Here is a 63,754-nt window from a genome sequence, read left to right on the forward strand (position 1 = left end):
TAAATCAGGAAGGGGAATGGCCAGAGATAAAGAGGGTGAAAACATTACAAAGTTCCCTGTGGAGTGCTGGTCTCTGCTGCTGTTGGAGGAGTTTTTGGACAGACTCTCCAATAGTAACTCCTATTTCTCATATAATGTGGCTTGTTGGTAATTTTCAAAACGCTTCACAATCGTTGATGTGTTTATCCTCACAACCTGTGAGACAGGGCAGTGCCCTATTATCCCCACCAGAACAAATTACCTAGAGTTTGTGGAATCTCCATCATTGGAGGTTTATAAGAACAGATTAGAAACACATCTGTCAGGGATGGTCTAAGTAATACTTAATCCTGCCTCAGTGCAGGGGACTGGATTAGATGACCTAGCAAAGTCCCTGTCCCTCATACGAGGGGGAAACTGAGGTGCAACAAGGCTAAGTGACTTGTCTAAATCATGCAGGAAGTCTATGAAAAAGCAGGGAACTGTACCAAGGTCTCCACAAACCTAAGCCACTGCCTTAACCACTGGACAAGCCTTCCCCTATCCATGCTGTCCCCCAGTGTCTTCTGTCCCAGAGCAAACAGGAACACAGGGCGCTGTGGAATCTCACAGGTCCTGGGTGGTCCAGAGTGGTTGGTCAGTTCTAGGGAGAAGGGGAGGGGTAACCCCAACTGGATCTCCCACCTACCCCCTATAGTGCATCTGTAACCCATTGATGAGTGTGAGCTACAGACCTCACTCTATGCCACGCTCTACAGGCTATGAGTCTCTTATAGCCACCCACCACTGAACTCTGACTCTGGAGCTAAAGCTGTTGCAGGTCATGCTTTTCCCTCCTGAGGTTCCCATGTCAGCTCCCAGGATGTTGGCCCATCACACAGCCCGGACCTGCTTATCTTATCAGCTGCTATTTGAGCAGGGTGTCTCCCTGTCTCTCATGAAATGTTTGCCCAGCCAAATGGTGACTTGTGCCATAAAAAGCATGTTTATTACTCCACTGGTATGTTGCCTGGCGGTGCAACACCTCGCTCAGGGGCTCTCTGCTCCAGCAATGGGGTGGGTGATTCTGTAGGGGGTGCTATGTAATGCATTCCCTGCACAAGCAACGGTGGGTGGCTGCTGCTGTTCTGGGTGTTGTCATCCTGTAATAGGGTTGTCAATTTTCTAATTTCTGAAAACCGGACCCCCACCCCCCCTCCCCACATCTTCCCCCTAGGCCCCACTCCTCGCCAAGGTCTTTCCCCAGGTCCTGCCCATGCTCTGCCTCTTCCCTTAGGCCCTGCCCCTGCTCCACCTCTTCCCTTGGGGCCCCACCCCTGCTTGCTCCTCTTGCCCCCCATCATTCGCTGCTCTCTCCCCTCAATTCCAGCATGAGCAGCCCCAAGGGACTTGCAAGCCTCAGCTCCAGCAGGCTGCCTCATAGTGCAGGTCAAAAGAGCACTGTGGACGCACAGGAGCAACCAGGCAGCCCCCACATATGCAGTCCTATTGGCCTGACTGGAGCTTTCGCCCCACCCTGCATATAGAAGTCAAACGGCGCGTATGGAGCTAGGATGTGGCCCTCCTGCATGGCAGCCTCCCAGCTCCCTCTGCACTGCCTTCCCAGCAACCCCCTTCACTGCCCGCTCAAGCCCTTCCTGCCCTGGAGCTGCCTGAGAGCACAGCCGGGAGAAGCACTGGCTGGCTGGGCGAGCCCAGAGGTGACAGTACCGGGGTGAATCGGCTTCCCAAGGCGCAATTTAAAGGGCCTGTGGCTCCCAGCAGCGGCTGGAGCCCCCAGCCCTTTAAATTGCTGCCAGAACCCCCCTGCCGGAGCCCTGGGGTAGCGGTGGCGGGGCTGGGGTGGCGATTTATAGGGCCTGGGGCGGTAGGGGCAGCCAAGCCCTGGGCCCTTTAAATCGTCCCCGGAGCCCCGCCGCCATTTCTCCAGGGCTCCGGCGGGCTCCGGGGATGATTTAAAGATCCCGGGGCGGTAGTGGCGATCGGAGCCCCGTCCCCGGAACCCTGCTGCCGGAGCCCCGGGGAAGCGGCGGTGGGGCTCTGGGGACGATTTAAAGGGCCCAGGGCTCTGGCCGCCGCTACCGCCCAGGGCCCTTTAAACCGCTGCCAGAGGCCCCGGCTGCTGCTGTTATCCCCCGGGGAGGGGGAAGGAGGCACTTGCCGGCAGAGGGTGGGCCGGGGCTGGTTCTGACCTCCCCCAGCCCCACCCCTTCCGCCCGAGGGCCCACCGGCCCCAGCCCAGCCACGGACCGTTAAGTCCCAAGACTTACTTTCACCCCTGGGCGAGCCCGAGTTCCTTCCCTCCCAGGGAACGTGCCATACCCACTGGGAATCCCGTACTCTGCTCGGCATGGGCTCCCGCACTGTCCTGTCACAGTCCCGCAAACCGTGCTCCTCAAAAGGCCGCCCAAGCCAGTGCATGTGTGCTGCTGCGGGAGCCACCTCTTCAGGGCTGGGTGACAGGCTGCACTTTCTGCACCACATCCCCCCACCCAGCCACGGTAACTGGACTTTTAGTGTCTGGCCAGTACACCCATCCATCCTTACACAGCCCTCTAGCCAGCTATTCCTATACACCGCCTCTATTTATCCATCCTTCCCCTCATTCAGTTAAGTCCAAAGCTGACTGCAGAGAGTTACAAAGGGATCTCACAAAACTGGGTGAGTGGGCAGTAAAATGGCTGATGAAATTCAGTGTTGATGACTGCTAAGTAATGCACTTTAGAAAACGTAATCCCAACTATACATACAAAATGATGGGTTTCAGAGTAGCAGCCGTGTTAGTCTGTATTCGCAAAAAGGAAAGGAGTACTTGTGGCACCTTAGAGACTAACCAATTTATTTGAGCATAAGCTTTCGTGAGCTACAGCTCACTTCATCGGATGCATACTGTGGAAAGTGTAGAAGATCTTTTTATATACACACAAAGCATGAAAAAATACCTCCTCCCACCCCACTCTCCTGCTGGTAATAGCTTGTCTAAAGTGATCACTCTCCTTACAATGTGTATGATAATCAAGTTGGGCCATTTCCAGCACAAATCCAGGTTTTCTCACCCCCCCCTCCACACACAAACCCACTCTCCTGCTGGTAATAGCTTATCTAAAGTGACCACTCTCCTTACAATGTGTATGATAATCAAAGTGGGCCATTTCCAGCACAAATCCAGGGTTTAGCAAGAACATCCGAGGGGGGGGCGGGTAGGAAAAAACAAGGGGAAATAGGTTACCTTGCATAATGACTTAGCCACTCCCAGTCTCCTTTCAAGCCTAAGTTAATTGTATCCAATTTGCAAATGAATTCCAATTCAACAGTTTCTCGCTGGAGTCTGGATTTGAAGTTTTTTTGTTTTAAGATAGCGACCTTCATGTCTGTGGTTGCGTGACCAGAGAGATTGAAGTGTTCTCTGACTGGTTTATGAATGTTATAATTCTTGACATCTGATTTGTGTCCATTTATTCTTTTACGTAGAGGCTGTCCAGTTTGACCAATGTACATGGCATAGGGGCATTGCTGGCACATACCTTCAGATCAGCGGCACTGCTATGGGTACCCGCATGGCCCCACAGTATGCCAACATTTTTATGACTGACTTAGAACAATGCTTCCTCAGCTCTCGTCCCCTAATGCCCTACTCTACTTGCGCTATATTGATGACATCTTCATCATCTGGACCCATGGAAAAGAAGCCTTTGAGGAATTCCACCATGATTTCAACAATTTCCATCCCACCATCAACCTCAGCCTGGTCCAGTCCACACAAGAGATCCACTTCCTGAACACTACAGTGCTAATAAACGATGGTCACATAAACACCACCCTATACCGGAAACCTACTGACCGCTATTCCTACCTGCATGCCTCCAGCTTTCACCCTGACCACACCACACGATCCATCGTCTACAGCCAAGCTCTGCAATACAACCGCATTTGCTCCAACCCCTCAGACAGAGACAAACACCTACAAGAGCTCTATCAAGCGTTCTTACAACTACAGTACCCACCTGCTGAAGTGAAGAAACAGATTGATAGAGCCAGAAGGGTTCCCAGAAGTCTCCTACTACAGGACAGGCCTAACAAAGAAAATAACAGAACGCCACTAGCCGTCACCTTCAGCCCCCAACTAAAACCCCTCCAACGCATTATTAAGGATCTACAACCCATCCTGAAGGAGGACCCAACACTCTCACAAATCTTGGGAGACAGGCCAGTCCTTGCCTACAGACAGCCCCCCAACCTGAAGCAAATACTCACCAGCAACCACATACCATACAACAGAACCACTAAGCCAGGAACCTATCCTTGCAACAAAGCCCGTTGCCAACTGTGCCCACATATCTATTCAGGGGACACCATCACAGGGCCTAATCACATCAGCCACACTATCAGAGGTTCGTTCACCTGCACATCCACCAATGTGATATATGCCATCATGTGCCAGCAATGCCCCTCTGCCATGTACATTGGGCAAACTGGACAGTCTCGACGTAAAAGAGTAAATGGACACAAATCAGATGCCAAGAATTATAACATTCATAAACCAGTCGGAGAACACTTCAATCTCTCTGGTCACGCGATTAACTTAGGCTTGAATAGAGACTGGGAGTGGCAAAGTCATTATGCAAAGTAACCTATTTCCCCTTGTTTTTTCCTACCCCCCCCCCCCCCAGACGTTCTTGTTAAACCCTGGATTTGTGCTGGAAATGGCCCACCTTGATTATCATACACATTGTAAGGAGAGTGGTCACTTTAGATAAGCTATTACCAGCAGGAGAGTGGGTTTGTGTGTGGAGGGGGGGGTGAGAAAACCTGGATTTGTGCTGAAAATGGCCCAACTTGATTATCATACACATTGTAAGGAGAGTGATCACTTTAGATAAGCTATTACCAGCAGGAGAGTGGGGTGGGAGGAGGTATTGTTTCATGCTTTGTGTGTATATAAAAAGATCTTCTACACTTTCCACAGTATGCATCCGATGAAGTGAGCTGTAGCTCACGAAAGCGTATGCTCAAATAAATTGGTTAGTCTCTAAGGTGCCACAAGTACTCCTTTTTTTTATACAAAATGATGGGATCTAAATTAGCTGTTACTACTCAGGAAATAGATCTTGGAGTCATTGTGGGTAGTTCTCTGAAAACATCTGCTCACATACAGCAGCAGCCAAAAAAGCTAACAGCACGTTAGGAACCACTGGGAAAGGGATAAATAATAAGACAGTAAGTAGAATCATAGAATCATAGAATATCAGAGTTGGAAGGGACCTCAGGAGGTCATCTAGTCCAGCCCCCTGCCCAGAGCAGGACCAATCCCCAACTAAATCATCCCAGCCAGGGCTTTGTCAAGCCTGACCTTAAAAACTTCTAAGGGTATGTCTACACTACAAAATTAGGTCAAATTTATAGAAGTCGGTTTTCAATTAAGGTGAGCTATTATCAGCAGGAGAAAAAAACCTTTTGTAGTGATAATCAGGATGGCACATCTCCAACAGTTGATTATCACTACAAAAGGCTTTTTTCTCCCCTGATAATAGCTCACCTTAATTGATCACTCTTGTTATAGTGTGTTTGGCAACACCCATTGTTTCATGTTCTCTGTGTGTATACACACATCTCACCACTGTATTTTCCACTGCATGCGTCCGATGAAGTGGGTTTTAGCCCACGAAAGCTTATGCTCAAATAAATTTTTTAGTCTGTAAGGTGCCACAAGTCCTCCTCGTTCTTTTTGCTGTTCTTTAATTTGTTTTTGTCAAAATTTAAATCAACTCTTAGGTGATGGGCTAAGATTGGTGGAAAATATTATTTTGTTAAAATGAGTGATTAAGGTATAGCTAAGCAGGACTCAAGTTTCATTATAAAAACAAGGGTCCAAAAGGAAGTTTTTTGGGAACTCACTCCAGGACACAACCCAATCAGAGCTGCCAGATGTCAACACCCTGCCAACCATATTATGCAGAAGCTGGAGTCCCCAGATGATCTAATCATGACTGGTATTCAAGAAAAGTTTGTCTACCTTATTGGGAGTGGTGAGCATTGTATGTTTAACAGGCATATTCTGGTTTGGTAACTGTTAATAAATAGAGGTTAAGGGTATTACTGTGTAAGGCTCTTTCACTGGTAAAAGGTCCCTCAACCCCCCAGAAGGTTACACACTGAGCCCAGGACAGGTAAGGTTTGGGACTTAAATTGTCTGGGTTTCGCCCCATGCCCAGGACAGGAGAGGGTGGAGTGCCTAAATTAACTGGGTTAGGCCTTGAGCCCGAGGTAGGGTAAAGGTCGGGTGCTCTAGATTCTGCGGTTAACAACAGGTCCTGGACTATATAGATCTCTGCTATGTTCCTGTCTGGCAATTCCTGCACTTCTTTGTGTGATAGCAGATAAAACTCTCTATGGTGCTCTGGTGCTAGTCTACACACTGGTGGAAATAGCAGCAGGGTCCAGAACAGGAGAGAGAAGACCAGCCAGATGGTCTCTAGACATCACTAAAAGAAAAATGGATGAAAAGAGTTAGCCAGCCTCCTTCAGGATGGAAATTCCACATCTTTGTGCAACATGAACCCTTTACAATTCACTTCTAGAGATTGCAAGGCCAGCAGGGGACATTAGACTATCCAGTCGGACCTCCTGGATAACACAGGCCAGAGAATTTTGCCTCATAATTCATGCAGCGGAGAGAATTGTTCTTTCTTGTTACAAAGTTGACCTGACATGGTTGAATTATAGTGTCTCTTTTATAAAGACTTTCAGTCTTGATTGGCAGTTTCCAAGTGACAGCAAGTCTACTCAGCCCTGTGGGATGCTGTTCGAAAAACTAATCGCCCACGCTGTGAAAAATGCGTCTTATTTAGAATCGGAATTTTTCTAATTTCAGTTTCCAGCCACTGAATTTTGCTCTGCTGCATTAAAGAGGCTTTTGGTGGAGTTAGTTGAAAGATGATTTCCCCCCCCCCCCACCCCCCGCACGCACACAAATATTTGGTGGAAATTTTTGATTTCCTTTCATCAGAAAATTAACGGCCACCCCACCCCACCCCACATTGATTTTTCTTCTTTTCAGCAGATTTTAGCAAAAACATTTTCAGCATTTCTCTGCCGAAAATGTGCATGGAGGGTTGTTACGATGACATGATAACATGAGAGGGAGTGAGAGCAAGAGAAAGAGAGAGAAAGGGTAGGTACTGCCCAGGGTTTATAAAACTAGCCATTGAAGCATCCCACCCACAGAGAGTCACTGCTCTGCTCTGTTTGAACAAGCAACATCTGCAGAGCCACTCACCACCCAGAGAAGTGATCTGGTGGGTTAGAGCAGTGGGGGCTGGGAGTCAGGACTCCTGGGTTCTACCCCCAGCTCTGGGAGGAGGAGTGGTCCGGATTTCAGACTTTGCTGCTACATCACTATTCATCTGTGCACAAATCACATCACCTGTTCAGACCCAAAAACTCCCCTCCAGGGGGTTTAGGAGGCTGGATTCCCTATGTTTGAGCTGCCCAGATCAGACTCGGGTGAATGAGCTTCCTGCACCTGTACCTCAGGCTGTTCTAACATGGCCCCTTCTTACCCAGGTCATCTTGTTCCTTTCCATAGCAGAAAATGTAGACACAAGAACAAATGGCTATAAACTGGCCATCAGGAAGTTTAGACTTGAAATTAGATGAAGGTTTCTCACCATTTTAGTCTGCAGAAGAGAAGAATGAGGGGGGATTTGATAGCTGCTTTCAACTACCTGAGAGGTGGTTCCAAAGAGCATGGTTCTAGACTATTCTCAGTGGTAGAAGAGGACAGGACTAGGAGTAATGGTCTCAAGTTGCAGTGGGGGAGGTTTAGGTTGGATATTAGGAAAAACTTTTTCACTAGGAGGGTGGTGAAACACTGGAATGGGTTACCTAGGGAGGTGGTAGAATCTCCTTCCTTAGAAGTTTTTAAGGTCAGGCTTGACAAAGCCCTGGCTGGGATGATTTAATTGGGGTTGGTCCCGCTTTGAGCAGGGGGTTGGACTAGATGACCTCCTGAGGTCCCTTCCAACCCTGATATTCTATGATTCTATGATTCTATGATCAGAGGAGTGAAGTTCTGGAACAGCCTTCCAAGGGGAGCAGTGGGGGCAAAAGACATATCTGGCTTCAAGACTAAACTTGATAAGTTTATGGAGGGGATGGTATGATGGGATAGCCTAATTGTGGCAGTTAATTGATCTTTGACTATTAGAGGTAAATATGCCCAATGGCCTGTGATGGGACACTAGATAGGGTGGGATCTGAGTTACTACAAAGAATTCTTTCCTGGGTGTCTGGCTGGTGAGTCTTGCCCACATGCTCAGGATTTAGCTGATCGCCATATTTGGGGTCGGGAAGGAATTTTCCTCCAGGGCAGATTGGAAGAGGCCCTGGAGGTTTTTCACCTTCCTCTGGAGCATGGGGCACAGGTCACTTGCTGGAGGATTCTCTGCTTCTTGAAGTCTTTAAACCACAATTTGAGGACTTCAATAGCTCAGATACAGGTCAGGGGTTTGTTCCAGGAGTGGGTGGATGAGATTCTGTAGCCTGCATTGTGTGGGAGGTCAGACTAGAGGATCGTAATGGTCCCTTCTGACCTTAAAGTCTATGATTCTATGATTCATTGCTCCCAGCCTCCAGACCATCCCCACTGCCCTCCCTGATGTCCACCACCACCTTGAACCAATAGGGGTCTCTGTCGTCGCAGAGCAAAGCCACCTCATAGGCCCTGCTGCAGAGGGCTTCCCCAGTGGCGCCATCAAAGGAGGTGAGCCAGGCTCCTGGGGCCAGCATGCACTGACCTTCCCACTTCATGCAGCCGTGCACCTGTCCTGGAGCATGCAGGCCTATCTGGCACAGCAGTTATGTTCCTCTCAGATGAGCCCACCTGCAACGTAGCAGGTGCATTTCTCAGAGCAGTCACTGGACATAACGCTCTCCACAGCCTGAAGGGAAATTCCCAGACAAACTACGTCATGAACACAATGAGAACAGCCACGGGATGGGCAGCAACTGACCATCGGCTATCACTGTTGTTACAAGCGTTTGTACTTCAGTGTCCTCCAAGGCCACCACCTAGATCTGGGCCTCACAACGCTTGGTGCTGCACAAAGTGAGAGACAGTCCGTGCCCTGAAGAGCTCAGAATCTGAAAGTGGGAGAGGAAACCGAGGCACAAAGTGGGGAAGCAATTTTCCCAGTGTCACACAACAGATTGGTGACACAGGCTGTGTTGCCACCACGCTGGCCTTGCTGCACCTTCACTGGACATTTGTGGGTGTACCTCAGGGGGAAAAGCCCAAACCCCTGACTGATATTGCTATGCCAGTGTTAGTTTTAAGTGAAGACTTGGCCACAGCTGGGAAAGGAGCCCACAGGTGCAGGTTGCTTCCTACAATCGTCTGGGTCTGTCTCACTGAATCAATTCCCTGCAAATGCAGGGACCTCGACCAGTGGTTGCACCCCAGTGTCCCCGGCTCTCTGCCAGTGGCACAGAGCAGCTTAGGCTCCAGAGGGCTGCAATAATTGAGTCTACTGTAACTGGGTCAGGTTTAGCAGCCTCTGATGTTCGGGGGAAAAACAAGATGAAGCCCTAATTCGCTGTGCCCCCAGTGGGGCTGAAGCCCGGAGGTGCAGGGCTGAAGCCCCAATCCCCGACGTCCCCCGGGAGGCATGGGGCTGAATCCTGAAGCCCCGAGCCCTGGTGCTCCCTGGGGGGCAAAAGCCCTGAGCCCGTGGGCAGAGCTGGGGACATGGAGGGCATTGCCCCGCTCAGAAACCACAGTGCAAGAGCGTGGCAGTCGCGATGGCAGCTCCACACCTCCCGCCTCATCTCCTCTCCCTGCCCCCGGCCAGGTTGGAGGTGGGAAGCCGGAGCCGGGCAGTGCGGGGCAGCTGCTGCTCTGGCTGGTGCCATGGAGCAGCCCGCAGCAGCGTTCCTTCCTCCCCTGCTGGTGCTCCAGGTTGAAGCTGCTCCTCAGCTCCCAGCCCCTTTTCTGCCGCAGAGGCAGCCGGTAAGAGCCCCCCAGCTTGGGACACCCGGCTCTGTGGCTGGCAGACCCCGCCGGGAACAGGGACCACAGGGGAGCCCTCCCAGCACACAGCCCCTAGTGCCCCTCTCCCTGGCTGGCAGGTGAAGCGCCGGCTGGGGGAGGCTACCCCCAGCCCCGCCCCTACCGCCCGAGGGCCCGCCGGAGCCAAGCCCTGCCACCGCGGCCACCGGCCCAGTCCCGCAGCTAGTCCCCAGCCCCAAAGGAGCACCGGGAGGGCAGGCGGTGCGCGACCCAAGAGCACTGGGGGCTGGACTCAGAGCTGGGAGCACTACTGGACCTGCAGCCGCAGCAGGGAGCATCACGGCAGGGGCCGGGGTCACACCTGGCTGTTTGGGGAGGCAACACCTCCCCCGTCTATGCGACCCGCCACCCATGCCCCTCTCCCTGCACCATGAGCTACCCCCTGCCTGCACCCAGCCCCTAGCGCCCCTCTCCCTGCACCCGCAGCTACCCCCTGCCTGCACCCAGCCCCTAGCGCCCCTCTCCCTGCACCCTGAGCTACCCCCTGCCTGCACCCAGCCCCTAGCGCCCCCTCCCTGCACCCTGAGCTACCCCCTGCCTGCACCCAGCCCCTAGGGCCCCTCTCCCTGCACCATGAGCTACCCCCTGCCTGCACCCAGCCCCTAGTGCCCCTCTCCCTGCACCCGCAGCTACCCCCTGCCTGCACCCAGCCCCTAGCGCCCCTCTCCCTGCACCCGCAGCTACCCCCTGCCTACACACAGCCCCTAGCGCCCCTCTCCCTGCACCCTGAGCTACCCCCTGCCTGCACCCAGCCCCTAGGGCCCCTCTCCCTGCACCCTGAGCTACCCCCTGCCTGCACACAGACCCTAGCGCCCCTCTCCCTGCACCCGCAGCTACCCCCTGCCTGCACCCAGCCCCTAGCGCCCCTCTCCCTGCACCCTGAGCTACCCCCTGCCTGCACACAGACCCTAGCGCCCCTCTCCCTGCACCCTGAGCTACCCCCTGCCTGCACCCAGCCCCTAGCGCCCCTCTCCCTGCACCCTGAGCTACCCCCTGCCTGCACCCAGCCCCTAGCGCCCCTCTCCCTGCACCCGCAGCTACCCCCTGCCTGCACACAGACACTAGCGCCCCTCTCCCTGCACCCTGAGCTACCCCCTGCCTGCACCCAGCCCCTAGTGCCCCTCTACCTGCAGGAGGGGGAGGGGGAGGTGACACCTCTGCCCAGGAATGTGGACGGAGGCTGCACCAGGGAACCTGCTGGGTGGGTTTAGTTTCAGTTTGGGGCTGGGTGGAGGAACACAGGGAACCCCAGGGCTGGGGTCTAAGCTCCCTGCTCCCCCAGAAGGACTTGACTGAGGGGTCCTGGGTGTACCCACAAGCTCTGTTTTGGACTGTGTTCCTGTTGTCCAATAAACCTTCTGTTTTACTGGCTGGCTGAGAGTCTCAGTGAATCCCGGGAAGAGGGGTGCAGGGCCTGGACTCCCCGACACTCCGTGACACCCTCTGCCCGCACAGCCCCTAGCGCCCCTCTCCCTGCACCCTGAGCTAACCCCTGCCTGCACCCAGCCCCTAGCGCCCCTCTCCCTGCACCCTGAGCTACCCCCTGCCTGCACCCAGCCCCTAGCGCCCCTCTCCCTGCACCCGCAGCTACCCCCTGCCTGCACCCAGCCCCTAGCGCCCCTCTCCCTGCACCCTGAGCTACCCCCTGCCTGCACCCAGCCCCTAGTGCCCCTCTCCCTGCACCCGTAGCTACCCCCTGCCTGCACCCAGCCCCTAGTGCCCCTCTCCCTGCACCCTGAGCTACCCCCTGCCTGCACCCAGCCCCTAGCGCCCCTCTCCCTGCACACGCAGCTACCCCCTGCCTGCACCCAGCCCCTAGGGCCCCTCTCCCTGCACCCTGAGCTACCCGCTGCCTGCACCCAGCCCCTAGTGCCCCTCTCCCTGCACCCTGAGCTACCCCCTGCCTGCACGCAGCCCCTAGTGCCCCTCTCCCTGCACCCTGAGCTACCCCCTGCCTACACGCAGCCCCTAGCGCCTCTCTCCCTGCACCCGCAGCTACCCCCTACCTGCACACAGACCCTAGGGCCCCTCTCCCTGCACCCTGAGCTACCCCCTGCCTGCACCCAGCCCCTAGTGCCCCTCTCCCTGCACCCGTAGCTACCCCCTGCCTGCACCCAGCCCCTAGTGCCCCTCTCCCTGCACCCTGAGCTACCCCCTGCCTGCACCCAGCCCCTAGCGCCCCTCTCCCTGCACCCGCAGCTACCCCCTGCCTGCACACAGACCCTAGCGCCCCTCTCCCTGCACCCTGAGCTACCCCCTGCCTGCACCCAGCCCCTAGTGCCCCTCTCCCTGCACCCGTAGCTACCCCCTGCCTGCACCCAGCCCCTAGCGCCCCTCTCCCTGCACCCTGAGCTACCCCCTGCCTGCACCCAGCCCCTAGCGCCCCTCTCCCTGCACCCGCAGCTACCCCCTGCCTGCACCCAGCCCCTAGTGCCCCTCTCCCTGCACCCGTAGCTACCCCCTGCCTGCACCCAGCCCCTAGCGCCCCTCTCCCTGCACCCTGAGCTACCCCCTGCCTGCACCCAGCCCCTAGCGCCCCTCTCCCTGCACCCGCAGCTACCCCCTGCCTGCACCCAGCCCCTAGCGCCCCTCTCCCTGCACCCGCAGCTACCCCCTGCCTGCACACAGACCCTAGGGCCCCTCTCCCTGCACCCTGGGCTACCCCCTGCCTGCACCCAGCCCCTAGTGCCCCTCTCCCTGCACCCTGAGCTACCCCCTGCCTGCACCCAGCCCCTAGCGCCCCTCTCCCTGCACCCGCAGCTACCCCCTGCCTGCACCCAGCCCCTAGCGCCCCTGTCCCTGCACCCGCAGCTACCCCCTGCCTGCACCCAGCCCCTAGCGCCCCTCTCCCTGCACCCGCAGCTACCCCCTGCCTGCACACAGCCCCAGTGCCCCTCTCCCTGCACCCTGAGCTACCCCCTGCCTGCACCCAGCCCCTAGTGCCCCTCTCCCTGCACCCGCAGCTACCCCCTGCCTGCACCCAGCCCCTAGTGCCCCTCTCCCTGCACCCTGAGCTACCCCCTGCCTGCACCCAGCCCCTAGCGCCCCTCTCCCTGCACCCGCAGCTACCCCCTGCCTGCACACAGACCCTAGCGCCCCTCTCCCTGCACCCTGAGCTACCCCCTGCCTGCACCCAGCCCCTAGCGCCCCTCTCCCTGCACCCGCAGCTACCCCCTGCCCGCACCCAGCCCCTAGTGCCCCTCTCCCTGCACCCTGAGCTACCCCCTGCCTACACGCAGCCCCTAGCGCCCCTCTCCCTGCACCCGCAGCTACCCCCTGCCTGCACACAGACCCTAGGGCCCCTCTCCCTGCACCCTGAGCTACCCCCTGCCTACACCCAACCCCTAGTGCCCCTCTCCCTGCACCCTGAGCTACCCCCTGCCTGCACCCAGCCCCTAGTGCCCCTCTCCCTGCACCCACAGCTACCCCCTGCCTGCACCCAGCCCCTAGCGCCCCTCTCCCTGCACCCTGAGCTACCCCCTGCCTGCACCCAGCCCCTAGCGCCCCTCTCCCTGCACCCGCAGCTACCCCCTGCCTCCACACAGCCCCTAGCGCCCCTCTCCCTGCACCCTGAGCTACCCCCTGCCTCCACACAGCCCCTAGTGCCCCTCTCCCTGCACCCTGAGCTACCCGCTGCCTGCACCCAGCCCTAGCGCCCCTCTCCCTGCACCCGCAGCTACCCCCTGTGAGGATGTGAGGCAGCAGGGAGGGGGGAGTGTTGACCTGGGAATGTGCCCTGGAGATGGGAGACCTGAGAGCCTGTAACCTGAGCCAGGAGGGGGAGGGGGAGGTGACACCTCTGCCCAGGAATGTGGACGGAGGCTGCACCAGGGAACCTGCTGGGTGGGTTTAGTTTCAGTTTGGGGCTGGGTGGAGGAACACAGGGAACCCCAGGGCTGGGGTCTAAGCTCCCTGCTCCCCCAGAAGGACTTGACTGAGGGGTCCTGGGTGTACCCACAAGCTCTGTTTTGGACTGTGTTCCTGTTGTCCAATAAACCTTTTGTTTTACTGGCTGGCTGAGAGTCTCAGTGAATCCCAGGAAGAGGGGTGCAGGGCCTGGACTCCCCCACACTCCGTGACAACTGGTGGCAGAGGTGGGATCTACTGCACCCCGTGAACGGCGCTTCCTGCAGTAAGTGACTGGGGAACAGTAAAATGAAGGGGGATTGACGGGGACCAGGCATGCTGAAGAGTCAGAGGGAGACGGTTCCAGGGCGCGGTTAACCCCTGGGAGTGTGTGACCAGAGAGAAGGACTTTTGCAGTAACAGGGTCCCCCGGGGGATTGCAGCGAGCGGTCCCAGGGGCGGAGGAGTCTGCAGCTTGACCCTGGCAAAGAGGTGGTGACCTCAAGAAGGACTGGCACACTAGGGGCTTTTCCTGGAAACCGTGGAAAGCTGCCCGGCCTGCGAGTAGCCAGCAGGGAGATGTACGCTAAACGCCTTAGGAGCGACCTGGTGGAGCTGTGCAGGCAGAGGGGGCTGCGCATCGGGAGGTCCACCAAGGAACAGCTGATTGCCCAGTTGGAGGAGAGGGATCGCTTGGATGACCCGATCCCTGTCCCGGAGGGAAGCCGCCCGGTGGACGCAGCATGGGCCCTGGGGCCTGACTGGGCTGGGAGGGGTCAGACTGCTGCCGAGGACATCCCGAGACCCTTCCTACGTAGGCCTGGGGGAGGGGTTGGGGGAAGCCCAGCGAATACCGAGGGCACCCTGATCCCAGCAGCCAGCAGGGGATCCTCCCGGCGGAGCTCCCCATCCCTGGAGCGGATGCGGCTGAAATGGGAGAGGGAGATGAAAATGAGGGACCTGGAGGATCATGAAAAACAACGTCAACATGAGGAGAAACAACGTCAACATGAGCAGGAGGAGAAGGAGAAACAACGTCAACATAAGCAGGAGGAGAAGGAGAGGGAATGTCAGGAGAAGGAGAGGAAGTGTCAGGAGAAGGAGAGGGAACATCAGGAGAAGGAGAAACAAAGGCAGCATGAACTGGAGCTGGCCAGGCTGAGGAGCAGGGGGGCCCCAGCTGCGGTGAGTGCGGGGGGACCCAAGACTGCAAGGAGCTTTGATAAGTGCTTCCTGGCCCAGCGGAAGGAGGGGGAGGACATAGATAGCTTCCTGACGGCCTTTGAGAATGCCTGCTAGATGCACAGGGTTGACCCTGCAGACAGGTTCCTCACCCCTTTACTGGACCCCAAAGCCGTGGAGGTGTACAGCCAAATGACAGGGGCGGAGGAGGGGACTATGAACTGTTCAAACAGGCCCTGCTCCGTGAATTTGGGCTGAGATGTACCGGAGAAGGTTCCGGAGTCAGCATAAAACGCCTGAGGTCACCTACCTACAACTGGTCAACCGGATGCAGGGATATGCCCGCAAGTGGACAGCTGGGGCCCAAGCTAAAGAGGACCTGCTTGACCTAATCGTACTGGAGCAACTGTATGAACAGTGCCCTTCCGACCTGAGGCTATGGTTGGTGGACAAAAAGCTAGAGAACCCCCAGCACACAGGGCAGCTGGCCGACGAGTTTGTGAACAGTCGGTCAGGGGGTAGCCGGGAGGAGTCCCAAAAGGACAGGCCCCCCCCGATGCAGAGAGAGAGTCACCATGGGGCCTCCCAGCGGGGAAATAGGGAGAACCCCCTCCAAAGGGGAACACCTGGTGTCGGGCCCCTCCTACCCGCTCAAAGGGACCAACGTGACCTGAGTGCTATCACTGTGGCCAGAGAGGCCACGTACGGTCCCAGTGCCCCGGGCTCAGGGACAAACTGAGCAGACCCAACCTACCCAGGGTTAACTGGGTAGGGACCCAGCTGGACGAGGGGAAGACGGCCCAGGAAAGGGGGGCTACCAGTTTACCACCTGCGCAGGAGGAAAGAGTACCCGAGGCCAGCTCCACCAGAGGGCTGGAGGCTTTGGATTCAGGGTGCTCGGTTTACAGGGTGGGCGCGGGGCTGTCCCTCCGGAGAGAGTGCCTTGTTCACCTGGAGGTGGATGGGAGGAAGGTCAATGGATAGTGGGATATGGGCGCGGAGGTGACGCTGGCCCGGCCCGAGGTGGTGGCCCCAGATCGGGTGGTGCCCAACACCTACCTGACCCTGACAGGGGTGGGCGGGACCCCATTTAAGGTGCCTGTGGCAAGGGTACACCTGAAATGGGGGGCCAAGGAGGGCCCCAAAGATGTGGGGGTACACCACCATTTGCCCACTGAAGTTTTGATGGGGGGAGACCTAGAGGACTGGCCAAGCAAGCCCCAGACCGCCCTGGTTGTGACCCATAGCCAGAGCTGGCGAGGGGCACTGCACCCTGACCTTGGGGAGGGTACCACACCGGAGGCGCAGGACCCTACCCTGGTGGGGAAGGAGCGCCGAGGGGCACAGCTCAGAGAGGCTGAGGCCTCAGACCTGGCCACTGAGGGGGAACCAGGCCCCATCCCTTCTCCAGCCGCTGAGTTCCAGGCCGAGTTGAGGAAAGATCCCTCCTTGTGGAAGCTCAGGGATCTGGCCGACCTCAGTGTGGGACGGACCATGAGGAGAGGATGCCAGGAGAGGTTCCTGTGGGAGAAGGGTTTCCTGTACCGAGAATGGGCTCCCACAAGGGAAGTAGAGTCCTGTGGGATCAGGAGGCAGCTGGTGGTCCCCCAGAAATATCGCCGCAAGCTCCTGTACCTGGCCCATGACATCCCCCTCACAGGGCACCAGGGAATCCGGCGCACCCGGCAGAGGTTGCTACAGAACTTTTACTGGCCCGGGGTCTTTACCACGGTCCGACAGTATTGCCGATCCTGTGACCCCTGTCAGAGGGTGGGGAAGGCCCGGGACAAGGGGAAAGCGGCTTTGAGACCTTTGCCCATCATAGAGGAGCCTTTCCAGAAGGTGGCCATGGACATCGTGGGGCCTCTCAGCAAGATGACCCGGTAGGGGAAGAAATACATTCTGGTGGTGGTAGATTTTGCCACCCACTACCCCGAGGCAGTGCCCTTAGCTTCCATTGAAGCAGACACCGTGGCAGATGCGCTCCTGACCATTTTCAGCCGAGTGGAGTTCCCCAAGGAAGTCTTGACAGACCAAGGCTCCAACTTCATGTCGGCCCTGCTCCGGTGCTTGTGGGAGAAATGTGGGGTCCGGCACGACTGGGCCTCAGCTTATCACCCCCAGTCCAATGGGCTGGTGGAGAGGTTTAACGGGACGCTAAAGATGATGCTGAAAATCTTTATGAACCAGCACCCGCAGGATTGGGACAAGTACTTACCTCACCTGCTGTTCGCGTACAGGGAGGTGCCCCAGGAGTCTACCGGATTTTCGCCTTTTGAACTGTTATATGGAAGGAGGGTGAGGGGCCCCCTGGACCTGATGAGAGACGAGTGGGAAGGGAAGGCCACTCCTGATGGAGAGTCAGTGGTGGAGTATGTCCTGATCTTCCGAGAGAGACTGGCTGAACTCATGGGCCTGGCCAGGGAGAATCTGGCCAGAGCCCAGAGGAAGCAGAAGGTCTGGTATGACCACACGGCGTGGGCCCGTACCTATGCCACCGGGGACAGGTGATGGTTCTCATCCCCGTGAGAAAGAACAAACTACAGGCCGCCTGGGAGGGCCCTTTCAAGGTCATCAAGCAGCTCAATGAGGTAAACTATGTGGTGGAGCTGTCGAACCGGGCACACCACCGCTGGGTGTACCATGTACCATCCCTTCTGTGGATGAAGGGAAAGCAGTGGATGTATTGTTTCTTGACTTTAGCAAAGCTTTTGACATGGTCTCCCACAGTATTCTTGTCAGCAAGTTAAGGAAGTATGGGCTGGATGAATGCACTATAAGGTGGGTAGAAAGCTGGCTAGATTGTCGGGCTCAACGGGTAGTGATCAATGGCTCCATGTCTAGTTGGCAGCCGGTGTCAAGTGGAGTGCCCCAAGGGTCGGTCCTGGGGCCGGTTTTGTTCAATATCTTCATAAATGATCTGGAGGATGGTGTGGATTGCACTCTCAGCAAATTTGCGGATGATACTAAACTGGGAGGAGTGGTAGATACGCTGGAGGGGAGGGATAGGATACAGAAGGACCTAGACAAATTGGAGGATTGGGCCAAAAGAAATCTGATGAGGTTCAATAAGGATAAGTGCAGAGTCCTGCACTTAGGATGGAAGAATCCAATGCACCGCTACAGACTAGGGACCGAATGGCTAGGCAGCAGTTCTGCGGAAAAGGACCTAGGGGTGACAGTGGACGAGAAGCTGGATATGAGTCAGCAGTGTGCCCTTGTTGCCAAGAAGGCCAATTGCATTTTGGGATGTATAAGTAGGGGCATAGCGAGCAGATCGAGGGACGTGATCGTTCCCCTCTATTCGACATTGGTGAGGCCTCATCTGGAGTACTGTGTCCAGTTTTGGGCCCCACACTACAAGAAGGATGTGGATAAATTGGAGAGAGTCCAGCGAAGGGCAACAAAAATGATTAGGGGTCTAGAACACATGACTTATGAGGAGAGGCTGAGGGAACTGGGATTGTTTAGCCTGCAGAAGAGAAGAATGAGGGGGGATTTGATAGCTGCTTTCAACTACCTGAAAGGGGGTTCCAAAGAGGATGGCTCTAGACTGTTCTCAATGGTAGCAGATGACAGAACGAGGAGTAATGGTCTCAAGTTGCAGTGGGGGAGGTTTAGATTGGATATTAGGAAAAACTTTTTCACTAAGAGGGTGGTGAAACACTGGAATGCGTTACCTAGGGAGGTGGTAGAATCTCCTTCCTTAGAGGTTTTTAAGGTCAGGCTTGACAAAGCCCTGGCTGGGATGATTTAACTGGGAATTGGTCCTGCTTCGAGCAGGGGGTTGGACTAGATGACCTTCTGGGGTCCCTTCCAACCCTGATATTCTATGATTCTATGTGAATATGATGAAGCCATATTATGCCAGGGGGAATGTGGTGTTGGCCGTGTGTGGACAGTGGGAGGAGCAGGGAGATGACCCTTTAGTAGATCTATTCCCTGGGACCAGAGCTGGTCCCCCCCTGGAAACAATTCCCCTCTCGGATCAGCTAACCCCTGCCCAGCAAGCTGAGGTCAGGGGGGTGCTGCATCCGTACCGACAGCTGTTTTCCAACCAGCCTGGACGCACTAATCTGACTGTCCACCGGGTGCAGACGGGGTCGCACCCGCCGATAAAATGCTCCCCCTTCTGAGTCACAGGGAAAACTGCTCAGTACCTGGAAGAGAGGTCCGGGACATGCTGGCTTTGGGGGTGATCCAGCCATCGGCCAGCCCTTGGGCCTCGCCGGTGGTGCTGGTCCCCAAAAAGGATGGGTTGGTCCGGTTCGGTGTGGACTATCGGAAGCTCAATGCCATCACTGTATCTGATGCCTACCCCATGCCCAGGCCAGACGAGCTCCTAGACAAGCTGGGAGGAGCTCGGTACCTTACCACCATGGACCTTACAAAGGGCTACTGGCAAGTGCTGCTGGATGCAGATGCCCGGCTGAAATCGGCCTCTATCACCCCTCTGGGGCTCTATGAGTTCCTGACCCTGCCTTTCGGCCTCAAGGGAGCGCCGGCCACCTTCCAGCACCTAGTGGACAAGCTCCTGAGAGGGATGGAGAGTTTTGCCGTGGCGTATATTGATGACATCTGTGTCTTTAGCCAGACCTGGGAGGACCACGTGTCCCAGGTTAGACAAGTGCTGGACCGACTCCAGGGGGCTGGGCTGACTGTAAAAGCTAGAAACTAGAGCCCTATCTCTTCGGGCGACACTTCACCATGTACACCGACCACTCTCCCCTGACCTGGCTGCACCAGATGAAAGGAGCCAACGCCAAGCTCCTGAGGTGGAGCCTGCTCCTGCAGGATTATGACATGGACGTGGTCCACGTGAAGGGAAGCGCCAACCTGATAGCCGATGCGCTGTCCCGGAGAGGGGGCCCCGAACTTCCCCAGGTCACTGGTCACAGTGACCCCGCTCAGTTCAGTCTCGAAGGGGGGAGAGATGTGACGGTGTGACGCAGCAGGGAGGGGGGAGTGTTGACCTGGGAATGTGCCCTGGGGATGGGAGACCTGAGAGCCTGTCACCTGAGCCAGGAGGGGGAGGGGGAGGTGACACCTCTGCCCAGGAATGTGGACGGAGGCTGCACCAGGGAACCTGCTGGGTGGGTTTAGTTTCAGTTTGGGGCTGGGTGGAGGAACACAGGGAACCCCAGGGCTGGGGTCTAAGCTCCCTGCTCCCCCAGAAGGACTTGACTGAGGGGTCCTGGGTGTACCCACAAGCTCTGTTTTGGACTGTGTTCCTGTTGTCCAATAAACCTTCTGTTTTACTGGCTGGCTGAGAGTCTCAGTGAATCCCGGGAAGAGGGGTGCAGGGCCTGGACTCCCTCACACTCTGTGACACCCTCTGCCCGCACAGCCCCTAGCACCCCTCTCCCTGCACCCACAGCTACCCCCTGCCTGCACCCAGCCCCTAGCGCCCCTCTCCCTGCACCCTGAGCTAACCCCTGCCTGCACCCAGCCCCTAGCGCCCCTCTCCCTGCACCCTGAGCTACCCCCTGCCTGCACCCAGCCCCTAGCGCCCCTCTCCCTGCACCCGCAGCTACCCCCTGCCTGCACCCAGCCCCTAGCGCCCCTCTCCCTGCACCCGCAGCTACCCCCTGCCTGCACCCAGCCCCTAGCGCCCCTCTCCCTGCACCCTGAGCTACCCCCTGCCTGCACACAGCCCCTAGCGCCCCTCTCCCTGCACCCGCAGCTACCCCCTGCATGCACCCAGCCCCTAGTGCCCCTCTCCCTGCACCCTGAGCTACCCCCTGCCTGCACCCAGTCCCTAGTGCCCCTCTCCCTGCACCCGCAGCTACCCCCTGCCTGCACACAGCCCCTAGTGCCCCTCTCCCTGCACCCGCAGCTACCCCCTGCCCGCACAGCCCCTAGTGCCCCTCTCCCTGCACCCTGAGCTACCCTCCACCATGCACCCAGCCACGAGCTACCCCTTTCCCTGTACCCTGAGCTATCCCCTGTCCACACCCAGCCCCTAACCACCCTCCTCCCTGCACTCAGCCACCCCGTATGCACACAGCCCCTATCTACCCCTTCCCTGTACCCTAAGCTGTTTTCAGACTTTTTGAGCTAAGCCTCCCACCTTTGAGTTATAATTTTTCATTGCACGCCCCCTCCCCCGCCCCTACAACTCAGACAGGCTGGGTGGCCTGCTGAGGTGAGTCGGGGGTGGAGGTGGCGCTCCCTCCCTGGACCCTGCCATGCTGAGGTGGCTTGAGCCCCGCTGACCCCTGACCCCCACAAATGGAAGTCCCAAGACCCCTAACCTGAGCGCCCTCTGCCCCTCCCCACCGTCTGGGCCCGGGAGTTTTTATAGCATGTTGAGAGGGCCTCAGAGAGAAAAAGATCGAGAACCCCTGCACCAGGCCACACTGCCTCCCAAAGAGAAGACCACTGCCCCCATTTTACAGATGGGGAAAATGAGGCACTGAGTGATTTATTCTGGGACAGACCTGGGAATAGTTGTGTACCTGTCACGGACTCCCAGATCATGCCCACTCTTGGCCCCATGCGGTCCCTAGGGGGAACCCCCTTCAGTGAGACAGCCCTTCTCGGGGGTCCACTCTCTCTTGGGGTTTAAGTCCCTCCACCTCCTGGAACTGCACCTCTCTGAGCCTTGCACACCTGTCTCTCACCGTGGGCCCCCTCAGGGAGTCCACTCGCTCTGGACCTCCGGGGCCTCCACTCCAGAGGGAATAATGCCCCCTGTTCTCTAGACTGGAGCAACTCTCAGCCAGCATAACACAGGAAGGTTTATTGAGCGTCTGAACCCAGCACAGGAAACTCTCAAGACCCTCAGACCTGGCCTCCTTTAGCACAGCACATCTAGGGGTCTCCCCTGCATCCAGGGGGGCTCTGCCTGCTCCCTCTCTCTAGTTCCAAGCCCTCCTGCTTCCCCACTGGGCATCTGATATCACCTCCTCCAAGCCCCACCTCTGTCCATTGTCTTCTAGCCAGGTAAACTGGGTCCCCTGGGCCTCCTCTCCTCTGATTCATCCTCTGTCCCCCTCTGGCTGGAACCGGCTGGTCAGGTCACCGGGGTCCTCTCTTCACAGCCCATTGTCCTCCCACTGGCCAGAACCAGCTGTGCCTCCCGAGCTGGGCCTCCCGGTCACCAGGTCACCAGTCGCTGGGGTATCCATTCTCCAGGCCGTTGGCTGGGGTCCCAAGTTCCATCGCTGGTCCTCTGTAACAACAAACTCCCTCTCCCATCACCTCATTAAATCAGTAACACCCAGGAAAACTGAGTCCCACCCCCTCTGCATGCAAACCATTGGAAAAAACAAGGAAAAAACAAGAAAACCCCCCACTTCATCACAGTACCCATGATGCTTTATTGATGCTCTTTCCTTTGATTAAAGATGGGTCTGTCCAAGCTATTCCCCTGCACCCCCACCTCCCATATGATGAAGCTGCAGTGTAGGGTATAGCTTCATGTCTCCATTATAACTCCAGCCTGGGGTTACAGCCCCACGTTGCTCAAACAAGGTGGATCTGTGGATGATTAACTTAACTACATGCCAATAAAGCTGCATGGGTGCCCATAAGAGCAGAGTTGAGCTCTAGGTTTTATGTGTCGCCACCTTGCACACGCCTCTCCACAGTCACTCTCCAGCTTCTGCTGGGAAACTGGAAGAGCCCCACAGCTACAAGGGCATCAGCGAAGACGGCCAGACTGATAACCCAGCACCCACATTGTGCATGCCTCCGCAGCTAGCCGGGGACACGCAAGCCTCTCCATCAAACATGAAGCCAGTGTTGCACTGGCAGCCTTCAAAGCATTTCCTGGTGCATTGGGCAGGGGCAGACAAGCTGGCACAAGTGAAGTTGCAGGATCTAGTGCACAGCTCGTCATGGTTGTTGGCAGAGCAGGCACGAGCTGGAGAGAGAGAGAGAGAGAGAGAGAGAGAGGAACTGGGGGGGGGAAGCAGAAGAGACAGAGAAAGAGGAAGTCAGTGGTCAAGCCGGTTAAAATATATTTTATGTTCCATTCAATGTTTAAAGAACAACACATTTTCATTCCCCCCCCCCCATTTTTTTCCATGGATGTTTTGCGGGATTTGGCTTTTCCAAAATCCACATTTTTAAATGTATCAACAAAAAGGGAATTTTTTTGCAAAACTTCCCAATGAATGGAAAATCCATTTTGGATCTGATTGGCCCATTGGTATAGTCACTTTTCTTCCTAGGGGATTGTCTACAGGAAGAAATTGACCAGGATAGATATTGTCGAATAAGCTATTCTGCAATAGCTATTCAGGAATAGCTCCCAGTATGGACGTTCTATTCCAGAAGGAAGAGTAGCAGTGTTCCTAGATTCTAGAATAATTAGCGCACTTCCAAAACAGAAAAGGAGTACTTGTGGCACCTTAGAGACTAACCAATTTATTTGAGCATAAGCTTTCGTGAGCTCCAGCTCACTTCATCGGATGCATTCAGTGGAAAATACAGTGGGGAGATATTATATACACAGAGAACATGAAACAATGGGTGTTACCATACAGACTGTAACAAGAATGATCAGGAAAAGTGAGCTATTACTAGCCGGGGGGCGGGGCGTGAATCAGGAATAACTCAGTTAGATGCCTAAATGCCTTCTGAAATCTGACACTGGTTGTTTTAACCCTTTCCTCTCCAACTCGGATATCCCTATGTATAAATAAATAATGCTTTGTTGTTGTTGTTTTTAAAACTGTCCACTCTCACTACATTTTCATACTGATCATGATACCTAAAAGGAAGATTACAGCAGGGGCAAACCTAGTTGGACCTGAAGATCAAGGTATGTTTACACAGAGCTCCCCGTTTGAAACTGGAGAAAAGCCTGTTGAGAGTCTTTGGGTTAAGTTTAGAGACGAGAGCAACAAGGGTGATGTTGTGGTGGGCATGTGCTATAGACCACCAGACCAGGAGGATGAGGTAGATGAGGCTTTCTTTGGACAACTAACTGAAGTTTCCAGATCACAGGCCCTGGTTCTAATGGGGGACTTCAATCACCCTGACATCTGCTAGGAGAGCAATACAGCAGTGCATAGACAATCCAGAAAGCTTTTGGAGAGGGTTGGGGACAACTTCCTGGTACAAGTGCTGGAGGAACCGACTAGGGGCCATGGTCCTCTTGACCTGCTGCTCACAAACAGGGAATAATTGGTAGGGGAAGTAGAAGTGGGTGGCAACCTAGGCAGCAGTGACATGAGATGGTTGAGTTCAGGATCTAAACAAAAGGAAGAAAGGAGAGTAGCAAAAGTCAGACCATGGACTTCAGAAAAGCAGACTTAGACTCCCTGAGGGAACTGATGGGCAGGATCCCCTGGGAGGCTAATATGAAGGGGAAAGGAGTCCAGGAGAGCTGACTGTATTTTAAAGAAGCCTTATTGAGGGCGCAAGAACAAACCATCCTGATGTGCAGAAAGAATAGCAAATATGGCAGGCGACCATTTTAACAGTGAAATCTTCAGTAAGCTTAAACTCAAAAAGGAAGCTTACAAGAAGTGGAAATTTGGATAGATGACTAGGGAGGAGTATAAAAATACTGCTCAAGCATGCAGGGGTGTAATCAGGAAGGCCAAGGCACAATTGGAGTTGCAGCTAGCAAGGGATGTGAAGGGTAACAAGAAGGGTTTCTACACATATGCTAGCAACAAGAAGAAGGTCACGGAAAGTGTGGGACCCTTACTGAATGGGGGAGACAACCTAGTGACAGATGATATGGAAAAAGCTGAAGTACTCAATGCTTTTTTTCCTCGGTCTTCACAGACAAGGTCAGCTCCCAGACTGTTGCACTGGGCAACACAGTATGGGGAGAAGATGAGCAGCCCTCAGTGGTGGAAGAAGAGGTTAAGGACTATTTCGAAAAGCTGGAAGTGCACAAGTCCATGGGTCCAGATCTAATGCAGCCAAGGATGCTGAGGGAGTTGGCTGATGTGACTGCAGAGCCATTGGCGATTATCTTTGAAAATTTGTGGTGATTGGGGAAGATCCCAGATGACTGGAAAAAGGCAAATATAGTGCCCATATTTTAAAAAGGGAAGAAAGAGAACCCAGGGAACTGCAGATCGGTCAGCCTCACTTCAGTCCCCAGCAAAATCATGGAGCAGGTACTCAAGGAATCCATTTTGAAGCACTTGGAGGAAAGGAAGGTGATCAGGAACAGTCAACATGGATTCACCAAGGGGAAGTCATGCCTGACCAACCTGATTGCCTTCTATGATGAGATAACTGGCACTGTGGATATGGGGAAAGCGGTGGATGTGATATATCTTGACTTTAGCAAAGTTTTTGATACGGTATCCCACAGTGTTCTTGCCAGCAAGTTAAAAAAGTATGGATTGGATGAATGGACTATAAGGTGGATAGAAAGTTGGCTAGATTGTCAGGCTCAATGGGTCGTGATCAATGGCTCCATATCTAGTTGGAAGAAAGTATCAAGCGGAGTGCCCCAGGGGTCGGTCCTGGGGCTGGTTTTGTTCAACATCTTTATTAATGATATGGATAGATTGCACCCTCAGCAAGTTTGTGAATGACACTAAGCTGGGGGGAGAGGTAGATATGCTGGAAGGTAGTGATAGGGTCCAGAGGGCCCTAGACAAATTAGAGGATTGGGCCAAAAGAAATCTGATGAGGTTCAACAAGGACAAGTGCAGAGTCCTGCACTTAGGACAGAAGAATCCCATGCACTGCTACAGGCTGGGGACTCACTGGCTAAGCAGCAGTTCTGCAGAAAAGGACCTGGGGATTACAGTGGAAGAGAATCTGGATATGAGTCAGCAGTGTGCCCTTGCTGCCAAGAAGGCCAACGGCATATTAAGCTGCATTAGTAGGAGCATTGCCAGCAGATCGAGGGAAGTGATTATTCCCCTCTATTCGGCACTGGTAAGGTCTCATCTGGAGTACTGTGACCAGTTTCGGGCCCCACACTACAAGAAGGATGTGGAAAAATTAGAAAGAGTCCAGCGGAGGGCAACGAAAATTATTAGGGGGCTGGGGCACATGACTTATGAGGAGAGGCTGAGGGAACTGGGGTTATTTAGTCTACAGAAGAGAAGAGTGAGGGGGGATTTGATAGCAGCCTTCAACTACCTGAAGGGGGGCTCCAAAGAGGATGGAGCTCGGCTGTTCTCAGTGGTAGAAGAGGACAGGACAAGGAGCAATGGTCTCAAGTTGCAGTGGGGGAGGTCTAGGTTGGATATCAGGAAACACTATTTCAACAGGAGGCTGGTGAAGCACTGGAATGCGTTACCTAGGGAGGTGGTGGAATCTCCATCCTTAGAGGCTTTTAAGGCCCGGCTTGACAAGGCCTGGCTGGGATGATTTAGTGGGTGTTGGTCCTGCTTTGAGCAGGGGATTGGACTAGATGACCTCCTGAGGTCCCTTCCAACCCTAATATTCTATGGTGATCTAAAAGTGGGCTGAATTGCAGGACCCCACTCTGAAAAAAGTGCAGGTGGTTGGCCTGTCACTTGAAAGTAGAGTTGGGTGACATTTTTTGACTGAAATTGTTTTTTCGGTGAAAAGTGCAGTTTCAGTGACATGGAAACTGATGTCGAATTCACGTTGGTTTCGCTGAATTGTTTTGGCTGGAAATAAAGCGAATTCTGAAAAAATCTAAACATTTTGTTTTGACATTTTCAAATGCACTATTTTGATTTTTTCAATTTGAAATAAAATGTCCCTTTTTAAAAACCGTAATTACATTTAAAATAGTTACAAATGGTCAAAATCAAAATGAAACATTTCAATTTTATCAAAACAAAACCTTTCATTTGCCCTGAAATTATTTATTTTTCGATTCGACAAAAAAATTGAAAAAAGGGTTCAGTTCAACCTGAACTGAGATTTTTCCCCCTAATTTTTCAGAACTGCCGGTGAAGCAAAAAAACCCAAAAACTTATTATTCACCCAGCTTTATCTGAGAGAGTTAGGGAGGGGTCCAGAGTAGAGCTCACCCCAGAACTGTGAGAATCCAAATTTCCTGTGGGACAGAATTTCTGGTTTTCAACCAGCTTTCCCCACCACATCTTGCAGATTTCCCATCAAGTTACTTAGAAAGCAACCAGACAAACCTACCTAATCCACAAGCATGGAGCATGTTGCATTTGCATAACAGTGCCAAGCAGCTGCTGGAGTGGATCAGATCCATTGGTCCCTCTTCCCCAGTATCCCATCTCTGACCGTGGCCTGTACCTGCAGCTTCAGAGGAAAGTGTAAGTAATTCCCCTAGTGGACAAGGAAGGAATAGTTTCTTCATGACCCCAGGCAATTAGAGATGGGTCTGTGCCCTGAAACAGAGATGTTTATCTCCTTCCAAATCAGGAAACAGGGGCCCTTTTAGGCACGTACAGTTGTGTTTCACGCTAGCCGCCAACCCCAGTGTGCGTAACTGCCAACAAACGAGTTCTGACTAGAGGAGTGCTCCCGTAGCTCAAGGGTAGGGGGTGACATTTGATACTCAAGAGTCGAGCCCAGTCTGCCTCTATTGAGTCAGGCTCCATGTATCCATGGCTCATTGAGTCACTCCCCCACCCTGATAGTTGCCAGTTGCCTGCCTATCTGGTGTGGCTTGGATCGCCGATGAACTGAGGCATATTACACTAATTATTGCCCTCCTGTGTGACTAGCATCTCCTCCCCGTTGTGGGAGCTGTTTTGCTCTACTTGGGCAAACGTAGGAGTAGGGTGCAGATAGCAGAGTTATTGCTCCAGGCCCAGGTTTTCATTGATTCATTGATTCCAAGGCCAGAAGGGACCACTGTGATCATCTAGTCTGACCTCCTGCATAGCACAGGCCAGAGACCTGCCCCCAAAATATTTCCTAGAGCAGATCTTTTATCAAAACTTCCCATTTTGATTTTAAAATTGTCAGTGATGGAGAATCCACCAAGACCCTCAGTAAATTGTTCCAATGGCTAATTACTCTCACCATTAAAAATGTACACCTTATTTCCAGTCTGAATTTGTCTAGCTCCAACTTCCACCTCCAACCTTTGTCTGCTAGATTGAAGAGCCCATGTCTGGATATTTGTTCCCCATGTAGATGCTTTTAGGCTGTGATCAAGTCACCCCTGAGCTGCCTCTTTGTTAAGCTAACTAGAGGGAACTCTTTGAGTCTATCACTATAAAGCATGTTTTCCAGTCCCTTAGTCATTCTCATGTTTCCTGGCATGTTTCCTAGCTGTGCGGCAGCAACCTGTGCTCCAGGAGTCGTGTGGGTGACTCCATAGGAAGAATTGTAGAATCATTCCCCTTGCCCCATCACAGATTCACAGGGACTGTGCTACACCCTGATCTTTAAACAGTACCCCTGTATTGCACCAGACCCCTAGTGGCCCATGTTATCCATCCAGGCTGGGCCTCACTGCTTCCAGGACTTTGGGCTCAAGCAACCGTGTCTCACCGTGGCTCTCTGCAGTGAGTCTGTCACCGTGCCTCAGTGCGTCACAACTGAAAATACAACATTCAGGACAAGCTGCTGAGAAATAGGGAAGACACACCCCAAAACTGGTGGTTATTCTTCCATAAGATATACCAAACCAGCAACAAAAGTAAACTTCTGTCTCACCACACTGGCTAACAAGAAGTCAGAAATGCAGCCTCCTTAGGTATTCCAGTCCTGGATCCCAGACACTAGACTTAAAGATGAGTGGTTATATAAAACCAATATCATCAAACAAAGGGTTCTTCTGATTCCAAAGGATCAGCCACATACCCAGGTCAATATATAACTCAGATCTTACCCAGTAATCACGCTGTTGCCATTCCTTCAGTATCTAACATCTAAAGGTTTATTTATAAAACGAAAGAAAGAAATAGGTGAGAGTTAAAATTGGTTAAAAGAATCAAATACATACAATAATTGCAAAGTTCTTGGATCAGGCTTGAAGCAGTGATGGCATAAACTGCTGACTGGTTAAGTTTCTGGTTGCTCCCAAATAACTGGAATGTCCTCAGTCCCTTGGTTAGAATGAATGCGCCCATTAATATAAGAGGCAAAATGGAGATGTTTCCAGGGCCTTCTGTAGTCAGTTTGTGGAAAATTACAGGCACAAGATGGCATTTGGAGTCACATGAGCAAGTCACATGCCTTTCCATGTTTTGATAAGTCATAGCAGAGGCCATTACCCATACTCTAGTTCGAACATTCACATGAAAGTCCATCAGGTGTGGATAGGCTTCTTCCATGGTCCATTGTGTTCGCTGATGAGCCATCAACTTGAACACTCCATTCACAATATGCTGGCTTGTTACGTGTAAGTACCTTGTGGATGTTACCACAGAAGCAAACACATTTGAAATACAGGTACGTAATCAATATTCATAACGTCAGATACAAAAATCACACATGCATACAAAGGATAATCATATTCAGCAAACCATAACTTTCCCATTGACCCCTCATATGATACTCTTTGTACAAGATTTGTTTCAATTATATAACAGTGGTAGCAACAATGATCTACATGGTCATATTTAAAATCATATAATGTTACAGAGTCCAACCGAGGTCAGATGCCCGAGAGAGGCTTTTCTGTCTTAGAGAGCAATGCAGACGATAAGGATGGGCTGTGATCCAGCGCAGCCTTGGCAAAACAAGGGAGCAACACTCAGTCACTTGGAATCCAGTGTCGGAGAACCCTGAGGTCAGCCTGGGAAAAGGATACTTAAGGTTGGTGGGAGTCATAGCTCAAGATCCAGGCTCTGCTGAACCCAAACCTCTCTCCGTCTCTGGGTGTCCTCTGAAGAGCTGTTAGTTCACACCTGTCCTTCTTTTGTTTCCAGCTCTGGCCTTTCCTTCCCTGGAGGAAATTGCCTACTGTCCCGGTTGTCCAGGGACAATTGTTTGCTGTGATGTTCTAGCCCAGTTGGTCCCAGGATATGAGCGAGCCAAGGCAGCTGAGGTCATAGCTGTCTCACGCAGCCACTCACTCAGTCATAAGAGCAGTGTAGACGTAGCAGCATGGGTTTCAGTTTCATCTCTTGGCGCATGCCGCCATGTCTGCCCTGCTATTGTTACCCAGGCTAGCTAGACAGAAGCTAGCTGCTGGGGTGCCCACCTGTGCGATAGCCACTCCTTTGCTTACAGTGTAGCCATGTCCTCAGTGTCTAGCAGCACAAAGCACACAGAGAAACGGAGACGCACCTAGGGATCATCAAAACACGACTACATTCCTCACCTCCGTTCTCTGGGCAAGGGGCTGGGGGTTGTCGGCAGCTGCTGGTCTCATTCTTGTAGGTATCTTCTCTCTCGGATCCACAGGGGATGGTCTGTGCCCCAGCCAGGAATCAAACCCTTGGGAGCATGGCCTCCACAACTCCGAAATTGGGCCTTCAGCACCAGCTAACCCTGTCTCTCTCTGTGGCTCCCTGCAGCCGCACCAGACTTCTGCAAGGGGCTTATACTGAGTCCCTTCAGGATGCCATGTTCTCAGGGAGCACATGCAGTGACACCAGGTAATCTTTGCAAAACGAGGGAACAATTTATTAGTCACCTGCCCTCCCGGATCTGAAAGTCCTGGAGTTAGCACAGAGAGGCAAAGTTACAACAGAGGCATGGCCAACGCCCTGCGGTCATAGAAATCACATCTCTCTGTTTCTGTCCCTTTGTCCTTATTCCCAGCTGAGAGCTGCTGCATCTCATCCAACACGCAACCCTTATCCTTCCCTGTTGATCGATGCTGAGTTCACATCCTCTGCCTGCCATTGGTTTCAGCCGGTCCTTAAACAACCCATTCATTCCACTCCAGCAGGTTTTTAAGCTGCTTTTTAACCCTGTTGCACCCACTGAGCAGCAATGCAAAGTGCAAAGTACAAAGGGAAACTGAGGCACACACAGGCATCATAAAAGCATTTCAGAAAATTCTGACTTTGTCCCAGAGGGATCAGGAAAAAGGTGTGTCAATAATGGATTCTTCAGTTTGCTGGTCGGTCTGAAAGATTGAAAAACAAATTTATTTCAGATGACTTGTAAACAAAATTTTTAGGTTTTTTGATGCATTGAAAAGTTGCTAAAAAACTTCTTTTGCGTCAAGCAAAATGTTTCATTTTGATTTCAGGCATTTTTAAATATGTTTAAAAACACAAAAGGAAAGGAATTTCATAACAAAATGTCATATCAACTCAAAAAGTTGAAATGTTTGGAATTTTTTCTGATTTTTTTTTAACCAAAACACTTTGTGGAAATCAGTACTAATCTGTGAAATGTTTTGGTCATCTCAAATCTGAATTTTTCACTGAAAAAGAGTTTTGTCCAAAAATTTCACCCAGTTTGGCCAGACTTATGCTGGTAGGCCAGCTTTCCTGGATAAGGTATCCGTGAGTGTCCAGGCAAGCAACCCTACAATAACATGTGTGTGTGTCCCAGCACCACTGTAATAACAAATCTATCTGTTAACCACGGGCACCAACTTTTGTGGGCGCCGGTGCTGTTAGCAAACCTACACTAACAAATCTGTGTCTGCCAGCAATGCTACAGTAACACACGTGTCAGCAACCCGACAATAACAAAGCACTGTGTGAGGGAATAAATTCACACTAGCCAACCAGAGAGAGAGAGGGAGAAACCCTATAATAACAAATCTCTGTTATTTGTGATACCTATTTGTGTAAGGGAATAAGGGAGTGGAGGAGGCCTTGTTACATTCTGGCCATTGAGCCCTTCCTTCGTCTCCTTCTCAAGAGGTTGACGCGGTTGGTGCTGTGTGAGCCGGAGGTGCTGTCCAGGACCTGTGTGGTCCAGGACCCGCACGACCTGGTGCAGGTGGAGGCTTGTCAAGCTGTTTACTCAGCAGCCTCTTCCACCCAGGTCAACTGGGTCAAGAGCTCTGGCCTGCAGGTTGGGGCCGGGTGGCCGGCGAGCTCCGTCCCATCCGCGCTTCAGGCCATCCGGTGGAGCGCGTGTCCACTGCTCTATCTCGGCGTTTACCTTTCCGCCACGCATCCGTCTCCACAGGAGAACTGGCATGGTTTAGAGGACAGGGTGACTGGGCGGTTGTGGGGCTGGATGGGACTGCTCTGATACCTCTCCCTCTGAGGGAGAGCACTGGTGCTTAACCAGCTGGTCCTGTCCATGCTCTGGCACCGACTCAACACCCTGTGCCCGCCCCCGGTGTTCCTGGCCAATCTCCAGAGGCTGGTTCTGGAGTTTTTTTGCCCGAGACTGCACTGAGTCTCTGCAGGGGTTCTTCACTTCCCGCTGGAGGAGGAAGGACAGGGCCTGATGAGTATGCGCATGCAGGTCCATGTCTTCCTCCTCCAGGCCCTGCAGAGACTCCTTTATGGTGCAAGTGGCTCGGCATGGAGCATATTGGCGCATGCCTTCCTCTGCCACCTGCGCGGACTCCGATATGACCGGCAGCTCTTTTTTCTCCATCTGCGAGGTCTTCCGCAAGACCGCTCTGAGCTGCCAGTCCTCTACCAGGACCTCCTCCGGGCCTGGAGGCTGGTTTCAGCAACCAGGTCCTTTGTGGCCACCGAGGGGGTAGATCTCCTCGCGGAGCCCCTGCTACACAATCCCCATCTTCGTGTGCAGGTGGCGGAGTCCTCCTTGGTGCGCCAGAGGTTGGTCCTGGCGGGAGTCACCAAGATCGGAGACCTCCTGGACTACGACCTGGGGGGTTTGGTGGATCCCTAGGCACTCGGTCGCCGTATGGGGCTCTCCACCCTTACGACCCCCGGCGTGTACTCCAGGAGGTGGAGGCAGCCCTGCCTCCCACTGCTCGGTTTTTCCTCCAGCAGGTCCTGCGAGAGAGTGCACCCCACCTGCCCCTCACTCCAGGCCCTCCGGATCTTTCCATTGGCCCCCTGCCCTGTAAGCCTTCCCTGCCCCCTCTTCCTCGTACCTCGAGCTTCCACACCGCACCAAGGGACCATCTATACACGCTCGTGCTGCACACGCTCCATTACCCCACCCTCGTGTACTGCCCTGACACTAAGTGGCAGGACCTTTTACCAGCAGTGGAGGTTGGGGAACCCCGGTGGGCCAGTTTCTATTCCATCTTAGTCCCACGGCCTGCTGGGGATATCAGCTGGCGGCTCTTCCATGGAGCCGTGAGCACAGGCATGTACTTGGCGAGGTTCGCCTCTGTCCCTGAAGCCTGTCCCTTTTGTGGCATGAGGGACACCCTGGTGCACACGTATCTTCAGTGCACCAGGCTGCAGCCCCTCTTCTGGCTCCTCCAGAACCTCTTATTGAGGTTCTGGCTGCACTTTTCCCCACACTTGTTTGTTTACACACACCCGATTCGAGGCCCCACAAAGTCGCGGGACCACCTCGTCAACCTCCTCCTGGCCATGGCCAAGGTGGCCATTCTTAACACCAGGGAGAGAACGTTGGCAGACGGGGGGCCTGCGACTGTGGGGCTGTTTTTCGTTCCCTTATCTGTTCACGTATCCGGGCAGAGTTCCCAACTCAGTTGGGTTCTGGGTTTAGTAGCCCCTCCCTAGGCTGAGGGAGGGGCTTTTAGCAGTCCCCACACTCAAAAGGACCACTCAACTACGGCTCCCTGGCCCTCCTGTATCACAGGACATCAGCATATATGGATTTGGGAAACTAAAGGGATGATACAGCCGATGTTTTCTGTTTAGGAATCAGCAAGGAAGAATGACTGTGCAGTAAGAAAGACGCACTGAGAGAGATTATCCTGGAGACCTGTTAGTCCTCTCAGCTGTAAGTAATCACGCCTTCACACACAAATCGGGTAAACTGAGAATGTATGGAAATGACGTCACGACTAATATGTCTCTGGGGAAATATTCTGGGCAATAAGGGTCCCTTTGTGAAAGGGATGGTGCCGACTCCGTGGGTGCTCTCGGGCTGGAACACCCATGGGAAAAACAGTGAATGCTCAGCACCCACTGGCGGGCCCTGCCGATTAGCTCCTCCCTCCCCCCACGGCGCCTCCCACCCACTGAGGATCAGCTGTTCAGCAGCAGACAGGAGGTGCTTGGGGGGAGGGCGGGAGCAAGGGCAGGGCATGCTTTGGGGAAGGGGCAGAATGGGGCAGGAAGAGGAGGGGTGAAATAGACCAGGAAGAGGTTGGGTGGGGGCAGAGAGGGAGCAGGAAGAGGTGATGCAGGGGGTGGAGTCTTGGGGGAAGGGGTGGAATGGGGGTAGGGGAAGGGGTGGAGTGGGAGTAAGCACCCTCCCGGGAAATCAGAAAATTAGCACCTCTGCTGCTATGGAAATTTAGTTGGGGGAATGAAAACTGCATGTCCCTTCCAGATTCAGGAGACACACATAGAATAATAGGACTGGAAGGACCTCAAGAGGTCATCTAGTCCAGGCCCCTGCACTCATGGCAGGACTAAGTATTACCTAGACCATCCCTGACAGGTGTTTGTCTAACCTGCTCTTAAAAAATCTCCAAGGATGGAGATTCCACAATCTCCCTAGGCAATTTATTCCAGTGCTTAACCACCCTGACAGTTAGGAAGTTTTTCCTAAAGTCTAAACTAAACCGCCCTGGCTGCAATTTAAGCCCATTGCTTCTTGTCCCCTCCTCAGCGGTTAAGAAAAACAATTTTTCTTCCTCCTCCTTGTAACAACCTTTTACATACTTGAAAACTGTCATCATGTCCCCTCTCTCTTCTCTTTTCCAGACTAAACAAACCCAATTTTTTCAATCTTCCCGCATAGGTCATGTTTTCTAAATGTTTAATCATTTTTGTGGCTCTTCTCTGGACTCTTTCCAATTTGTCCACATTCTTCCTGAAATGTGGCGCCAGACCTGGACACAATACTCCAGTTAAGGTCTAATCAGCGCAGAGTAGAGCAGAAGAATTACTTCTTGTGTCTTGCTTACAACATTCCTGTTAATACATCCCAGAACGATGTTCGCTTTTTTTGCATCAGCGTTACACTGTTGACTCATATTTAGCTTGTGGTCCACTATGACCCCCAGATCCCTTTCCACAGTATGAGGTAATCATTTCCCATTTTGTATGTGTGCAACTGATTGTTCCTTCCTAAGTGGAGTACTTTGCACTTGTCCCTATTGAATTTCATCCTATTTACTTCAGACCATTTCTCCAGTTTGTCCAGATCATTTTGAATTTTAATCCTATCCTCCAAAGCACTTGCAACCCCTCCCAGCTTGATATTGTCCACAAACTTTATAAGTGTACTCTGTATGCCATTATCTAAATCCTTGATGAAGATATTGAACAGAACCATACCAAGAATTTATCACCTTATTATCTTCTAGATGTTTGCAAATTATTTGCTTAATTATTTGCTCCATTATCTTTCCGGGTACAGAAGTTAAGATGACTGGTCTGTAATTCCCTGGGTTGTCCTTATTTCCCTTTTTATAGATTGGCACTATATTTGCCCTTTTCCTGTCTTCTCGAATCTCTCCCGTCTTCCGTGACTTTTCAAAGAGAATCACTAATGGCTCAGATATCTCCACAGTCAACTCCTTGAGTATTCTAGGATGCATTTCATCAGGCCCTGGTAACTTGAAGACATCTAATTTGTCTAAGTAATTTTTAACTTGTTCTTTCCCGATGTTAGCTTCTTCTGATCCTACCTCATTTTCACTGGCATTCACTATGTTAGACATATCCAGTTCTTAGTCTGACAACAAAGGGTTGTAATGTATCTTATTTCTCTCTGTATTCTGTGTAGTGCTGTACTAATCTCTGATTGATAATCTTAGATTAAATCATTCCAATTGAGCCTGTTATTTTGACAATCTTGAGTTATTAGCTCAGACAAAAGGGATGTGTGCAATAGAATAGCTGAAGATGGTAGGGTCCGACTGTGCTGGGGTGCTCAACCCCCTGCTCTGCCCCAGACCCTGTCCCCACTCCACCCCTTATAGAATCATAGAAGATCAGGGTTGGAAGGGACCTCAGGAGTCATCTAGTCCAATCCTCTGCTCAAAGCAGGACCAACCCCAACTAAATCATCCCAGCCAGGGCTTAGTCAAGCCGGGCCTTAAAAACCTCTAAGGATGGAGATTCCACCACCTCCCTAGGTAACCCATTCCAGTGCTTCACCACCCTCCTAGTGAAATAGTTTTTCCCAATATCCAATCTAGACCCCTCCACACTGCAACTTGAGACCATTGCTCCTCATTCTGTCATCTGCCACCACTGAGAACAGCCAAGCTCCATCCTCTTTGGAACTCCCCTTCAGGTAGTTAAAGGCTGCTATCAAATCCCCCCTCACTCTTCTCTTCTGAAAACTAAATAATCCCAGTTCCCTCACCCTCTCCTCATAAATCATGTGCTCCAGCCCCCTAATCATTTCCGTTGCCCGCCGCTGGACTCTCCAATTTGCTCACATCCCAATTTGTCCTTTCCCCAGGCCCCACCCAGCCCCTTCCTGCCCCGACTCTGCCCTCACCCCACCTCTTCCCCTCCCATTCTGCCCCCTCCCCTGAACACGACCCACCCTCGCTCCTCTCCCCCCCAGCACCTCCTGCTCACGGTGGAACAGCTGATCCGTGGCAGGCGGGAGGCACGGGGAGGGAGTGGGAGGCGTTTAGCAGCAGGGCTGCCGGCTGGCAGGAGACACTGTGGGGAAGAGGAGGTGATGATTCGGGGGGGCTGTAGGTGGGTGCTCAGCACCCAAAATTTTTTCCCCATGGGTTCTCCAGCCCCGGAGCACCCACAGATTGGTGCCTCTGTGGAAGACAGATAGGCAGAGAGATTAGAGATTAATGAGGTGAAGATGGTCAAAAATTGGTAAGTATTTTCTGTTGAAAGTTTTAAAAATTCAAAAATGTTCACAGATTTTTCAGATTTTTTGACTAAATGAATTTTTAAAAATTCACTTTTTGAGACCTGATAAATGTTGTTGGATCTGCAAGTTTTTCTCCTTCTTTTTTTCCTTTTGTCTAAATGGAAAAAGAGAGGGAAGAGGAGGATGAAGAAATACAAGGAGGAAAAGAGGAGGGGACATCCCACCCAAAAAGCTTTAGCTTGCCAACAATTTTTTGGTTTTCAATTTTTGTTGTCAAACTGAAAAGTTTTGTCAACAATTTCCTTTTAGATTCAATTGAAAAGACATTTTTCATAGGAAAAAGTATTTTGATAAATTTTTGACTAGCTGTATTAGATAGATTTAAATAGAGGGATAGATTAGTAGAGTAGGTGGCTAAACAAACACGTATGGGTGGATGGAGGAGATGGAGGAGATGAAATAGTTTAGACCTAGTTGGATGGGTGCACAGATAGGCCAGAGAGCTGGATGCATAGACACGTGGGATAGAGATATGGAGAGCTAGATTAGATGCACAGTTGAATATATAAATCAGAAAACTAGAGGTGTAAATACTAGAGCTGCTTGAAACTTAGAAATTTCATTCCAGGGGAAATTCTGACATTTCAAAACTTGGTCAGAACAAAGCTTATAAACAAAATTGAAATTGAGGGAGCCGGACACCCCTCAGTGAGGCGTGCTGCTGGCTCCCCCGAAATTACTATCCCATGTCTCTCAGTGCCCCTTCAAAGACTTGTGGTACCAAGTCTCCTTCTCTCCTACGCACCTGGGAGCTCCCTTACTTGTGCTCTTTCACGTGGCCAGGAGTCACCTTGGTCATTGCCCAGCACAAAGTCCAGGCATCCCCTCAGAGCAGGTTGTAAGAATCCCTCCCTCCCTCCTTCCCCATCCATTGTACATTTCCCGTAGCCCTTCACTGCCATGGGGAGGCAACGAGGGGTGCTCGGTTTCCTGTAGGTTGGGAGATATTCTTCCATATCCTGTGTAATCTGTCTCCATGTCCAACGCCTCTAAGCATCAGGGTGGTCTGATTTGGCAGTTGCCATACCTTGACACAGCAATCATTTCAGGTCCAATGAGCTGGAAAAAAACGAGGGTTTCTTTTCATAGAATCCTAATATTATGAAGTTCCATCTAGTCCATTCCATGGAAACCAGGGTAGAATTCAGAGTAACAGCCGTGTTAGTCTGTATTCGCAAAAAGAAAAGGAGTACTTGTGGCACCTTACAGACTAACCCATTTATTTGAGCATGAGCTCTCGTGAGCTACAGCTCACTTCATCGGATGCATACTGTGGAAACTGCAGAAGACATTATATACACAGAGACCATGAAACAATACCTCCTCCCACCCCACTGTCCTGCTGGTAATAGCTTATCTAAAGTGATCATCAAGTTGGGCCATTTCCAGCACAAATCCAGGTTTTCTCACCCTCTGCCCCCCCACACACAAACTCACTCTCCTGCTGGTAATAGCCCATCCAAAGTGACCACTCTCTTTAAAATGTGTATGATAATCAAGGTGGGCCATTTCCAGCACAAATCCAGGTTTTCTCACCCCCCCCACCCCCCTCCAAAAACCACACACACAAACTCACTCTCCTGCTGGTAATAGCTCATCCAAAGCAAGAATTGTTCCCTACAATCTATCTCCCAGGGGTTTACCCAGTAGAGGTGAAAAAGACCTATGAGGTGCCATCTTGTCTATCCTCGCACAGGTCCCAGGGCAGGACTGGTTGCTACAGTCCATTCCCCAGCGCGCTGCCCTTTAGAGATGGGATTCTTTCCTTCACTCTTCTTTTCACCCCCTTGGCTAACTCTTTCCCCAGAGTCCAGGGACTTTTCAATTCTAGAGCTAGGCTATTTACTGCGTTTCCGCTCCTGGGATGTAAAACTACTGTGAGCTGTTTGCGCTGGGGAATAAGCCATTGACCACCCCACCATGTCTTCTCCAGGTCAAAGGCATCTTTGTGGACCTGCCCTTCTACCACAAGGATAAGTTCAAGGTCTACTTCGGTGGTTTCCATAATTTAATCAAGACTGATTTTCACCTGTATAATGATGCTGGTTCTGGCGGGACCCAACTGAGAGTGCCAATTCAGGTCAAATTGCTTCAAGCAGGGCAGTTACAGCCCAAGGCTGGGGTTTTTCCACCTCTAAGGCAAACCAAACCAGACAGACAGAGAGGACTTTGGTCTCACCCCAGTGGCTAACCACGAGTCACACAAGCAATTCCCTTAGACGCTCCACTTTCCCAGTATCACCACCAGCAGCCTCTTCTTATGGGGATGAATGATTATGAAAACCAATACGCCAATAAAAGAAGAAAGCTTCTTCCAATCCCAAAGGACCAAGCCCCAGACCCAGGTCAATATACAAATCAGATCTTACCCACAAATCACGTTGTTGCCTATCCTTTAGAATCTAAAATCTAAAGGTTTGTTCATAAAAGGAAAAAGATATAGATGAGAGCAAGAGTTGATTAAATGGAATCAATTACATACAGTGATGGCAAAGTTCTTGGTTCAGGCATGTAGCAGTGATGGAATAAACTGCCGGTTCAAATCAAGTCTCTGGAGTCCATCCACAGCTGGGATGGGTCATCAATCCTTTGTTTAGAGCTTCCATTTGTAGCAAAGTCCCACCAGAGGTCAGAAGCAGGATTGAAGACAAGATGGAGATGGGACATCAGCCTTTTATAGTCATCTCCCGGTGTGAGAACACCTCTTTGTTCTTACTGTGGAAAATTACAGCAAAATGGAGTTTGGAGTCACATGGGCAAGTCCCTGCATACTTTGCTGAGTCACAAGGCCTATCTGCCTTCTCTCAATGGGTCAATTGTATAGCTGATGGTCCTTAATGGGCCATCAAGTAGGCTAGGCAAAGCTGACACCAACTTGTCTGGGATGTCACCCAGAAGCATAGCATAAGTTTGAAATACCGACAGTATAAAGCCAACATTCATAACTTTAACTACAAAAATGATACGCACATATAGACAGCATAATCGTAACCAGCAAACCACAACCTTGTCTGAGACACCTTATTTGACCCCCTTTATACAAGATTTGGTGCCACTACAGGACCTTGGTTGCAACAATGATCTATACGGTCCCAGATTATGTCAATAATGTCACAACCTGATGATGAGCTTCAGCTGGTACAAATACACTAGGGTCATCATACCCAATATGTACACCAACATTGTCTGCAGGCTCTGTGGCAATGCCCATCAGGACCCCAGCGACAATCTGAGCATGAGGCATGAAAGCTGGACATCCGATGAGATTCACTTCGTGAGGGGTGCTCAGCTGGATGCTCCAGGGACTGCTCAGTCTGCAGTGAGGCTCAGAAAAAAGGCTACAAGGGTGGCCAGAGAGTGCTACAGGGCCATTGACACAGGGCTGTCCTGACCATTACGCAAAGTACGCAGTCACGTAGGGCACCAGGAAATTTGGGGCACCAAATTGCCTGTTGCCCTATGCAGCTGCGTGCTGCTCCAGAGGCCAGCCCGATTACCGGCCGACTGAGCCGCCCAGGAAAGCTGCCCCACCCCTGCTCTGCCTCTTCCCCATGGCCCCCACCCCTGCTCCACCTCTGCCCTGCCTCTTCCCACCCCCGCTCCACCCCAGCCCTGACCCCACTCCATCCCTGAGGACTGCAGCAGGAGTCGGGCCTGCCCTTCACTCACCAGGCGGCAGGAAGTGGAGCGACCTGACCCCAGCCCAATCCGTGCTGCCAGCTCCCAGTCGCGCCGCTGGTGAGTGCTGGGGGACGGTGCCCCCTTGCCCCCCAAGTCCCGAGGCTGGGAGCCAGGGGAGCAGAGCGGAGCGGGCTGGGGCCAGGTCGCTCCACTTCCCGCAGCAACTGTGAGTGCGGGGTCGGGCCTGCCCTGCACTCACCGGGCGGCAGGAAGTGGAGCGACCCGGCCCCAACCCGGTCTGCTCCGCCAGATCGTGCTGGGGGGCAGTTTCCCCCCAACCCCCCAAGCCTGCTCCTGCACCCCCATGGAGGCCTGGGGCCGCTCCCTCTCTGTGCAGGGGGTGCTGCGTACGGCACCAAAATGGCTAGAGACAGACCTGCATTGACCCAATTCCCTTCTTTGACGACTGCATCTTTGACACCTCTCAGTACAAGAGGCATCAAGATGCACTGTGCAGTGCAACCGGCGCCTGTGTGATGGCCTGCCAGGCCAGGGGCATCCCGACAGGACAGTGGAGGTTGGCCTCATTCTGCAGTAAGTGTCGTCTACTAGAATCTGTTCTAACTCAGTTCTGCACTGATATAATCCTGTCTCCTTGTGGGTACCTCTCACAGTGCTTGTAGACACTAATTGGGCTCCACAGCAGGTTGTGCAGTGAGTTGTGTTATGGGACAACTGCAAAAGAGACAAAGGAAGTGATTTGCTCATGCTTAGCATCAGAGCAAGGACTAGAACACAGGAGTCCTGACTCCCAGGTCCTCAGTTCTAATCAATAAACAAAGTTCTCTGCCAGAATGAGGTAGGTAAATTAGGAGTCCTGGCTCCCAATCTGACTCTCTATACACCTCACGTTCTTACCATTAGACCTTTATCTCCTCCCAGAGCTGGGAGAAATAGAATCCAGGAGTCCTTACTCCTAGTCCCCTTCCCCCGTTCCAACCACCAGACCCCAATCCCTTCCCAGAGCTGGTGACAGAACCCAGGAATCCTGACTCATTTCCTTCCCTCCCCCCAGCTCTAATCCTAATTTCTGTTTTCTTTCACTCTTTAACAAGCTTTTCCTCAAACACATCTGCCTGCTCTCTCTAATCATATGAGGCCCCACCTGCCCCCATAACTCTCACTACAAACTGTGTGGGAGCAGCTATCCTGCTACCTGACACAACCTCTCAGCGCCGGACGGCTGTGACGCTCCCTGTGCCGAAGGGTGTTTCTGCGATGCCGGGTTCCTCCTGAGCGGAGACTGGTGCATCCCCGTCACTCAGTACGGCTGTGTGCACCAGGGCTGGTACTATAGGAAGGGAGAAGTGTTCTACCCCAGTGACTCCTGCTGGGAGCGGGGCTGGTGCAAAGACAACGGGGTCCTTAAGAGCTGGGAGGCCTTCTGTGGGGACAACGAGCAGTGTAGGGTGGAGAACAGAGTCCAGTGGCCACCCTGTGGAATACGGAATGTGCCTAGCATCTGGTGGACCTCACTACATCTCCTTGGATGGATGGCCCTTCGACTTCCAGGGCTCCTGCGCTTACACTTTAGTCAAGGTCTGCAGCAGCAAGCCCCAGCTGGAGGAATTCTCTGTGGTGGTGGAGAACAGGAGCTCTGGTGGTGGCCACATGGCTCTGTTGAAGACAGTTGTGGTCTCTGTCCATGGTTACACGGTCACCTTGGAAAGACTAAGGAAGAGCAAGGTTGTGGTAAGTTTAAGATTAGCCTCATTAAAGTCTCATGTGGCACCAGTGCTGTGTGTGTGTATAACTAGGACACAATTGCTGAGTCCCCACCAGTGACAGGTGAATTTCTCTCTCATTGGCACAGGTGGACGGGATGCTCTACACTCTCCCACTGGCTACGAATGACAGGAAACTTTTAATCAACCAAGAGGGGAACAACATCATTGAAGCCAAAGGGAGACTGGACAAAGTCCTTTACAATGTCTCCTATTTTGTGCTAGTCTCCATCCCCAGCTCCTTAAAGGGACACGTGTGACCTGGGTGGTAACTTCACTGGTGAAAAGTATGATGCCTTTCTGCTCCTTGATGGGAAGAGCTCCCAGAATGAAGATGAATTCAGGGCCTCCTGGAAAGCGTCTCTTGGTGTGGTGCAGCGAGAGGTGCCTCATCTGTGATACAGCTTTGATGGCAAGACCAAGAGCTCCTGTGGGCTGATCACAACCACCTCGGGGCCCTTCAAAAAGTGTCAGGGATCTGCCTGACTGGGTACTTCAGCCACGGTCTCCAAGACATATGTGCTGACAATAGGGTGGCACAGACCCTCTGCCAGAGCTTCCAGGCCTATGTGGCCATGTGCCAGACAGATGGAATCAAGATTGGAGCCTGGCGGACAGCCTCCTTCAGCCATAAGTTTACAGACCCATCTCCCGCCTGCTCGGTATTTGCAATTTATTACTTTGCGTCACTGTCTGCCCTCAGAGTCCGTTTCAGTGCTGATCCCAGTGCCACAGTGGGGTACTAGGGGGCACTGTGATGCTGGTATTGACCCCTACCAGACAAGATCATGTTGCCCCTTTCAGCCTAAGTGGTTTCCCAATATTTAGGGCCTAGCTGGGTTGTTTCCATTAGGATGAGAAATAGCCCATAAGAGTCAGATTTGTTCTTGTTTCTTTACAATAAATTGCACACCCTGGACACTGGAGAAACAAAGGACAGCAGCATGTAGTTCCCTTGCTCACCAATCCCCATCTCCAGCAGACTTTGTGCCCAAGAAATCCTGTCTCTCTGCTTCCTCTCAGAGTCATGCCCAGACTCCTTCTGTAGGCTTTCTGTCTCAAACCCACACAGTCTGCAGCTGATCTCTTAGCCGTTACATTTGCAACCAGGGGCACCCATTAGTCCACAGGGATTATCTCTTGGCTAGCACCATTTTCTGCAGCTGTTTTTGCTACACCAAGGAGTCTGATTGCTCCTTTTGTTGAGCCTGATGGAGGTTGCTCTGCTGAACCACTGGCTTTAACAAGGCTCTGATAGCCTTTGGAGCGAAGATGCCTTCTGCTGGCCAACGTTAGCTCCTTTCCCCTAATCCTCCAAACCAATGCTGTGGGAGAGAGTGTTATAATTAGGTTTGGAAGGATTCGATTTTTAATCTGTAAATTTTGGTAAACATTGATTTCAACGCATGCACGCACTCAACAAACACAATTCCATCAATGATCATCAAAATGTATAGCTAGGCAAAGTAAGAAAAGTCTGCTTGAGAACTTACTGAAGTCCCACCTCAATGTGCTGGTGTTAAATAATTATTCTCTGACCCAGCTCCCACAATTGTGAAAATTTAAATGGATAATCTTCTTAAAAAAAAAAGCTTAAAATAAACATGGATATTATCTGTTGCAACAAAAAACAAAAATAAAATTCTGCTAAACCTAATTATAACTACGTCAGGAAATAGACTTGAAGAGCTGCAGTGATTTTATCCCAGAATAATGACTCTCTTTTGGAAGGTTTCAGAGTAACAGCTGTGTTAGTCTGTATTCGCAAAAAGAAAAGGAGTACTTGTGGCACCTTAGAGACTAACCAATTTATTTGAGCATAAGCTTTCGTGAGCTCACGAAAGCTTATGCTCAAATAAATTGGTTAGTCTCTAAGGTGCCACAAGTACTCCTTTTCTGTTTTGGAAGTGCGCTAATTATTCTAGAATCTAGGAACACTGCTACTCTTCCTTCTGGAATAGAACGTCCATACTGGGAGCTGTTCCTGAATAGCTATTGCAGAATAGCTTATTCGACAATATCTATCCTGGTCAATTTCTTCCTGTAGACAATCCCCTAGTAAGAAAAGTGATTATACCAATGGGCCAATCAGATCCAAAATGGATTTTCCATTCATTGGGAAGTTTTGCAAAAAAATTCCCTTTTTGTTGATACATTTAAAAATGTGGGTTTTGGAAAAGCCAAATCCCGCAAAACATCCATGGAAAAAAATGGGGGGGGGAATGAAAATGTGTTGTTCTTTAAACATTGAATGGAACACAAAATATATTTTAACCAGCTTGACCACTGACTTCCTCTTTCTCTGTCTCTTCTGCTTCCCCCCCCCCAGTTCCTCTCTCTCTCTCTCTCTCTCTCCAGCTCGTGCCTGCTCTGTCAACAGCCATGACGAGCTGTGCACTAGATCCTGCAGCATCACTTGTGCCAGCTTGTCTGCCCCTGCCCAATGCACCAGGAAATGCTTTGAAGGCTGCCAGTGCAACACTGGCTTCATGTTTGATGGAGGGGCTTGCGTGTCCCCGGCTAGCTGCGGAGGCATGCACAATGTGGGTGCTGGGTTATCAGTCTGGCCGTCTTCGCTGATGCCCTTGTAGCTGTGGGGCTCTTCCAGTTTCCCAGCAGAAGTTGGAGAGTGACTGTGGAGAGCCGTGTGCAAGGTGGCGACATATAAAACCTAGAGCTCAACGCTGCCCTTATGGCACCCATGCGGCTTTACTTGCATGTAGTTAAGTTAATCATCCACATTTCCACACGCTGTGAATAAATTGATCCACCTTGTTTGAGCAACGTGGGGCTGTAACCCCAGGCTGGAGTTATAATGGAGACATGAAGCTATACCCTACACTGCAGCTTCATCATATGGGAGGTGGGGGTGCAGGGGAATAGCTTGGACAGACCCATCTTTCATTGAAGGAAAGAGCATCACTAAAGCATCATGGGTACACATCTATTCCCAGCTCTGTCCCAGAATAAATCACTCGGTGCCTCATTTTCCCCCATCTGTAAAATGGGGTCAGTGGTCCTCTCTTTGAGGGGCAGTGTGGCCTGGTGAATAGCCCTCAACTTCTGGGTTCATAGAGTCATAGAGTTTAAGGCCAGAAGGGACCAGGAGATCATCTTGTCTCACCTCCTGCACATCACAGGCTGCTAAACCTGACCCAGTTATATTGTACTGAGCCCAATAGCCAGGAGGACTGGCCGGACCAGCCAATGTCTAATGCCAACCGGTGAACGGAGGAGCCGCCAAGCTTACCTGTTGCCACCTACGCAGAGTGGGAGTCCGGAAGTAGCCCGGGGGCAGCCGACCCTAGTCTGGCTGCAGCACTGCCTGAGCCCATGTCAGTGAGTTGCGGCCAGGATCCCCACTGACACAGCAGCGGGTCGTTTGCCGCTGTTAGGGCCCCGGGCTGGGACGCAGTGGAGTGGGTGGGCCTGCGTCCCCCCTGCCACCCACCTTGCGGGTGGCAGACTCCTCCTCTCCCTGGTCGCTCAAAGCCAGGAGCCTGAGGTTTGCTGTTAAACTGTTTGCTCAGTCCCTGCCAGAGGGCCTGAGCTTCTGACTGTTTGTTTGCAAGCCCTGCCCTGACCCAGGACTCGGGCTTATATTGTACTGCTTGCAGGGCCCTGCCTGAAGGTTTGGGCCATAGACTGAGTATTCCCCAACCCAGCAGAGAGGGTATAGCGAGGCGGGGTGGTGCCCTACCACCCCGCAGAGAGCCGAGTCCCCTCCCACCATCCCATCAGGTGACTGTTCTCATTGTGTTCATGGAGTTCTCTGTGAATTTCCTTGCAGGCTGGGGAAAGCGTGATCTCCAGTGACTGCTCCGAGAAATGCACCTGCCACGCTGCAGGCAGGCTCGTCTGCTCTTCCAGACAGTTCCGCGTGCTCCAAGACAAGGTGAGCAGCTGCATGAAGTGGGAAGGCCAGTGCATGCTGGCCCCAGGAGCCCGGCTCACCTCTTTTGACAGCACCTCTGGGGAAGCCCTCTGCAGCAGGGCCTATGAGGTGGCTTTGCTCTGTGACAACAGTGCCCTCTCCGGGTTCAAGGTGATGGTGGACATCAGAGAGGGCAGTGGGGATGGTCTGGAGGCTGGGAGCAACGTCTGTTTTCTGTTGTGAAAAGGAACAAGACTACCTGGGTAAGAGGTGGGGGCTGCATTAGAACAGCCTGTGGCACAGGAAGCTGATTCACCCGAGTCTGACCTGGGCAGCTCAAACGCAGGGAATCCAGCCTCATAAACCCCCCCGTAGGGGAGTCTGATGTGATTTGTGCACAGATGAATAGTGACGTAGAAGCAAAGTCTGAAATCAAGAGCAGGAATCCTGACTCCCAGCCCCCTGCTCTAACCCATTAGATTCCACTCCCCTTCCTGAGCTGGGGACAGAACCCAGTGTGACAGGCTGGGTCCGAGAAACTCCCTCAAGACTGTCCCTCGATGTGCTGGGATACCACTGAGACCAAACCCCCCTGCCAGACAAGGCTTCTCTTCACTCCCGTCTTGCTGAGCTAGATATACCAGTCGGCTCCAGCACAGACCAAGAGGTTGGGCCATGCCGCCCTGCAGTTCACAAAAACTAAGATTCATTTAGAACAGGGCCTTCTCAGTTAATAGGGACTTTCCCAGCACCCAGTATTCCGTCTTTCTGGGATCCTAAACCCCGAATAAATCCATTTTACTCTGTATAAAGCTTATACAGGGTAAACTCATAAATTGTCTGCCCTCTATAATACCAATAGAGAGAGATGCACAGCTGTTTGCTCCCTCAGGTATTAATTACTTACTCTGGATTAATTAATAAGCAAAAGTGATTTTATTAAGTATAAAAAGTAGGATTTAAGTGGTTTCAAGTAATAACAGTCAGAACAAAGTAAGTTCCCAAACAAAATAAAATAAAACACACAAGGCTAACTTAATACATTAAGGATCGAGTTACAAATACTAACTTCTCACACTAGATGTTATCTCAGGAACAATCCTTTTCAGACCAACATTGTAGTTTATGGCCTGGGTCCAGCAATCACTCACACCCCGTAGTTATAGTCCTTTGTTCCAGTTTCTTTCAGGCATCTCTTTGGGGTAGAGAGGCTATCTTTTTAGCCAGCTGAAGACAAAACGGAGAGGCTTCCAGGGCCTTTTATATTCTCTCTCTCTCTTGTGGGCGGAAACCCCTTTGTTCTTCTGTGCAAAATCACAGCAACAAGGTGGAGTTTGTAGACACCTGAGCAAGTCACATGTCCATGAATGATTCAGCTTTTTGCAGGCTGATGCCATTGTTTACATGTTAGTTTGAAGGTTCCCAGGAAAGTTCAGAGGTGGCTTGGTGTCTCCCAAAGTCTACTGTTAGTTAAGTACTCCCAATGCTTGAATCATCCCTTCACAATATGTTGGCCAAAGCTCCCTTATGTGTTTCCTACAGCAAACACTTCAAATACAAACACAGAGCTAATGCTCATAACTTTAGATATAAAAATCATACATGCATACAAATAGGATGAATATATTTAGTAGATCATAGCCTTTGCAAACATATGTTACATGGCATATCTAGCACAAAGCATATTTCAGTTATGTCATATTTACATTCATAAGCATATTTCCATAAACATATCATAGAATATTAGGGTTGGAAGAGACCTCAGGAGGTCATCTAGTCCAACCCCCTGCTCAAAGCAGGACCAACACCAACTAAATCATCCCAGCCAGGGCTTTGTCAAGCTGGGCCTTAAAAACCTCTAAGGATGGAGATTCCACCACCTCCCTAGGTAACCCATTCCAGTGCTTCACCACCCTCCTAGTGAAATAGTGTTTCCTAATATCCAACCTAGACCTCCCCCACTGCAACTTGAGACCATTACTCCTTGTTGTGTCATCTGCCACCACTGAAAACAGCCGAGCTCCATCCTCTTTGGAACCCCCCTTCAGGTAGTTGAAGGCTGCTATCAAATCCCCCCAACTCTTCTCTTCTGCAAACTAAATAACCCCAGTTCCCTCACCCTCTCCTCGTAAGTCATGTACCCCAGCCCCCTAATCATTTTCATTGTCCTCTGCTAGACACTCTTCAGTTTGTCCACATCCCTTCTGTAGTGGGGGGACCAAAACTGGACGCAATACTCCTGGTGTGGCCTCACCGGGGCCGAATAGAGGGGAATAATCACTTCCCTCGATCTGCTGGCAATGCTCCTACTAATACAGCCCAATATGCCGTTAGCCTTCTTGGCAACAAGGGCACACTGCTGACTTATATCCAGCTTCTCTTCCACTGTAATCCCCAGGTCCTTTTCTGCAGAACTGCTGCTCAGAATGCAACGTCACACCCAGGACTTAAAGGGAAATCTGGCCCTGCCTCCCCACTCTGGCTGGGATCTCAGGGAGCTGAGAGCAGTGAGCAGGGGCAGGGCCTCGGCCAGAAGAGGCGGGTGGCAGGGGAGTCTTCCCAGGTGTCCATCTCCCTGGCCTCATGGCTGCAGGTTTATCCTTAGCTCTGATTCAGTTGCACCCTCACAGTATCACTGGGCTTCCGGGCTCCTCCCCTGGAATCTCTCATTAGGCCAAACACACACATACAAACACAGCAGCAACAGCTGTGCCGCTGGCCAGGATCACATGGGGTGGGAGGGACACATGGGAGGAGGAGGGCACTCCTGTCTCCCAGCCCTGTCCCAGGTGAAATAAAGAGACACAGCTGGCTGGAGAGTTTCATTCAGGGCAAGTCAGAGACGCTGAACGGATCGGACCCAGCTGGTGAGTGCTTTGTATTTCAGTAGCATCTGTGAGAGATCAGGGCAAAATTGTACCAGCCATTGCCCAGACCCCAACCAAGATCAGGGCCCCCATTGTGCCCTCTGCTACCCAGACCCGACCGAGATCAGGTCCCCCCTTGTGCCAGGCGCTGCACAGACCCCGACCGAGATCAGGGCCCCCCTTGTGCCAGGCGTGCACAGACCCCGACCGAGATCAGGGCCCCCCTTGTGCCAGGCGTGCACAGACCCCGTCCGAGATCAGGGCCCCCTTTGTGCCAGGCGCTGCACAGACACGAAGTAAGAGACAGTCAACACCCTGAAAACCTCCTAATCTACACAGGGAAGACTATTACTTCTCATACGGGCAAACTGAGGCACAAGAGGCTAAGTGACATGGGCACGGTCACACAGGGAGTTAGTGGGACCACTGGGATTAGAACACAGCTCTCAGAGTTCAAATTAAGCGCCTTGACCGAGAGGCTCGGCGAGGTCTGAGAGACAGAAACGAGGAACAACCACGTGTGCACTCACACACAAACACTTGCCCACCTGGGTTTCTGTGCACCCACTTCATAAATGATATTATTTATGAGCATTTCCATAGAAAGAGGCTTGCAATGATTACAGCAAAGTGGGCTGGGAGCCAGGATTCCTGGGTTCAATCCCCAGCTCTGGGAGAGGAGTGGGGTCTAGTGATTTAGAGCAGGAGGGGCTGGGGTCAGGACTCCTGGATTCTCTCCCTAGGTCTTGGACAGGAATGGGGCCTAGTGGACTGGAGCAGGGGGGTTGGGATTCAGAGGTGTTATTTCCTTATGCTCGTCTTTGTGCTGTGCTGTGGACACTGCCAACCAGCTGAGGTGAGAAATGAAGTGACTAATATTTGCAGAAGGTGGTTTATATGCCATATGGATGGGGTGGGGTGATTGACAGATGGATGGGTGTGGCAGGGGATAAGGTTACCATCGTGTAGGTAGGGAAAAATGGGACAAAATCCAGGACAGTCCTGAGCCCGGAAAGCTGGCCATCTGGCAGTGTCTGCCGATCATCCTTATAAACTTCCCGGGACAGCCACAGCAAAAAAGGGACGATCCTGGGAAATCCTGGACAGGTGACAACACTCGTGCGGTGGGAGAGAGAGAGAGATGGCTGTGTATAGGGATAGGCAGATTAGATAGACGTTGTACAGACATAGACAGTGGGGTGCGTATGGGGGCGGGGGGGAGATGTCACTAGATCCTGTTGATTCACTGGCTAACTACCCTAACTTCCCTAACCCTAACTCCCTCTCCTGGCCCCGCAGTCCGGCTGCTGTTACACTTGCCCATCCCGACCCAGCGGCTGCCCGTCGAAGGGACCGGCCGAGATGAAAACCCCCCTCACTTTCCTGCTGCTGCTGCTGGGTGAGTGGAGCCCAGGCCCACTGCTGGGTCTGGAGCCCATCAGGCGGGGGGGCTGATGTCAGTGTGTCCTGCCCCGGGGCTGACAGTCTGTTCCCTCCCCTCTCTAGGGTTGGTGCAGCCTGCCCCTGTGGTGATGGCAGAAGGTAAGAATAGCTCGGAATGGGGGGGACCCATATTAGGGGTGAGGTTGGGACCAGGGTGGGAGATGGAGCCTGTATTAGGAATGGGGGGGGAGAATCGGGGTAGGGGGTGTGTTAGTGGTGGGAATTCAGGGTGGGGGGCTGTATTACGGATGATGTGGGGATCGGGGTAGGGGCCAGTATTAAAGGTGTGGGTGGAGAATCAGGGTAGGAATCGAGTCGGGGACTATGTTAGGGATGGGGAGAGAGGGGTGAGGATCAGGATAGCGGCCTGTATTAGGGGTGGGGGTGGCGAATCAGAGTGGAGGGCCTGTATTAGGGGTGGGGGTGGCGAATCAGAGTGGAGGGCCTGTATTAGGGGTGGGGGTGGCGAATCGGGGGGGGGGCTGTATTAGGGGTGGGGTGGAGAATCAGGGTGGTGATTGGATGGGGGCTATGTTAGGGATGGGGAGTGAAGGTGAGGATAGGGGTAGGGGCCTGTATTAGGATTGGGGTGGAGCATCAGAGTGGGGGGCTTTGTTAGGGGTGGGAATTAGGGTATGGGCCTATATTAGGGTGGGGTGAAAAATCGGGGTAGGGGGCCTCTATTAGGGTGGGGTGGAGAATCAGGGTAGGGCTATGTTAGGGATGGGGTGGGAGGGGTGTGGATCAGGGTAGGGACCTGTATGAGGGGTGGGGATTAGGGTAGGGGCCTGTATTAGAGATGGGGGGAGAATTGGGGGGAGAATCAGGTGGGGGGCTATGTTAGGGATGGGGAGGATCAGGGTGAGGATAGGGGTAGGGGCCTGTATTAGCGGTGGGTGGAGAATTGGGGTGGGAATCGGGTGGAGGGCTACGTTAGGGATGAGAAGGTTCAGGGTGAGGATTGGGGAGGGGCCTGTATTAGGAAAGGGTGGAGAAGCGGGGTAGGGTTCAAGTTGGGAGTCATGTGAGGGTTGGGGAGTGGGGGGAGTGGGGAGGGCTGCCAGTTGTCCGGTTTTTGACCAGAACACCCAGTCAAAAAGGGACCCTGGCGGCTCCAGTCAGCACCACTAACCAGGCCATTAAAAGTCCAGTCGGCAGCGCAGTGGGGCTCAGGCAGGCTCCCTGCCTGCTCTGGCTCTTCGCAGCTCCCCGGAAGCAGCCGGCATGTCCGGCCCCTAGGTGCAGAGGCGATCAGGAAAGTTCCACATGCTGCCCCCAGCTCTGGCTCCGCAGCTCCCATTGGCTGTGAACTGTGGCCAATGGGAGCTGTGGGGGCGGTGTCTGCGGGCACAGGCAGTGCACACCGCACAGAGCCGCCTGGCCACGCCTACGCCTAGGAGCTGGGCATGCAGGCTGCTTCTGGGAGCAGCTCGGAGCCATGGCAGGTAGGGAGCCTGTCTTAGCCCTGCTGCATCACTGACCAGGAGCCCCCTGGCCGGAGCCCACACCCCAAACCAGCTCTTGCATCCCAACCCCCTGCCCCAGGTCAGAGCCCCCTCCCACACCCAAACGCCCTTCCAGAGCTGCACCTACACCCCACCCACATCCTGAGCCTCCTACCCAAGCCCAGAGCCCCTTCCTGCACCCCAAACCCCTCATACTCATCCTGACTCCAGAGCCCTCACCTCCTCCCACACCCCAACCCTCTGCCCCAGCCCAGAGCCCCACCCTGAACCCCTCATTTCTGGCCCCAGCCTGGAGCCTGCATCCCCAGCTGGAGCCCTCACCCCTCTCACCCCACTGTGCTACCAACCGGGAGCCACCTGAGGTAAGCACTACCTGGCTGGATCCCGCACCCCAACCCCCTGCCCCAGCCCGGTGAAAATGAATGAGGATGGGGGAGAGCAAGTGACGGAGGGAGGGGGGACAGAGTGAGTGGGGGTGGGGCCTCAGAGAAGGGGCAGGGAGGGGCAAGGGTGTTGGATTTTGGGCAATTAGAAAGTTGGCAACCCTAAGTGAGAATCAAGGTAGGGGGCTGTATTAGGGGTGGAGTGGAGAATTGGGATAGGGGAATGTGTTAGGGGTGGGAAATCACGGTGGGGTGGGGATCAGGGTAGGGGCCTGTATTGGAGGTGGGGGTGGAAAATCAGAGTGTGGGTTGTGTTGGTGTGGGGATTGGGGTAGAGGTGTTATACCAATAAAATAAAAACCAGCAGGATCTTATTAAAGAGGAAAAGGCAAAATACCACATTTATTGTGAATACAGAAAGAATCGTAGTAAGCAGTTAGTTATAGCTATAACATTCCATTCAATCTCATATTTATTCACTCATTCATTCATACACACACACACACACACACACACAGGTTCTGCAAGGTTGTTATCATAGTTACCAGCCTTAGAGTTGCTCATGCCAAGCCACTGGCCAGGTGGCCTGGATATGAGGAGGGAGCAGGGCCTTGTCAGATGCTCGTCTGATGCTCTTGGAAGTTGGTTTGCAGAATCAGACCCCCAAAGTTCTCACTTTCTAGAGTCTACTTTTATAGGAATTTATTCCTAGGCCAGTCTATGGGAATTGCTTCATCATGCTGTTGCTGAATCAATCAGCAGATGGCACATTCCTGACGACTCCATGCTGCTAGATGTTATCTTCTTCTTTGGTTCTCCCATTCTTGAGGCTGTTGGGTGGGTTGCAGTCTGCCCTCCGGGGGTCCTCTGGTTATTTCCACTTGACACCTTCTTCAGCCGATGGACACTGGATTCTTAGGCTGGCACCTCCCTGATCATTCAGTTATTATCCACACCAAGCATCCATCCACATACATCCTCTATCCCTATTTTAATCACAATTGTTAATACAACAAAAGGGTGGGGAGTCTCTGGGTGCTGTTTCTATTGTTACAAAGTATTGCTTTGAGTCTCTCTCTCTGTGTGAGTAGTTGTTGTTACAAAGAATTGCTTTGAGAACAGACTGTCTTAGAATGTACTAACATAATTAACAGCTTGCAAGTTTCACACATAGAGGGAGAGAAACAGTACCAAAAACCAAGAGACCTCTTAATTAGTAATACCCTGGAATTTAAACTATGGGGAATCAAACTCATTTGTGATTTTAATACAGAACTTCTTTAATATGGTCCAACAGAGGCCTGTATTAGGGTTGGGGTGGAGAATCGGGATGGAGGGCTATGTTAGGAGCAGGGATTTGGGTAGGGTCCTGTATTAGGGGTGGGTGGAGAATTGGGGTGGTGCTATGTTAGGGGTGAGGGGAGGTGGGAGGATCAGGGTAGGGGCCCGTATTAGTGGTGGATGGAGAATCAGGGTGGGGATCGGGTCAAGGTCTATGTTAGGGATGGGGTGATGGGGGAAGATCAGGGTAGGGGCCTGTATTAGAGGTGTTTGGAGAATCGGGGTGGAGGGCTATGTTATGGATGGGGAGGATCAGGGTGAAGATTGGGGGGATTTGGTTTGTTTCAGCATGGCTCTGAATACAAAGGCCAACGGGGAGCCCTCCCATAGTAGCTCCTGACACCATGCGGGGGCACTGCTGATCCCAAAGGGCATCAGGCTGGGGATGAGGTGGGAGGTGGCTCTCCGGGGGCCAATGGGACCCGACGGGGAGGAGGTGCTCCAGGCTCTCACAAGGCACGTTCTCCCCACCCCAGACTCCCTGCTGTATCCCTATGGACCTGCCCAGGGCGACCGGCAGAACCCCAAAGCTGATGATGGGTCATCACCGGAGATCCCCATCTCCATGACCTTCACCTTCTATGGCAAGGAGCACCGTTCCCTCTATGTATGTACAGCAGGGCCGATCCCACTGCCAACCCCAAGGCACACGGCTCACAGGCAGCCAGCAGTAGGGTGCCACAGAGAGCTATCTATCTATCCATGCTGTTACCCACACAAAATTCTCTGTCACATGCACACTCTAGGGCACCCACTCTTACCCTGTTCCTAGGGCTCAGCTGTAACCCTGTCAATGTAAGTACCCACCAGTAACCAATTCCTAGGGCTCAGGGCGTAATTTTCTGCTTATCTATCTATCTATCTATCCCCATAGACACGGTCTGTCTATTTATCTATTGTACCAACAGTATTTAGACAGACAGCCATAAGTACCTCGCTCTGCTCAATTTCTCCAGAGAAGCCCAAGAGGGGATTTGATCCTGGTCTATCAGCGCCTCCCTGGGGAGGAGATTGCTCAGTGCAGAGAGCTCCTGAACCCAGCAGACCCGGGCATAGTGAGAGCTGATGGCTGGGAGATGAAGCTGGACAAATCCAGGCTGGAAATGAGGGGTGACTTTGCCCTAGGGAGGGAGGGCAGCCAACCCTTGGCATGACTGCCCCAGTGGCAGGGTGGGGTCTCCATCTTTCAGAGTCTTTCCATGGAGATGGGGCATCTGAAAGCTGTGCTCTAGCTCAACCACAGGGCTGGGCTGGAGGCTGGGATCCCCAGGGGAGGTTCTGAGACCGAGGTTAGGCAGGACAGCAGAGCAGGTGGGCAGGATGGACCCACCTGGCCTTAGACTCAGTGGATGTCTGTGTCTGTGTCCCCATCACCCGCTGAGGTGCCTCGCATCCCACTGGGCATTGTGGGTGTGGGCGAGCCTCAGCAGGGGGCACCATGTTGTGAGGAATGGAACAGGGGACTCAATAGGGGGCGCTGTGCTATGGTGAGCAGGACAGGGGACTCAGTAGGGGGCGCTGTGCTATGGTGAGCAGGACAGGGGACTCAGTAGGGGGCGCTGTGCTGCGGGGAGCAGGACAGGGGACTCAGTAGGGGGCGCTGTGCTGCGGGGAGCAGGACAGGGGACTCGGTAGGGGGTGCTGTGCTGCACAGATAGGGGTGGGGGCTCACTGGGGGGTGCTGTGCTGCAAGGAGGGTGTTAGCCATGCTCTGCTGTGTTCCTACATCCCCCACTCTGCTCCCCACCCCCACAGGTGAACAACAATGGCGTGGTGTCCTTCGGCGTGTCCGTCTCCCAGTACACCCCCGACCCCTTCCCCTTGGCTGATGGCCGCCCCTTTGTGGCCCCCTACTGGGGTGATGTGAACAACAACCTGCGTGGGGACGTCTATTACCGGGAGACCCAGGACCCCGAGCTACTGCACCGCCTCACCAGAGACATCAACCAGTACTTCCCGGCGATCCCCTTCACTGCCACGTGGGCCTTCGTGGCCACCTGGGACCGTGTGGCCTACTACGGCTCCACCTCCCAGAAGGTAGGTGGCGCCTCACTCCCCAAGGCCCCCGCCAAGCCCCTAGGGGCAGGGGAGAGAGACAGGGAGGGAGACTGGCTAGCTGGGCTGCTGGATCCAGACAGGACCCTGTGCTTCCTGCTGCTGTGAAGCTCCCATGCTGCACGGCGCATGTTCGCCACTAGGGGGCTCTCCGGGGGGACTGGCTAGCAGGGTTGCAGGACCTGTGGGTCCCGCAGCTATTTAACTCCTATGGTCACCACTAGGGGTCTCCCCATAGATTCATAGATACTAAGGGACCATTATGATCCTCTAATCCGACCTGCTGCACGATGCAGGCCACAGAATCTCACCCACCCACTCCTGCAAAAAACCTCTCACCTGTGTCTGAGCTACTGAAGTCCTCAAATCCTGGTTTAAAGACTTCAAGGAGCAGCGAATCCTCCACCTACCGACCAATTGGTTTCATTGGCGCCTATACGTAGCACAGCAGGGGTGGAGTACCCCATGGGGAGGCCAGGGCCAGCCTCCCCCAGGCACCTGGCCTTCTCCTCCCACAGTCCCCGCGCAGGATTCCCCTCCCACCTCCCAGACTGATTCACCCAGGTCCCTTCCCGCTCTGCTGTAGGTGAACACATTCCAGGCCCTGCTGGCAAACAACGGCAAAGTCACCTTCACCATGCTGAACTATGGCACAATCCAGTGGACCACGGGCACAGCGAGTGGTGGAGACGCCAACACCGGCCTAGGGGGCACTCCTGCCCAGGTAAGTCCCCTTATACAGCACACACAGGAATAAGGCATGAGGTGGCAGCATGAGCCAGGACAGGGGCTCAGTAGGGTGTGCTGTGCTGCAGGGAACGGGGCAGGGGCTCAGTAGGGGGCACTGTGCTGCAGGGAGAGGGGTGCGGGCTCAGTAGGAGGCGCTGTGCTGCAGGGAACGGGACAGGGGCTCAGCAGGGGGCGCTGTGGTGCAGGAGCGGGGCGGGGGCTCAGTAGGGGGCTCTGTGCTGCAGGGAACGGGGCCGAGGCTCAGTAGGGCGCGCTGTGGTGCAGGGAGCAGGGCGGGGACTCAGTAGAGGCGCTGTGCTGCAGAGAGCGGGGCCGGGGCTCAGTAGGGGGTGCTGTCGTGCAGGGAGTGGGGTGGAGGCTCAGCAGGGGGCCCTGTGCTGCAGGGAACGGGGCAGAGGCTCAGTAGGGGGCGCTGTGCTGCAGGGAATGGGATGTGGGCTCAGTAGGGGACGCTGTGCTGCAGGGAACGGGGCGGGGGCTCAGTAGGGGGCTCTGTGCTGCAGGGAACAGGGCCGAGGCTCAGTAGGGGGCGCTGTGGTGCAGGGAGCAGGGCGGGGGCTCAGTAGAGGCGCTGTGCTGCAGAGAGCGGGGCCGGGGCTCAGTAGGGGGCGCTGTCTTGCAGGGAGTGGGGTGGAGGCTCAGTAGGGGGCGCCGTGGTGCAGGGAACGGGGCCGGGGCTCAGCAGGGGGCGCTGTGCTGCAGGGAGCAGGGCCGGGGCTCAGTAGGGGGCGCTGTGCTGCAGGGAACGGGGCAGGGGCTCAGTAGGAGGCGCTGTGGTGCAGGGAACAGGGCAGGGGCTCAGTAGGAGGCGCTGTGCTGCAGGGAATGGGGCAGGGGCTCAGTAGGGGGCTCTGTGCTGCAGGGAACGGGGCCGAGGCTCAGTAGGGGGCGCTGTGGTGTAGGGAGCAGGGCGGGGGCTCAGTAGAGGCGCTGTGCTGCAGAGAGCGGGGCCGGGGCTCAGTAGGGGGTGCTGTCATGCAGGGAGTGGGGTGGAGGCTCAGTAGGGGGCCCTTTGCTGCAGGGAACGGGGCAGGGGCTCAGTAGGGGGCGCTGTGCTGCAGGGAGAGGGGTACGGACTCAGTAGGGGGCACTGTTCTGCAGGGAGCGGGGCGGGGGCTCAGTAGGGGGCTCACTCCCCTCATTGTCAGTGCTGTCCCAATACCCCAGCATGGCAGTCGGGGGTGCTGCGACGGGCTATTGCATTAACATTTGCTCCCCATGTCTCAGGCTGGCTTCAACAGCGGCGATGACAAAAACTTCTACAACATCCCAGGCTCCCGCACCGCCGCCATCCTCCACATTGGGCAGACGAGCAACGTCGGGGTTCAGGGCCGCTGGGTCTTCCAGGTGGATGATTTCAAGGTGACGGGGGTCCCCACCGAGAGCAGCGACTGTTCGCTGTAAGTGGCACCAGCTCTAGAGTCACACGCCCAGTTTGCAAACCTCAGATCTCTGCCCCCCAACCCTGCCTGAGCCCCCTTTCCAGGCACATCCCCGCTGGGGCACTGCAGCCAGTCTCCCTGCTCACGCCAACCCTGTGTCCTTTCTCCAGATGAATCCAGGCCTGGCTCAGAGGGGCCCTGCTGGACGCCAGCCGACCTGTCCCAGCTGCTGGAAGGATCCAGGATGCTGCCCCGACTGGCAGGGCGCCCCCTGCAGCCAGCCCTGGGTGTAGTGTAGCAATAAAGCATCATCTGTGAACTGTGGCTTGGGATGTCTGTCACCTGCGGGATGGGGCACGCCTGGGGACGGGAGAGAGAGAGAGAGAGAGTGTGTGTGTGCACTGCCTCCTAGTGGAAAGAATTAAACCTGCTCAGTGTCCAGATGTCTAAATGTGAAAGCAAGATATTGGATAGATACATAGATAGATGGGGGTGTATGGAGATAGATAGATAGATTAGATGATAGTGGAGGTTTATGGAGATAGATAGACAGATAGATAGATGGGGGTGTATGAGGATAGACAGACAGAGGGGTGTCTACAGGGGCAGATAGATACATAGAGAGGTGTGTATGGGGATAGATAGATAGATTAGATAGATGGGGGTGTATGGGGATAGATAGATAGATAGATTAGATGATAGTGGAGGTTTATGGAGATAGATAGATAGATAGATGGGGTGTATGAGGATAGACAGACAGAGGGGTGTCTACAGGGGCAGATAGATACATAGAGAGGTGTGTATGGGGATAGATAGATAGATTAGATGATAGTGGAGGTTTATGGAGATAGATAGATAGATAGATGGGGGTGTATGGAGATAGATAGATAGATAGATAGATGGGGGTGTATGGGGATAGATAGATAGATAGATTAGATGATAGTGGAGGTTTATGGAGATAGATAGATAGATGGGGGTGTATGGGGATAGATAGATTAGATGATAGTGGAGGTTTATGGAGATAGATAGATGGGGGTGTATGGGGATAGATAGATAGATAGGTTAGATGATAGTGGAGGTTTATGGAGATAGATAGATAGATAGATAGATAGATAGATGGGGGTGTATGGGGATAGATAGATTAGATGATAATGGAGGTTTATGGAGATAGATAGATGGGGGTGTATGAGGATAGACAGACAGGGGGTGTCTACAGGGGCAGATAGATACATAGAGAGGTGTGTATGGGGACAGAGGGGTGGGGGGGACAGATGGACAGAGGGGTGTCTGTGGGGACAGACAGACGAGTGTCTTTGAGCACTGACAGTGGCTTTTCATGCCTAAGTGTCACCTTGACACCTCTGACTCACTCACTGAGGCTGCGTGGCACTAAGCGAACCCGGAGCCGGCCTGTTCCTGGCCACTGTTTGATTTCACTGGCAGGCTGGCTACGCAGCGATGCTGCATCATTGTCGGCATGTAGCAAACAGACGCCATGATGAGGTGAACAGGGGCCCACCCATCCCCCCTCGGTAACCCGGCAAACGCCCTGGTGCCAGCCCAGGAGCCATACTTCTGAGAAAGGAAAGTTGATGGCTATGCTGGCAAGAGCACAGCTCAGCCAGGGGCGGCAGAGAGGCAGGCAGGCTCAGTAGTTAGAGCACTAGGCTCACTCTTGGGAGAGCAGCATTCCAGCCCCTGCTCTGCTCCAGACTCCCCTTAGCCGGGCCACTTAGTCCCTCTGTGCCTCAGTTTCCCTTCTGTACCGTGGGGATACAAGCACTGCCCTGACTCACAGGGGGAGTCGTGAGGCCAGAGGCATTTGCAAGGGGATCAGTTGTGGGGGGCAGAGGCACACTCGGTGGACGGCTGGCTAACCAATCGCTGAGTCACGCTATAACCCCTGAGCTTCCATGTATCTGGTCACACTGTGCGGGGAGAGTGTACTGCACTGAAAGACCACTGAGAGGGAGCCAGGGGGGTCAGGAGGGGGAGCTCTCCCCTCGAAGTCAGATCTGGCCCCAGTGCGGCGCTAGGGGGCGCTGTTCTGCAGGTGCTCAGTCGTACACCCGGTTAGTGACACAGCAAGGAACAGAACCCAGAACTCGTGAGTCCCAGGGCCCCTATTCAGTCTCTTCCCTGAACGGTCATGGTACCCAGCAGTTCTGACGCCCAGTCCTACCCTCCTCATGCTCTGACTGTTAGACCCTACTCCCCTTCCGGAGCCGGGGACAGAACCCAGGAGCCCTGGCTCCAAGCCCCCCGACTCTAACCCCCTATAAACCACACTCCCCTCCCAGAGCTGGGTAGAGAGCCCAGGAGTCCTGACTCCCAGCTCCCTCCCCGCTCTAACCACGAAATCATTTCCCCTCTGGCTATAACAGCCTGTAGCGCAGCTTGGTTCAGCTCCTAGAGGGAGGTTACAACACTGCTGGGGCTGGATCTCCTGAGATCTTCTGATCCCTGGGGGCTGCCCCCACCCCTGTGCGTGGCAGGGGGCTGCAGGGCTGCGCATTCTCACGCCCTTACTGCTGTCAGCAACACCTGCTCAGCGCTTGCTCAAACTCTTCAAAGCACCCACCAGCTTTCAGTGGTAAGCGAAAGGGGAAACTCTGGCCAGATGTTTATCACGGGGGGGGGGGATTCCTGTACTGGGGGAGGTGGAAGCTGCAACCTGTTTTAACTGACGTAAAGGCCTGTGATTTTTCTGACCACAGGGGACCAGAAAGCGAAGAGTCTGTTTAAAAAAGACTCTCTTGAAGCTGAGGAATATATAACCCTGTACACCCAGGGAGCAATGTGGGGGGCCCAGGAGGGGGCACTCGCCCCCTGGACTAAGTGCTTCCCCCTGTGTTGTGCTAGGGGGGCCCTGCTGCAGGGACCAGGGTGGGACTCAGTAGGGGGTGCTCTTCCCTCACATTTAATACTGTCCCCCAAAAACCCAGCATGGGGCTAGTGGCAGCTGGGCCGCAGGGAGCAGGATGGAGGCTGGGTCGGGGGCACCGTGCTGCAGGAAGTGTGGGGGGGCCTTGGTAAGGGGTGCTGCATTGCTTGGGGCAGAGTGTTCTCCATGGAGGATGCAGCAGATGAATGTCTGCCCACCAAGACCCCACAATATCCAATACTCACCTCGCTCAGCAACATGATGTAGAGGAAAATGCTCGCTCCAGCTGCTAGCATGCTCAGGGCACTCCCAATGAGCACTGCCCTCCTCCGCATGGGGGCAGTCAGAGGGTTTGGGCTTCACCCCTCATGCCACCCTGGAAGGGCATGGAGAGGGTAGTGGGGGTATGGGCAGTTAGGAAGCCATTGCAACATGCTTTGTATGGGAAAAGCACAGGAGCAGAGACAGGAAAGCATGTGGAAGGGACCGTCAACCCCGTCTACCTCTTTCCCTTCCCTGACCTAGAGGAAGATGCACTAGGGTGGGAACCAGGAGATCTACTACTGTGGAAAACATTTCCGTGCAGTTCAAAACTAGAGCTGGGCAAATATTGGATTTTTCTGGTTCACTGGCAATTTTCAAAAGACGACAATAATATTCATTTCAGGTCGGCTCAAAAATGAACATTTTGGGTGAAACAAAAAGCAAGAAAAAGTTTTGATTTGGGTCAAATGAAACATTTCGTTTTGATGAAATCCAAATTAAAAGTCCTTAGTTTGATCATTTCTTAATGCTTTGGAATTGTTCTTTTTAAAATAAAATTAAAGAAAGTCTGAAATGGAAAGTTGGTTCCAACCAAAAAATCCAAACATTTCATTCTGAAAAAGTCAAAATGAACCTTTCTGATTTTGACCGTGTTAACATTCTTGAACCATTTAGTAGCAAAGGTACTTGGTCAGGTTTATTGCCAACCGTGACAGGGTGGGGGGACCCAGTCCACTGCGGGGTGAGTTCACCTTGTCCTTCGAGCTGCCCTCTGTCTCTAGGCAGTGAGACCTAAGGACTAAATCAATGTAGGGTTGCCAACTTTCTAATTGCACAAAACTGAACACCCTTGCCCTGCCCCCTGCCCTGCCCCTTCCCCGAGGTCCGATCCCTGCCCTGCCCCTTCTCTAGGCCCCACCCCGACTCACTCCAGTCCCACTCCCTCAGTTGCTCGCTCTCCCCCAACCTCACTCACTTTCACTGGGCTGGGGCAGGGGGTTGGTGTGTGGGAGGGGGTGAGGGCTCTGGATAGGGTTGCGGGCTGCAGGGTTGGGCCAGAAATGAGGGTTTCAGGGTGCAGGAGAGGGCTCTGGGCTGGGGCAGGGGGTTGGGGGCAGGAGGGGGTGAGGGTTCCAGCTGGGGGTGTGGGCTCTAGGGTGGGGCCGGGAATGAGGGGTTTGGGACGCAGGAGGGTGCTCTGGGCTGAGGCCATGGCATGTGGAGTGCGGGAGAGGGCTCAGGGGTTGGGGTGCAGGCTCCAAGAGGGAGTCTGGGTACAGAAGGGGGCTCAGGGCTGGGGTAGGGGTGCAGGTGGGGGAGCAGTGTCTGGGAAGGAGTTGCGGTCCAGGAGGGGGTGCAGACCGGGGGCAGAGGGTTGGGGTGCAGGAGGGGGCTCAGGGTGCAGGCTCCAGCCAGGTGGCGCTTACCTCAGGCGACTCCCCGTTGGTGGTGCAGCAGGGCTAAGGCAGGTTTCCTGCCTGCCGACCAGACTTTTAACGGCCCGGTCAGTGGTGCTGACTGGAGCCATCAGGATCCTTTTTCACTGGGCGTTCCGGTCAAAAACTGGACACCTGGCAACCCTGTCCGTAGGGCCTCATGGCCCAAGTCAGTGGAGTAGCCCTTCTCCACAGGGCAGCAAGACCTAACATCCAGAATCCATAGAATTACCCTAGGGCAGCGAGGCCTAGTGGCCAATGTCAATGGAGCTACTCCGGGCTCGCAAGGCAGTGAGACCTAGCGGCCAGAGTCCATAGAGTTACCCTAGTTCGCAGGGCAATGTGGCCTAGCAGCCACAGTCAATAGAAATACTCCAGGCTCTCAGGGCAGTGAGGCCTAGTGGCCAGAGTCCATAGAGTTATCCTGACTTCACAGAGCAGTGAAGTCAAGTCGCCAGAGTCAGTAGAGTTGCCCTGCGGGGCGGGGCTGTAGGGTCTAGCAGCCAGAGTCCATAGAGTTATGTAAGCAGGGTCTGAATGAGCTCTCCCCTGACAGCTAGCTGGGAGGGGGAAAGACTTCAGGAGCAAACTGTATCTACATGAACACACCTACTCTGCGTAGGTATCCAGCAGACAGAGCGGCGTTGCTCAAAGTGATCGACTTTGGCTGGTGTTGGTTACAAATCACTTTAGTACTGAATGCAGGGGGAGTGAAATGCTGTTATCAATGTTGTTGTCTTTATTGTATGAATAAAGGAGAGCAGAATTGTCCCAAATGAGGGGGCACCCTCAGCGGAAAGGAACTCCCTAAGCTAGGCACTCGAATGCCAGAGCCCTGTGAAAGTTGTAGTTGGGGCAGGGTCCCGGTCCCGGTCCCGGTCCCGGTCCCGGTCCCGGTCCCGGTCCCGGTCCCGGTCCTGTAGACTCTGCCTGAGGGTCCCCAGTCTGGTTTAGCTTTTTCCTCCCAGCTGTTCAAAAATAAAGCTAAGTTGGCTCTATTAGGAGCTTTTTCTTATTTTAAGTGCTTAAATGAGAGCTGTTTCAGAGTGGTAGTCATGTTAGTCCGTATCAGAAAAAAGAATGAGACGTACTTATGGCACCTTAGAGACTAACAAATTTATTAGTCAAATTTGTTTGTCTCTAAGGTGCCGCAAGTACTTCTGGTTAAATTAGAGCTGAAATCAGGTGTGGTGGGACAGCATTTTTGCCCAGCTTGCTAAAAGCTGAAAACTGCAAAGGGCCTGGCTACACTGGAAACTTCAGAGCGCTGTCATGGGAACGCTCCCGTGGCAGCACTTTGAAGTAGTCGCGTGCGAGCGCCGGGCGGGAGCTCTCCCAGCGCTCCTGGTAATCCGCCTCCACGAGGGGCCCAGTGCTCGGAGCCTGTCTACACTAGCGCTTT

At 53.2% G+C, this 63,754-nt stretch overlaps 1 protein-coding gene across 1 annotated transcript; it reads left to right on the top strand.

The window, feature by feature from the left end:
- The first annotated feature begins 41,932 nt into the window (after positions 1 to 41,932).
- On the top strand, positions 41,933 to 57,790 carry LOC144279950 (nidogen-1-like). The gene is made up of 8 exons (XM_077841655.1): positions 41,933 to 42,175; positions 45,998 to 46,252; positions 50,248 to 50,347; positions 50,455 to 50,490; positions 54,058 to 54,188; positions 55,337 to 55,618; positions 56,223 to 56,360; positions 57,614 to 57,790. Exons 1-8 carry the CDS (start codon positions 41,933 to 41,935, stop codon positions 57,788 to 57,790), a joined length of 1,362 nt encoding a protein of 453 aa, XP_077697781.1.
- Positions 57,791 to 63,754: the final 5,964 nt, after the last annotated feature.

This window comes from Eretmochelys imbricata, chromosome 24 (assembly GCF_965152235.1).
Source record: "Eretmochelys imbricata isolate rEreImb1 chromosome 24, rEreImb1.hap1, whole genome shotgun sequence".
Taxonomy (NCBI): domain Eukaryota; kingdom Metazoa; phylum Chordata; order Testudines; family Cheloniidae; genus Eretmochelys; species Eretmochelys imbricata.

Bases quoted from the DNA above. Each gene is read 5' to 3' on its own strand.
- LOC144279950 (XM_077841655.1), top strand. From the start codon at position 41,933: ATGTGCCTAGCATCTGGTGGACCTCACTACATCTCCTTGGATGGATGG. The intron at 46,253-50,247 runs GTGATGGTGGAC...CTGGCCCCGCAG, and splicing joins GTGCCCTCTCCGGGTTCAAG to TCCGGCTGCTGTTACACTTG. The intron at 50,348-50,454 runs GTGAGTGGAGCC...TCCCCTCTCTAG, and splicing joins TTTCCTGCTGCTGCTGCTGG to GGTTGGTGCAGCCTGCCCCT.